Below are 71,784 nucleotides of genomic sequence, written 5' to 3'. Positions count from 1 at the left end.
TTCTCTTGTTGGATTTTCCAGAGGTTCTCTGGTTTAGTTCTTGTGTATTATTTGAGTAGTCTTTTGAGGTTTGTTTTTCCCTGCTGTTTTTACCACTTTGTGGAGTTTCTTTTGTATTTTGGAGGATTTCCATTTTGTGCCTTTTGGCTTTATTTTTGGACATTGTGGATTTAGTTTCTTTGCCTGAAAGTTTTGTTCTTTAATTAAACCACCATCTCTAGTACTGCTGTGTCTGCCTCATCTTCTGGGTTCTAACGATTATTAGTGACTGTTTCTCGCACCAGGTCCTGACAACGATATTGCACTCCTATTTGCCAAATCTTCAATCTAAGCCCACAAGAAAGTGTGTGCCTCAGGCCTCAAGGGAAACAAAAGTCATTCCGCTCTCCATGAATTAGTAATAAAGCCCCCTTTACTGGCTCAAATAGCCGACCAATCAGCCTGTTACCAACCCTTAGTAAACTTTGTGAAAAAATGGTTTGACCGAATGCAATGCATTTTACCATAAACAAATTGACAACAGACTTTCAGCACACTTATAGGGAAGGACATTCAACATGCACAGCACTTATACAAATGACTGATGATTAGCGAGAGAAATTGATGATAAAAAGATTGTGGAAGCTGTTTTGTTGAACTTCAGTGCGGCTTTTGACATTATCGATCATAGTCTGCTGCTGGAAAAACTTGTTGTTAGTGTTCTACCCCAACCACAGTATATTGTGGATAAAGAGATACCTGTCTAACAGACACAGAGGGTGGTCTTTATGGAAGCTTCTCCAGCATAATCCAGGTAGAATCAGGAATTCCCAGGGCAGCTGTGTAGGCCCCTTACTTTTTTATATCTTTACTAATGACATGGCAGTGTGTCTATGTATGTGGATGACTCAACACTTCACACGTCAGCTACTAGATGAGTGAAATTTCTGCAACACTTAACAAGACTGCGTCAGTTTCAGAATGGTTTGGCAAGAAATAAGTTAGTCCTAAATATTTCAAAAACTAAAAGCATTGTATTTGGGTCAATCATTAATTTAACCCTAAACCTCAACTAACCTCAATCTTGTAATGAATCATGTGGAAATTGAGCAAGTTGAGGTTACAACTGCTTGGAGTAACCCTGATTGTAAACTGTCATGGTCAAAACATGTTAATGCAAGAGTAGCTAAGATGGGAGAAGTCTGTTGCTCTGCCTTCAACAACACGGTCAACAAGGCAGGTCCTACAGGCCCTAGTTTTGTCACACCTGGACTACTGTCCAGTCGTGTAGTCAGGTGCACAAAGAGGGACTAAGGAAATTGGCTCAGAACGGCAGCACGGCTGCTCTAAATGTATAGGGAGACCTAACATTAAAAACTTTCTTGCCGCACGGATCCCTTTAGCGGGATCATTTTCGTAAAAAAACGCTGAATTGCAGAGCGCAAAATAAAATAAAAAATAATAATATTTATAATCATGAAATCACAAGTGAAATATACCAAACACAGCTTAGCTTGTTGTTAATCCACATATCGTGTCAGATTTTAAAATATGCTTTACAGCGAAAGCAATCCAAGCGTTTGTGAGTTTATCAATCACTAGACAAAACAGTAAGAACAGCATAGCCTCAAATTAGCTTCGTCACGAAGTCAGAAAAGCAATAAATGAATCGCTTACCTTTGATAATCTTCAGATGTTTACACTCACGAGACTCCCAGTTACACAATAAATGTTATTTTTGTTCGATAAAGATTAGTTTTATAACCAAAAACCGCCATTTGGTTTGCGCGTTATGTTCAGAAACACAAGGCTCGTTCCGGTCTTGAAAGGCAGACGAAATTCCAAAAAGTATCCGTAATGTTCGTAGAAACATGTCAAACATTTTTTATAATCAATCCTCAGGTTGTTTTTTAACATACATAATCGATATATTTCAACCGGCGGTAACCTATTCAATACTACAGAGAAAGAAAATGTCGAGCTACATCTCTTGCGCGCAGGAACTAATCAAGACACCTGACGCGTTTTGAAAAATCTCACTCATTTTTCAAAATAAAAGCTTGAAACTATGTCTAAAGCCTGGTCACAGCTGAGGAAGCCATTGGAAAAGGAATCTGGTTGATACCCCTTTAAATGGAGGAGGGGCAGGCAACGGAACAGGGATTTTTCCAAATAAAGCGACTTTCGGGTTGGATTTCCAGGTTTTCACCTGCAAATCAGTTCTGTTATACTCACAGACAATATTTTTGACAGTTTTTGGAACTTTGGAGTGTTTTCTATCCTAATCTGTCAATCATATGCATATTCTAGCATCTGGACTGAGAAATAGTCCGTTTACCTTGGAACGTTATTTTTCCAAACATAAAAATTCTGCCCCCTAGCTGAAAGAGGTTAATAACATGCATGTAAGTCTCTCATGGCTCGAAGTGGAGGGAGAGATTGACTTCAACACTACTTGTTTTGTAAGAAGTGTTGACATGCTGAATGCAAACGGTGTCTGTTCAAACTACTAGCACACAGCGCGGACATCCAGGCATACCTCATTAGACATGTCACCAGAGGTTTCTTCACAATCCCACAAGTCAAGAATAGACTATTGGAGGCGCAAGTACTCACATAGAGCCATGGCTACATGGAACTCTATTCCACATCAGGTAACTGATGCAAGCAGTAGAATCAGATTTTTTTAAAAACAGATCAATACAAATACATCTTATTGAACAGCAGGGACTGTAAAGAGACACACACAGGCACAGACCTGCTGTTTTCTCATTAGCTAGCGTGTCTGCTTATCAGTGGAGTCTGGGGCCTCTTTCTCTCAATCCAATCCTTAGCATGACATTTCTCTCTCTCTATCTCTCTCTATCTCTCTCTCGCTCTCTCAATCCAATCCTTGGCATAACATTTCTCTCTCTCTCTCTTAGGGCTGTACAGATCCAATATAAGTCAGTTATAGTGTTATGTATGATCACTGCAGCTCCACTAATTGCTCCTGAGCCACCGTGGCAGAAGATGCTTCAAATAATGAACAGGGGTCATAGGTCATGGGGGTCAAAGAGGACTAGACTGTGTGTGGAGGCAGTCAGCTTTGCAGGAACTGCTGTGTTTGTCAATAGTCCGAAGTTGCTCTCTCTCCTTTTGTATGCATTGACCTTGTAAGGAGACCATAATGTTTTCAGATGTCTTCTCCTTTTAGATCAGTTCAGATTAAGGAGAGGGGACAAGGAGAGGAAGCCACTTCAGACTATTCTATTGAGATACGCCCTGGACCAGGTTACTTCATTCATTGAAGCCTCCCCAGTTGCCGCCCCTCATTATTTTGCTTATGGTTTGAAGGAGAAGCTCATATAGAACCCAAAGCCCCCTCAAGTGTGTCTCTGATTGGTGGGGATGTTTGCCTCTGTTGTTTCATTGGCTTGGAGAGGCTTCTATGGAGTAACCGAAGCAGATTACAGCTATTTTAAGTGACATTACCACTGTGACATCAACCTACCCTGGGACCTGAAGTACTGTCACCCCCAYCACTTACCGCCACAGCTCAGGGTTTTGTGGTATATCTTTTGACAGGTGCTGCCTCAGAGATGACAGCCTTTTACCTATACTAGTGCACTACATTTGACATCCTATTCAGGGCCGTAAGCAGGGTTTAGTTTAGGAACCACTGTTAGTTTGGGAACCACTGTACCAACCTCTCTTACTGCTTCCTTCCTCTCTCTGTGTCTCCTGTGATTCCTCCTGCATGCATTGCAGCCTGGCTCAGCCTCACCACTGAGCACCAAATCATTGTCTATCTCAGTATCCTACTCTTTGTAAAGCAAGGTTATTATGAGAACCTAGTAGCGTATTTTTTGCTCCTGCTGAGGTAGACTCTGTTTAACGTCAGCTTCATACTTCATTCTTCTAGCTGGCTAAGGAATACTAGCCAGAGCCCTTCAATGTTACTGCCATAGAAGTCTCTGCCGGCAGCTAGCCACCTGACTGACATATCTATAAACAACGATTTGTTCAGTCATTCTCCGAGAGTCGGTTTTTGTTTGTTTGGGGGATGTCTGTAGAMGCAGCAGGAGTCGGGAGACGGTTTTTAAAATTGCCTTTTGTCCGGCATCTCGCATCAGCAGTGTCTCTATTCACCTACTTGAGCTGACTGCGAGCTAGGGTAGTTCGTTTTACGTCTCAGGACCTTGGCCTGTGCTGCGAGAGCGGCGGAGCTGGCCGTTTGAGAGAGTGGTGAATGCGCTTTATAAAGGAAAATCCAGGAGGCAAATCCGGGGAACAGGTGAACATAGAGAACAAATCACTGTTCATTAGTCCACTTGTTCGCAAAGAGGCAGGTGCGATTAGAACTCAGATCAAGAATATAAGCGTTCTGAGCTTTGATCAACACTGGGAGCAATATTCAGCTGTTGACCCGTAATTGATTTTCTTTATTGTGTACAATATACACTACTGCTAAAAAGTTTGCGGTCATTAGAAATTTCCTTGTTCTTGAAAGAAAGCAAATTTTTTGTCCATTAAAACAACATCAAATTGATCAGAAATACAGTGTAGACATTGTTAATGTTGTAAATTTATTTTTATTTATTATTTTACCAGGTAAGTTGACTGAGAAACACGTTCTCATTTGCAGCAACGACCTGGGGATAGTACAGGGAGAGGAGGGGGATGAATGAGCCAATTATAAACTGGGATTATTAGGTGACCAAGATGGTTTGAGGGCCAGATTGGAATTTAGCTAGGACACCGGGGTTAACACCCCTACTCTTACGATAAGTGCATGGATCTTTAATGACCTCAGAGAGTCAGGACACCCGTTTAACATCCCATCCGAAAGACGGCACCCTACACAGGGCAGTGTCCCCAATCACTGCCCTGGGGCATTGGGATATTTTTTAGACCAGAGGAAAGAGTGCCTCCTACTGGCCCTCCAACACCACTTCCAGCAGCATCTGGTCTCCCATCCAGGACTGACCAGGACCGACCCTGCTTAGCTTCAGAAGCAAGCCAACAGTGGTATGCAGGGTGGTATGCTGGCTATAATGACTATTGTAGCTGGAAACTGATGATTTTTAATGGAATATCTACATAGGCGTACAGAGGCCCATTATCAGCAACCATTACTCCTGTGTTCCAATGGCACGTTGTGTTAGCTAATCCAAGTTTATCATTTTAAAAGACTAATTGATCATTAGAAAACCCTTTTGCAATTATGTTAGCACAGCTGAAAACTGTTGTTTTATTAAAGAAGCAATAAAACTGGCCTTCTTTAGACTAGTTGAGTATCTGGAGCATCAGAGGGTTCAATTACAGGCTCAAAATGGCCAGAAACAAAGATCTTTCTTCTGAAACTCATCAGTCTATTCATCGACTCTGTATTGGTACCTCCTGTATATAGTCTCGCTATTGTTACTGCTGCTCTTTAATTACTTGTTACTTTTATCTCTTATTCTTTTCCGTATTCTTTTTTTAAACTGCATTTTTGGTTAGGGGCTCGTAAGTAAGCATTTCACTGTAAGGTCTACCTACACTTGTTGTATAGGCGCATGTGACTAATAATTTGATTTGATTTTGATTTGCACACTCTTGGCAGTCTCTCAACCAGCGTCATGAGTAGTCACCTGGAATGCATTTCAATTGACAGGTGTGCCTTGTTAAAAGTTATTTTGTTGAATAATTTTGTCGAATTCGTTTGAGCCAATCAGTTTGTTGTCACAACATAGAGGTGGTATACAGAAGATAGCCCTATTTGGTAAAAGACCAAGTCCATATTGTGGCAAGAACAGCTCAAATAAGCAAAGAGAAACGAAAGTCCATCATTACTTTAAGACAAGAAGAGTCGCGTTGTGTGAAGGATCGGGCGACAGGCGCAGGAATGTGTAATAGTTTTTTTTATTTCTTTACCCAAATTACAGCGTGCCATGTAAAGGCACGAGGACAAAGACCAAACAAACACGTATACAAAATCAGGCTTTCATGGTCGAATTGCTGCAAAAAAGAACACTACTAGAGGACTCGAATAAGAAGAAGAGACTTGCTTGGGCCAAGAAAAAAATCTGTCATATGGTCTGTTGAGTCCAAATTTGAGATTTTTGGTTCTGTGTCTTTGTGAGATGCAGAATAGGTGAACGGATGATCTCTGCATGTGTGGTTCCCACCGTGAAGCATGGAGGAGGAGGTGTGATGGTGTGGGGTGCTTTGCTGGTGACACTGTCAGTGATTTATTTATTTTGAATTCAAGGCACACTTAACCAGCATGGCTACCACAACATTCTGCAGTGATACGCCATCCCACCTGGCATGCGCTTAGTGGGACTATCATTTGTTTTTCAACAGGACATTGACCCAACACACCTCCAGGCTGTGTAAGGGCTATTTGACCAAGAAGGAGAGTGATGGAGTGCTGCATCAGATGACCTGGCCTCACAATCATCCAACCTCAACCCAATTGAGATGGTTTGGGATGACTTGGACCGCAGAGTGAAGGAAAAGCAGCTAAAAGTGCTCAACATGTCATACTGGAGTTGCCTGGAGGCCATGCAGTTATACTGGAGCTGCCTGGAGGCCATGCAGTCATACTGGAGCTGCCTGGAGGCTATACATACTGGAGTTGCCTGGAGGCCATGCAGTTATACTGGAGCTGCCTGGAGGCCATACAGTCATACTGGAGCTGCCTGGAGGCTATACAGTCATACTGGAGCTGCCTGGAGGCTATACAGTCATCCTGGAGCTGCCTGGAGGCCATACAGTCATACTGGAGCTGCTCGGAGGCTATATAGTCCTCCTGGAGCTGTCTGCACGCCATATAGTCATCCTGGAGCTGGTTGGAGGCCATACAGTCATACTGGAGCTGCCTGGAGGCCATACAGTCATACTGGAGCTGCTTGGCGGCCATACAGTCATCCTGGAGCTGCTTGGAGGCCATACAGTCATCCTGGAGCTGCTTGGAGGCTATACAGTCATACTGGAGCTGTCTGCAGGCCATACAGTCATACCGGAGCTGCCTGGAGGCCATACAGTCATACTGGAGCTGCCTGGAGGCTATACGTCATATGGAGCTGCTGGAGGCTATACAGTCATCCTGGAGCTGCCTGGAGGCCATACAGTCATACTGGAGCTGCTTGGAGGCTATATAGTCCTCCTGGAGCTGTTGGAGGCCATACAGTCATACTGGAGCTGCCTGGAGGCCATACAGTCATACTGGAGCTGCTTGGAGGCTATATAGTCCTCCTGGAGCTGCTGAGCATAAGTCACTGGAGCCTGGAGGCCATACAGTCATACTGGAGCTGTCTGGAGGTCATACAGTCATCCTGGAGCTGCTTGGAGGCCATACAGTCATCTGGAGCTGCTTGGAGGCTATACAGTCATCCTGGAGCTGCTTGGAGGCCATACAGTCATCCTGGAGCTGCTTGGAGGCCATACAGTCATCCTGGAGCTGCTTGGAGGCCATGCAGTCATCCTGGAGCTGCCTGGAGGCCATACAGTCATACTGAGCTGCCTGGAGGCCATACAGTCATACTGGAGCTGTCTGCAGGCCATACAGTCATACCGGAGCTGCTTGGAGGCCATACAGTCACACTGGAGCTGTCTGGAGGCTATACAGTCATACTGGAGCTGCCTGGAGGCCATATAGTCATACTGGAGCTGTTTGGAGGCCAAATAGACAATCAATCAATCCAATTATATAAAAATAGCAGGAATAAAATACAAAGAATTTAGCTATATTCAAGGAGTACCAGCACCATATCACTGTGTAGAGGAACGAGGTATTTAAGGTAGATATGTACATGAAGGCAGGGTAAAGTGACAGTGTTGTGTGTTTGAGTGAGTGTGTATATAGTGTATATATACTGGAGCTGCCTGGAGGAAAAAACATGGCTCCTCCTCTTTCTGTCATCTCTAATCGCCCTCTTTCTCCTCTCTCCTTCTTATCTCATTTGAGGGAGACTCTCCCTTTCTTTATCTACCCTTTTTATGTCAACTTCTAATCTCAATTTCACTTTATCTCTATCTGTTTTATAGGGCTGTTGTCACGTTCCTGACCGGTTTTCTGTTATTTTGTATGTGTTTGACGGTCAGGGCGTGAGTTTGGGTGGGTAGTCTATGTTATGTGTTTCTATGTTTGTTAATGGGTGACCTGATATGGTTCTCAATTAGAGGCAGGTGGTTTTCATTTCCTCTGATTGAGAGCCATATTAAGGTAGGTGTTTTCACATTGATTGTTGTGGGTGGTTGTTTCCTGTGTCTGTGTTTGTCGCGCCACACGGGACTGTTTCGGTTTGTTTGTCAGTGCGTTCGTTTGTTTGTAGTCAGTACTTGTTCGTTCGTTCTTCGTTACATGTAAGTTCGTAGTCCAGGTCTGTCTACTCCGTTTTGTTATTTTTGTTAGTTATTCAAGTTAGTTCGTTTTTGTCTTGTTAAATAAATTCATTATGTCCTATTCCAACGCTGCATTTTGGTTCAATCCATGCTCCTCCTCGTCTGAGGAGGAGGAAGATGAAGAAGACCGTTACAGCTGTACTGTAAAAATGACTCTTCACTTAAACTCCATGGATGAATTATGAGTAACCATCACACAAAAAAGTAATCACATGAAAATACAGGTGTTGCATTGATGTCCTTACCCAGCCTTTTTTTGTGTGAAAATACTGTGAAATCATGACATTTCATAAAATACAACATGAGAATTCTCAGGTTATACATTTTAGGGTGTTTATTGAAAAGTAAATCTCACCTCTTTGACAAAATCACAATTTTTATACAGGTAATAACTAATCCCTTCAGACAGGCAGACATACTGATAGATCCAGACAGCAGACATGAAGGATGTTTCATCAGGGGAAAATTAGGTCAGGCTTGGCCACAGTTGTCATTCATCATCGGGTGAGTCAAAGCATTGAAACCCACCGACAGCGATGAATGTGAACCGGGACCCTGCTCTGTGAGAGTTGGTGAAGAGATAGCGTCTTTTCCTTATGACATCATAGTGGGTGAAGAGATAGGGCCTTTTCCTTATGACATCATAGTGGGTGAAGAGATAAGGCCTTTTCATAGCAACATCACTGCTCACTGAAGGACCTCGTTGGCAGCCATCTTGGTAAGGGCTACAGTATATACTCTAATCCAGATGAGGTGAGTGTTTTAGTGCGAATGTGTGTGCAAAGATGTGAACTCAAGAGGCAGGGTACACACAACACTCGATGGTTTCTCTAAGTCACAAACTCACCGACAGCGTTGAATGTTCACTGGGACTTGAATGCTAGAGACAGATTGACMTAAAAATAAAGGAGAGCCGCACACTCTAGGAGCTCAGATMCAAAAATATTTAATTTACCAACGTTTCGACAGGCAAGCTGTCTTCATCAGGGTACAATCACAGACACTGCGGGATGACTCGTTTATATATAGTGTCAAGACACACAAGTGTCTGTAATCATGGCCAAGAGTGGCCTAATATCATTGGTTAATTTCTCAAATATTAAAATGGCATAGAAAGAGCAGCATACAATAAATACAAATGGATAGCATACGATCATAGACTCACTTAACTCACTTGACTACCAGACCTGCCTACAGCCTACTGTGTCATTACCTGTTTTACTATGTTTTACTGTGTTTAATAGGTGCAAACTAGTAACCTGGTGCTTCTTAGTAAAAATGGAAAAAATAAATGGGTTAAAAAAGACTCCAATATAGAATGTAACATAACACACATCATAACACACAATCCGGATTACATACACCTGTACACATAAGAACCCAAAATAGAATGTAACATAACACACATCATAACACACAATCCGGATTACTTACACCTGTACACATAAAACCCCAATATAGAATGTAACATAACACACAATCCGGATTACATACACCTGTACACATAAGCAGTGATCAAAAACATTGCTTGCTCTTTGGGGATTTAGGATGGGTATCTGTATTGCACTTTGTGACAACTGCGGATGTAAAAATGGCTTTATAAAATACATTTGACTGAACAAAGTACAGTGGGAAATCCCACATCTAACTTGCATATAGAATGACATGTATAGATGACAACTCATAAATTGCCATCTATTTCACACACACGCTCCCGAGTGGCGCAGCGGTCTAAGGCACTGCATCTCAGTGCTTGAGGCATCACTACAGACACCCTGGTTCGAATCCAGACTGTATCACAACCGGCCCGTTATTGGGAGTCCCATAGGGCGGCGCACAATTGTCCTGGTTTGGCCGGTGTAGGCCGTCATTGTAAATAAGAATTTGTTCTTAACTGACTTGCCTGGTTAGATAAAGGTAAAAATAAATAAACACTAGACTTGCCTCCTCTTATGTTTTGGGTATATAGCAGGGTCCTGTGCAGTGTTTGGTCAGAGGTTCAGACCCAGCAAGAGGAGGAGAGGGAGCGGTAGGTCTTGTTCAGTGTTTGGTCAGAGTCAGTGTTTGGAGGTTGCTGTGCTGCTGAGTGAGGAATAGCATAGCCACTGTTGGGTTGATCATCTGATTGTGGGGGAGGGGAGAGCGAGTTAAGGGTGAGGGGGGTCACCGGGTAGAGAGAAAGTGGGGGGGAAGGAGAGGAGGAATGGTTGGAAGGAGTAGAGGTGGAGGAAGGGAGGGAAAAAGCGGGAGGGAGGCTGTCTGGGCAGGGGGGTGTTGATCGATTCCAGGCTTGGCGTTTCCAGACAGGCTGAATGGTCAGAGGTCACCTGGTCTCATTTCCTATGAAAGAGAGGTTGTGTGTGTCTGGTTCGGCCATGCGTGTGTTTGTCTGTCTGCTCCCGCACTCCTCCTGCATGGGGCTGGGCTGGCTGCTCACATAACAAGATCACATGGATATACCGCCAGCAACTAACATCTAAATAGATACTAACACCCATGCACACCCCCCCTTACACACACAGCTGTATCCTATACACTTATTAAAACCCACGTCATACATGTATAATTACCCACGGACATAAACATATACATATATCCAAAACATGTAGGCTATTTATATATTTGCACACATAAACAAACACACATGCATATATTAGTAGGCTACATATATACAGGGCTTGACGTAAAATGTTTTAGCCACTTGTCTAACACACACATTTATTGTACTATCCTTGTGGGGATCAAACAATTGATTCCCATTCAAAATCCTATTTTCCCTAATCCCTAACTCTAAACCTAACCCCTAACCCTATTGCTAGCCCTAATCTTAACCTTAACCCTAAACCTAACCCKTAACCATATTTCTAGCCCTAATCTTAACCTTAACCCTAAACCTAACCCCTAACCATATTTCTAGCCCTAATCTTAACCTTAACCCTAAACCTAATCCCTAACCATATTTCTAGCCCTAATCTTAACCTTAACCCTAAACCTAACCCCTAAGCCTAAAAAATTGTTTTTCTTTTGGGGACTGGCCAAATGTCTGAATTGTACTTGTTTAACTATCCTTGTGAGGGCTTCTGGTCCCAGACTTCTGGTCCCCACAAGGATAGGAAAAACAAACCACACAAATTGCAGACAGGGAGAGCATGCTAATTGCACCCACACAGACAGTGATGGAGTGGGGACACTTAACACGCCACTGTTAGCACAACTCTCTGCTAACAACAACCAAAATAAACATTTAGCATTGACCCTCACACACCCTCACACGCAAACACACATGCACTTACGTACACACAAGTCCACACACACATAGAGCGAAGGGGAAGCGAGGGTTTTACTCTGTCTCTGTCTGATATTGCTGAACTGCTATGTCAGGGTCAGTGAATTAGTGTGTGTGTGTGTGAGTGTGTTGTGTGTGTGTGTGGTGTGTGTGTGTGTGTGTGTGTGTGTGTGTGTGTGTGTGTGTGTGTGTGTGTGTGTTGTGTGTGTGTGTTGTGTGTGTGTGTGTGTTGGTGTGTGGTGTTGTGTGTGTGTTGTGTGTATATGTGAATGAGAAGACAGATTACAGCCCTTGATGATGGTCTAGGTCTCAGCATTGTGGTGGCTGGAGTGTGAAGTGAGGAAGAGTGGGGGAGGGTCTGAGAGGAAGGATAGGGTCATGACCAACCCCCGTCCCCACTTCTCCTCCCACCTGGGACTTGAACCCATGACCCTATGGTGAATGAGTTCAAGGAGCCACCGCCATTACTGTGAACTGTGTGTGGTGTGTGTCTGTGTTTCACATGAAGGTTCTGTGTGTTACATACTTGCATAGTCATTTTCAACACATCACTAAGACTGGGTTTACTTTTGTTAGTGTTAGTTGTGTGTGTGTGTGTGTGTGTGTGTGTGTGTGTGTGTGTGTGTGTGTGTGTGTGTGTGTGTGTGTGTGTGTGTGTGTGTGTGTGTGTGTGTGTGGTGTGTGTGTGTGGTGTGTGTGTGCGCACCAGTCCCAATGAAGTGAATGGCAATTGCATTAAAGTATTGATCCAGTCTGGGGCAGGTAGACACAGACTCAGTCACCCAGACGAGGGGAAGGTCCATCACCATTCCCATTACCTCTGACATCTTCATCAATAACCCTCACAAAGACACACACGTTAATGTATTATGCCTAACGCTCTAAAACAGACACACATTCAGTGGCATGGATTAAATTAGTACTATCAAACCGACATGGGTAAGACGACAACATGCACTGTCACTACTATCATACTATCATATAACACTCTGAGGTGTGAATGGAAATCACTCACCACAAATAAATTCACTCGCTGGAACTCATACTATTGTGAAAATGTTCTCCATGCATGCATGACTACATAGATGCAAATTAAAACACTAGCCATGCAAGCCTCCATTAAATAGCCCCAGTAGCTGCATCATGCATTAATGTCCAAGCACACAAACAGCCCTTGACACATTTGTCACATCATATTTATGTCTGGTTGTAAGAAACTCTTCCATAGGATATGCACTCAGATGTTATATCCAGATCTATGAAAGTGCTATGTCCTTCCTTACAACATGGAGATATACTTTATATACAACATTACAAGCAGGATATAAAAATAGTAAATGACTGTAATATTTGAGATAGATGCAGGTAGAATGCACTTACCCTCTGTCCTCCTGTGTCCAGCCCCGACACATGCAGCCAGACACTCTGTCTCTCTCTTCCTCCTCTCTGCCCCTCCATACACCAAGCCCGTTTCTCTCTTTCCTCGCCCCGCATTCCTCTATCTCTGTCTATCCCTTCCTTTACCCCTCTCCTTTACATCCTCTATTCTCCCCGTTTGCAAACTCTGCCCTCTCTTTCTCTCTCTCTATTCTCACTCATCCGTCTCCTTCACCAGTGCCCCCCCCCCACCAGTGCCTCTCCCTGTTTTGTATTTCTTCATTCCCCTCCCCGGTCTATCACTCTCTTTCTCTCTCTCCTTCTTCACCTCTCTAATGTTCTTCTTCCTGCTGCTGTAAACTTAACTGCAGACTGTCTGGTGTTTCCGTGCCTGTGTGTGTGTGTGTCTGTGAGAGAGAGAGAGAGAGAAGAGGAGAGAAAGAGAGAGAGAGAGAGAGAGAGAGTGGAAGTGCAAACCAGGACATGCAGCCTGTGTCAGTTTGAATGAATATTGTGCACGCTCTGCTTCTCCCTATCCCCCTCTCCCCCTCTCTGCCCCTCCTCCACCCTGTCTCTCTCTCCCTCTCGTGTGTGCTTGCATACTCTCTCTCCCACCTTCAAAAATGTTCACACTCCATTTATATTTATACACATGCCACCCTTAATCCCTGTCATTCCACTATCTTTATTCTTTCTTTCTTTCTCTTGCACACACACACACGCACGCACGCACGCACGCACGCACGCACGCACGCACGCACGCACGCACGCACGCACGCACGCACGCACGCACGCACACACACACACACACACACACACACACTGTATTTATTAACCCCCGTTGTATAATACTATCATGTAAATGCTGCTCTATTCCAAGTCTTTTGTAACTGAAAGACTATAGACTCACAGGCATGTCATTATTTATTGGGAGATATTTGGAGCTATGATGTTTCCTTTTGTAGTCGTACTACTTTGATAAAGAAACTAAAACAAATCTAAATTTAGCCATGTGCCAAAAAATGGCAAGTGAAACAAAAATACTGTTACTTGTGTTTTGTATCTTCCATAGAGTTTGGATGAGTGCATTGGTTCAAATTTTATGAATGTAATTTGCATGAAATAAAACTAACCAAAGCCGAACACAAATAAAAAGTAAGCGTGCTGTTGTGGGATAAATCTAAAAACAGAACAATTCCCCCGCGGTTGATAAACCTCTCCTCCAATATCATTGTTCCTCTCCTCCTCCTGCTCTCTACCACTCTCTCCATCATCCGCTCTCCTTCCTTAGTTACATATTGATTAGTTAGTGTGTATGGGGCTGGTGCTGCTGTGGTCATTGAGGTCAACATGGTGGCCAGACAACCACCTCCCTCTCTCTTCATGCAGAAGACAGGCATGCAAATTGCAATCAGCTATAGAATTATGTGAAAAAGATATGGGACAACAATGCCAACATTCTCCAGAGACTATTCCTGTACTGGTGAGTGGAACTGYATAAGAGCTTTTCCTTGTTRCAGTGTCTCTCAACCTTGGGCCATGCGGGACCGGACATGATATTGCTATTCCTTCTTTGTGGACCACTTACATTGAAACAAACACTTGAGAGTTCACTAAATCTMTATAAGATAACAATTTGGCAAACCAAAAGACCAGCAGAGGAACATCGCTTTAGTCTATGACATCATGGTCGTCCTCTCCCGATCCATGTATAGAATATGAGGCTGAATATCCTGTATGTCTGGTCCTGTCCTAATCCTATTGACCTGCAACTTGGACTGAGGGGTAGACGTAACATAGTAAATGAAAATCCGGGACACTGAAATTAGTATGATATGTTATGTTTGGTATTGTCACGGATCCCTCCGGAACTTTCATTACGCACACCTGTCCCCTATTCCCACTGATTAGTGCTTGTATAAGTGTGTCCTTTGGTTCCCATTGGGCTGTCGATTATTGTTACAATGTCCATTGGTGCGTGTGAGTACCTGTGCTGTGTGTTTTGGCTTTCGTGCCATTGTGGATTGCGCAGATGATTACAGGTCTTGTCCCGTGTGATAATTATTGTGCGCGTGTGTCATTTATTAGAGGTACTCCTCACTCTTTTGTTTGGGTTTCTACCCTGTGTTTTTGTTACGTGTTTCTTTGGTCTTCGTCCCCGTGCCTTTACACGGGACGCCATAATTTGGGCTTAATAWAAAAAACTATTACGCATTCCTGCGCCTGTCTCCCGAATCATTTATGCCAACATGACAGGTATGGTCTGTATTCATTTGTGAATGTCCATCATCCATTTTGTATGATATGTTACAAATTACAATTCGTATGATATGTTATGAATTTAAATTAGTATGACAAACCCAAAATGGTTTTCCAGTAGATTATTAAGAAAGGCTCATCCTTTGTTCAAAAATGGCCTTTTTGGCTTTATACAGATTACAACTTCTCATTTCCCACTAATTGAAAATGAAATTTTGTTTAAAGTATCGCCCTTTCTTAAACAAGCCATACAATTTCAGTTTTCTCCTCCAGAAAAGATAGAACAAATATTACAACAAATGTTATGGTTAAATTCAAATATACTGATTAATAAAAAAACATTCTTTATGGATATTTTTTTAAATATGGCATTATATTTGTTAATATTATGAATAGAAACGGAGGAGTTGTCACATATCCCCATATATTTTCGATAACTGCATATCTGCTCAATCCAAACTTACAACCAATTGATTGCAGCACTACCACAAAACTGGAGGAGGCAAGTGGAAAAGGGAGAAGGTAGGGAACTTGTTTGCCTGCCATATATTAAAGATACAAATTGGCTGTAAGGAACTGGCATAAATAGAATAATATACCAGTTTCATCTGAGGACAGAAATGTTGACAGCTGCGCCATACAGGGTGCAACATAAATAGGAGGAACTTTTGTACCAATTCCATGGCATAGGGTTTATGAACTGGTACAAAAAACTACACTTGATTCAACACTTAGAGTTTTTCAATTTAAATTATTATATAAAATTCTTGCCACCAATAGATTGCTGTATATATGGGGCATACAACAATCTCAACTCTGTAGATTTTGTTGCGAAGAGACAGAATCAATAGWTCWMMTATTCTGGTATTGACCCGATGTAGCTTGTTTCTGGTCACAGGTTCAGGAATGGTTAAAAAAATCACAACATGCAATTAAAATTAACCTCACAAATAGCAACATTGGGCGATTTGGAAAGCCATAGTCAGTCAATTAATAATATAATAATACTCATAGGAAAGGTTTTCATCTTTAGCTCACAACCTGTGGATAAAATATGATTAGAATGGTTCAAACATTTTGTAAAACATCACAGCACAATTGAAAAATATATGGCATATGGAAACCAAATGAGGGTGGTCTATGGTGATAGGTGGGATGGGCTGAGAGTGGCTGAGGGTTGGGATTAAAAAGCTTATGTTTGGTAATGTATTATTGTTATGTGATTGCTTTATATAAAAGTACCATGTATGTCAAATGTGTATGTAACATGTATGTATATGTAGCAAAAAACCTGTAAAAAAAACAAAGATATTTGTCCTCAGAAGAGGGGGGGGGGTGGTAGAGGAGTTAACACAATTATAAACTCAGCAACTTCTATGCTAGCTTCGAGGCAAGCAACATTGAGGCATGCATGAGAGCATCAGCTGTTCCAGGCGACTGTGTGATCACGCTCTCCGTAGCCGACGTGAGTAAGACCTTTAAACAGGTCAACATACACAAGGCTGCGGGGCCAGACGGATTACCAGGACGTGTGCACCGGGCATGTGCTGACCAACTGGCAGGTATCTTCACTGACATTTTCAACATGTCCCTGATTAAGTCTGTAATACCAACATGTTTCAAGCAGACCACCATAGTCCCTGTGCCCAAGAACACAAAGGCAACCTGCCTAAATGACTACAGACCCGCAGCACTCACATCCGTAGCCATGAAGTGCTTTGAAAGGTTGGTAATGTCTCACATCAACATATTATCCCAGAAACCCTAGACCCACTCCAATTTGCATACCGCCCAAACAGATCCACAGATGATGCAAGCTCTATTGCACTCCACACTGCCCTTTCCCACCTGGACAAAACGAACACTTACGTGAGAATGCTATTCATTGACRKCAGCTCAGCATTCAACACCATAGTACCCTCAAAGCTCACAACTAAGCWWAGGATCCTGTTACTAAACACCTCCATCAGCAACTGGATCCTGGACTTCCTGACGGGCCACCCCCAGGTGGCGAGGGTAGGTAGCAACACATCTGCCACGCTTTATCCTCAACACTGGAGCTCCCCAGGGTGCGTGCTCAGTCCCCCCTGTATCCCTGTTCACCCGTGACTGCATGGCCAGGCACGATTCCAACTCCATCATTAAGTTTGCAGACGACACAACAGTGGTAGGCCTGATCACCGACAACGATGAGACAGCCTATAGGAGGAAGTCAGAGACCTGGCCGGGTGGTGCCAGAATAACAACCTATCCCTCAACGTAACCAAGACTAAGGAGATTATGTGGGACTACAGGAAAAGGAGGATTGAGCACGCCCCCATTCTCATCGACGGGGCTGTAGTGGAGCAGGTTGAGAGCTTCAAGTTCCTTGGTGTCCACATCAACAACAAACTAGAATGGTCCAAACACAGCAAGACAGACAAAGCCTATTCACCCTCAAAAAGATTTGGCATGGGTCCTGAGATCCTCAAAAGGTTCTACAGCTGGAACATCGAGATCATCCTGACTGGTTGCATCACTGCCTGGTATGGCAACTGCTCGGCCTCTGACCGCAAGGCACTACAGAGGGTAGTGCGTACGGCCCAGTACATCACTGGGGCTAAGCTGCCTGKCATCCAGGACCTCTACACCAGGCGGTGTCAGAGGAAGGCCCTAAAAATTGTCAAAGACCCCAGCCACCCCAGTCATAGACTGTTCTCTCTACTACAGCATGGCAAGCAGTACCGGAGTGCCAAGTCTAGGACAAAAAGGCTTCTCAACAGTTTTTACCCCCAAGCCATATGACTCCTGAACAGGTAATCAAATGGCTACCCGGACTATTTGTACTGTGTGCCCCCCCAACCCCTCTACGCTGCTGCTACTCTCTGTTTATCATATATGCATAGTCACTTTAACTATACATTCATGTACATACTACCTCAATTGCTCCAACCAACCAGTGCTCCGAGACAGTGGATAACCGGGCTATCTGCATTGTGTCCTGCCACCCACCGCCCGTCAAACCCCTCTTTTACGCTACTGCTACTCTCTGTTCATCATATATGCATAGTCACTTTAACCATATCTACATGTACATACTACCTCAATCAGCCTGACTAACCTGGTGTCTATGTAGCCTCGCTACTTTTATAGCCTCACTACTGTATATAGCCTGTATTTTTACTGTTGTTTTATTTATTTACCTACCTATTGTTCACCTAATACCTTTTTTTCACTATTGGTTAGAGCCTGTAAGTAAGACAAATAAACTTTGATTTGATTTGAAGAAATGTCCTCTAACTGTCAACTGCCTTTATTTTCAGCAAACTTAACATGTGTAAATATTTGTATGAACATAACAAGATTCAACAACTGAGACATAAACTGAACAAGTTCCACAGACATGTGGCTAACAAAAATAAACCAAACGTAACATATCATACTAATTTGAGTGTCCCAGATGTTCCTTTACTATGTTATGTCCAGTCTATGAGACCAGCCTGATTGACCAGCAGTGGTCATCTGCTGATAGACCACACAAACTGACAATGACCACACTGACCCCTCTGGTAGAGAGAATGAGCATCAGCAGTCAATGGAGGAGAGGGGGATGGGGTTGGGAGTCATGGTCGAAAGGGGGCATAGGGGAAGGATGAGAGGAGGGGAAAGGGGATTGAGAGACGGCTGGGTGGAAGGATGTAAGATAATAGAGTGGTGATGGATGACAGGAATTCCATGCTGATTAAAACAGTTTTAATACATTTCATGTTCTTTCCCATTTATGTCTTAGAGATTGTAGACTGGTATTATCACTGCCTATATTGACTTAACCATAGAAATAGTATCTCATTCTAGTTCTGTGGACTTGACACACATAAACAGAGTGTATGAGTACCTGCATCCATCCCAAAACAAGACTGTTTGGTTTGAATAATTTGTATTATTCATGAGCATTAGATTTGACAAGGGGTTTTGAACCATAAAATATTAATCCTTCAACTAAGGCAGTTCTGATCCAGAACACTTGTCTCTCATTGGTGACATTCGACCGTCCTCACCAGTGGTTTGTAAATGACAATTGTTTCACCTTTTGACCCCTTTGGGCTCCGGAGTGGCGCAGGGGTCTAAGGCACTGCATCTCAGTGCTAGAGGCGTCACTGCAGTCCCTGGTTTGAATCCAGGCTGAATCATATCCGGACATGATTTGGAGTCCCATAGGGCGGCGCACAATTGGCACAGCATCATCTGGGTTTGGCCGGGGTAGGCCGTCATTGTAAATAAGAATTTGTTCTTAACTGACTTGCCTAGTTGAATAAATAAAAAATAAGGTCCATTTCAGGTTAGTCTTTGGTTCCATCCTGGGGTTGGGTTACAAAGAATCTGAACCTCAGGGGTGGAGCTCCAAAAGGGGGCRAGCTCAGTCACCTTTTGAAACTCTTACTCTGATAACTGCTGCCATTGTTAGTGTGTATGCTTTTCTGAGTATTTTCAAGTAGCCATCATCCAGATACAATAATGTTGCTGAGCTGTTCAGAGATATCATGCACATCTGGGATGCGCTGAGTGAGATGTAGGCTGTGTATATGTCTAGACATGTTTGAGCATGTTTGAGAGTCTAGTTCTGTTTGAGCATATTTGAGAGTCTAGTTCTGTTTGAGCATGTTTGAGAGTCTACAGAGAGTCTAGTTGTTTGTGTGAGAGACTATTAGTCCACCTTGACTCGTGTTGCAGACCTCAATAGCTCCCTGTCCTTGTGTGAATGGCCCCTGATCAGGATGAATGATCCTGTCCTAAGATCAAATGGCGATCAGTAACTGGAGCCAAAGCAGGGCAGTGTCAAGACAACAGCAGGATCAATAACAGACATGAACAGAGAGAGAAGAGAGATGGAGTGAAAGGAAGATAGAAGGGTATGAGAGAGATTCATCTGGAGAGGATTTTTCCACAAAATGAGTTAAGCTCCACAATGATAAGGGAGGTTGGTCAAAGGCAATACGATTAACGGAATAATTACTCTCAAACGTTAGGAAGAAAGGATGCCCATTCTATCTGCCTGAAGGGCATCACAGCAATACACAGCTTCTGTAATCCCAGGAAGAGGCGGCGGCAAAACACTGATTGACTTACCTCAGGGAGACAAACACTCACTTCTTATGGAAGAAGTCACACATTGAGAATTAATGCTACTGTGACAATAGTCCTGAGGAGGAAATATTGAAAAACAGTCTGGACTGGAGGAATCAAAAATGGCTACCAGTTCCACTTAAAGTAATATTTGGTATATTCTTCCGTGGATAGTGCCTCTGCTTTGTCTAAGATCAAATCATGGGGAGGTATTCAGAGTAAATGATCATCACAAAACTCAATTTCTTTACAATAGTACTTTAATATTTGACAATAATTCATAAATGATAAATCCAAACCATTTAGAGGAGGCTTATTGGATTGTTAAAGACATGCACCGGAACTTTGGCGACTAAGATTTTTTAAACCTCCCGCTTTGGGCTGGATGTGTCAATGTGTAGTTCATACATGCATACTATGAGCAGAATTTACTGCGTTTTCCAGTTAACCACGAAATCCATAGTTTGAAAGCAACTGTTTTTCTGGAAGCTGTGCTTCGCCATTCTCCTAAATTTTCCRCCACATGGGCCAGCCCCTAAACAATTCTAGTTCTAGCTAATGAGCTTCAGCCCCTCACCATTTGAGTGACAGCTAACAAGATGCACACAGCAGAGCAATCACATGGTGCACGTGACGTAGTACGCAATTTCCGGGGACTCAGTGAGTACTTTCAGAACTACTGGCTAAAACTAATTCAAAAGTGCCAGAGAATATCAAGTTAGTTGAAGTTTGTAGTGGCTGTTTAGAGAATCTCTTTAACAGGTTGCTGACCATGGCATCAATTATCATATCTCAGTATAGAGCACTATATACCAAATAAGTATCATTAGTAAACTGTTAACAGTAATTTATTTTATAAAGGAGACCCTTTATCATCATGTCATGTGTAGCTATAGTCCAGAGTGTTAATAGGCTTGGGCACTATATAACACATTACACAGTGCAGAAGGTACTCACACACTTTACACATCTCTCATACCATCTTGTCATCCAATAAATATGTCCATTCAGAGATTCTTGTTCAGCCATCTCATTATGTGTCCAGCAGTCATTGTCCTGCCAGTGTGAGTCCATTGGTCCATGACACATTAGTCCTTTGCTTGAGCTTGTGTCTGCTACTCCTGTGTCTCCGTCTCTGTCAGRGTCAGCTCCTGTGGTTCTGGGTCAGGTAGCTCCTGTGGTTGAGCTACAATGCCTGTCTTTATTTTAATTGTTTCTACAAGATCTAAACTGTCCATCTTTATTTGTTCTACAATGCCRCCCTCCTCCTCTACAGCTGCCGATGCKTTTTCCTRCTCCTCATTCTCCTCCGTCTTCAGAGGCATCCATGACTCTTTGTGCAGCCTCTCGTTATTCTCCACCCCCTGGACACCAGGGGGCACTGTGGCGGCCATAGCAGGCGGCAGGTGCTTGAACTCTTCGTCGTTCACATCATAGTCCTTCATCTTATGGTCCAGGATCCACCAGCGACCCGCGAAGCCAACGTCCAGTACCCGCGTGTGGAGCTCCCTCCAGGGGATAGAGAGGTTGGAGCACTGGGCCTCGTAAAGACTGGCGTCCGGGTTGTAATCGGCGAAGTAGGTGAGTGAGACCATTCCCAGGCTGAGGTGACGTAACCTTCCCTCGTTACGAAGCTTRGCCAGCTTCTGCACGTGCCCATCCGATGTTCCACTGCGTATCCACGGCGTCAGGAGCCCGAGCTGATTGGCTGTATCCAGGACGGTGGTCTCGAAGGAGGCGTCGTCGGGGTTTGTGTAGATGCAGGTGCCGGCTCCACCCAGAAGGCTCAGGTAGATGGAAGCTTTGATTGGCCTCTCCCACGCGCCCACCACAATCTCACGACACGCCTCCTTGTAGTCTCTGGACATGCCGCTAAACCACACACCTGATGMAGAGGGGAGAGAATTGTGAGAAAAAGACAGACAGCATTCACACAAGATAAGATAGGTGGTTTACTAAAACAAAGGCAAAACAGACTGACACAATATCCCTAGACATGGTAGTGAGGCATGCACACAATTATAATGTTTTGTGTGCCAACACTGTATTCTATTGCATTGCATCTCCAAGCTGACAGGAACTGTCTCAGAGAGGTCACCGCAATAACCTCAGTCACGTGCCTTCCTCCACCCTGTGATTGCAAGCAGGGGCAACTGTGAAGGATCAAAAGCTAACAATGCCTTTACATAGACGTGTATGAAGTACATTTTCAAATCTAACTAGTGTAAAAGCCACAATGTGATACAGTTTGTTTGAAGCTAATGTCACACAATCTGATAACCTCATGAATGACTTTGGCAAGACGGTTAAGCAAGAAAGATCARGAGTTCGTTCAGGTTCGTAAAGGCGTGGTTGGCTAACACGGCAACCAAGAGATAGATCGATTTCTTACCCAATTTGCTATTTTTCAACCTCTCCCATCGGGTGCCATTGATGGGTGCTGCTCCTGCTTCTGCTACAGAGGTGGATCTGCCTACAGAGGTTGAGCACCATCTCCTGAGCACCCACGAGGCAGCCATGTTCGTCAGACAGAAGCCGATCGTTCCGGAAGTTCACATTCGGACTGGCTCGGACCGGAAAAACACAGCGGGCTCTTGATACATTAATTTCCAATGTGAAAAATTTAATTTATTGAGACAAAATGGCATGTCAGTAAAAAGTTGTATTATTATTTTTTCCCGTAAAAAAAAAATATCCAATATCCAGTCTGCTTAAAAAGAATGTCATTAAATCCCTGTAATATCACTATAAACTAATAAATATCATGTAAAGTACAAATGTTTTTTTGTTGTTTTTTTTACATTCCGGTAACACCCATATGTACAAAGAAAACACTCACATTTGGCGCACCGCATTATCATCCGTCTGTACCTGGTCACGTGAACATGATGATCCGTCTTGAGCCAACACAGAATCCGTTGTGTACGTAAGGTGACGTGGAACAGGCGAGTGATAATGTGATTTAGTGCACCATAGTTGAAATGAACACCATTAGCTAGCTAGTTTATTCAGACATCCAACGCAGTAACCATTTAAAAACAAATATTTAACTATGTGCTGCTGTTGTTAGGTGAGTTGATATTGAGATATAAGCGAGAAAAACAGTGCTAGCTCGACAGCTGTCAGGGCTAGCGAGGCGGTCGTGTCAGCACTGCTAACATAGCTGACTGGGCTCGCATTGCGGATACAACACAACCTCCTGTGACAACAGGTAAGTCTCGGATCACGACGCGCAACGTATGACATATAATCTGAAAGCTAGCTAGCTAGCTAGAGTTACAGTAAACTATAGGTGATAAACATGACACACAGACTGCTAGCCGCCAAACAGGTCAACACAAACTGTCATTTGTCAGATTAAAAACATTGCACCTGTATTAGTCGATGTCGCATGCCTACACATGATGCTGTTAACGTTTGCTTTTAGAAGGCAGCCAACAAAGAGAAACATCTTGTTCATATGTAGCAAAAGCTAGTTGGCTACCCTATCCGGGAGAAGAACAGACTGTTGCCATACGTCAGCCTCAACAGTTAAGAGTACAGTTTCTCATCTCCTTCCAGTCTTGCGTGAGTGGTCATCTTTCCAGAGTTACCATGGCGAGTCCAGATGATCTGAAGTTCCAAGGTGAGGCTCATGGAGTGGCTCCCATCTCCTCTGTTTATCCCCTTTCACCTCCTCTTCACTCTTCCCCTCTCTCCTTGTCTCTACACCTCCTCTTCACTCTTCCCCTCTCTCCTTGTCTCTACATCTCCTCTTCACTCTTCCCTCTCTCCTTGTCGTCTACATCTCTCACTACCACTGTCCCACACCTCCTCTCTCATTCCCTCACTCTAACCACCTCTGTCTTCTTCTCCTCTAGAGTTTGATGAGGCCACTGACCTGCTGTTAGCAGACCCTGGGGCCTCCACCCTCAGTATGTCTGGCTCCAGCAGAACGGCCCCGGCCGGTGCCACTGGGGACATCAAACTGGACATGTCCGATGATGAGGGACAGGAGGAGAGTTCAGAGGTYAGGATGATGAATGAGTCCAATCATATCGCTACATTGATAATCTGAAATTTTGCCTTTAATGACGTTTGCACAAACAGCCAAAAACCAAGCAATATGGGGATAACTGATTGACATTACTGTTTACAGCTCCTAAGAGGGGAGAAACAAACTAGCGGCTTCTGGACCTTTGAGTACTACCAGTCATTCTTCAATGTGGATACAATGCAGGTACAATATGCTTGAAATAACATAGAATAATCTGCACTCATGAGACTGGCCTATATGTTGCTGTTTAACATCTGCCATATAGAAACTGTAAATGTAGTGGTGTTAGTTGCTGTACAATGTCCATTGGTTGACTGACWTCCTGTCATGGGATGCAGGTGCTGGACAGGGTCAAGGGGTCGGTGATGCCTTTACCAGGGCGGAACTTCATCAAACATACCCTCCAGTCGAGTCCGGATTTATATGGTAATGGGACACATCACCACTATAGCTTAGATACAATTGTTCCTAGATAGTTAGATCTGACTTAGAATGGACCTTAGAATGTTAACTTTTATAGCCGTAAAACTGGAAGACAGTTTGCCAAACTCTGCATATCTTAGGTTGTAATGTGAACCACCTCTACCCAGACTAACCTTACCTCCTGGTCTCCCGTATGTCCAGGTCCCTTCTGGATCTGTGTGACGCTGGTGTTCTCTCTGGCCATCAGTGGAAACCTGTCCACCTTCCTGAACTCTCTGGGGAGCCCCCAWTACCACTACAGACCCCAGTTCCACAGAGGTATGGTACCTGGGGGTTACAGCTTGGCTCCTTCTCAATGGTTTCATGTGAGATTTGCTATATAAACATAAAAAAATAGCAGTGTTGATGTTGCTTGCTTTTTCTCACTCCCTCAGTGACGATAGCTGCAGTAGTGATCTTCCTGTATGCCTGGCTGGTGCCCCTGGGTGTATGGGGTTTCCTGACCTGGAGGCAGAGGGAGGAGAGGCAGCAGAGTGGTTACTCCTTCCTGGAGACGGTGTGTGTCTACGGCTACTCCCTCTTCATCTACATCCCCACCTCAGTGAGTCAGCAGACACACACTAGTGAATGTCTGGGTCGTATTCAGCTAGCAAAACATATTCATCCCCCTAGCTAAATGTTTTGCAATGGAAAATGAAGTTCAGATGGTACCTACTTTACAGTTTCATAGTTTTCTTCAGTTTTTGTGCCTATTGAATGACCCTGTTCGTGATAGWAWSWTWCTATCTGATTGGGACCCAATCCGAACCAATTAATGCAGAACAKCTTATTCTCAAGTAACAAACCAATCACCTCCCTCAGGTGTTGTGGATCTTACCATTCGAATGGCTCCGATGGCTCCTCATCCTGGTCGCCATGGTAATCTCTGGGTCGGTCCTGGTGCTCACCTTCTGGCCTGTCGTCCGCGATGACACCAAGGTGACTGCTTTTGCCACCGTGGCAACAATCATCGTTCTCCATGCGCTGCTATCAATTGGCTGCAAGGTAAGAGCCCACTATAAGAGTGCTATGGGTAAAAGTTACCTAGCCCCATCCTCCTAGGCCCTGTTCAAGTACTTTGAAGAAGAATGTCAGTGATCATGGTCTGACATGAATATAGAAAGTAGAGTCCTCATTTCACTTATCCAGGGAAGGATGGACTTTAAAAATGTTTGAACCAGGCCCTAATCATAATCTAAATGGGAACGTCTAGGCTGTATGCGCCTCAGGGGAAATGTTAAATGTCTCATCTCCAACACCCTACTTCAGTCTATGGCTAGCTATAAACCTCATAGTTCTTTAAGTTTCTAACCCTTTATACCCGTCCCCTCTGTCCCTCTATGCTATCTTTCAGATGTATTTTTTCCAGACAGCAGTTCCTACACYCGCACCCAACCACACAGCAGCAATATTGACCAACAAGACCCACTGACCAAGAGGAACCGGAGGGAGGGAGATGTGTCCCAACACTTAATGACCTCTTCTCATAGTCACAATGTTTGAGACCACTGGGGAATCTGAAAGGACTAGATAAAAGGTTTAGGCTTTTGTTACCTACTCTGTGAGCATTGGAAGAGTAGCTAGCTGGCTAACCGCCAAACAGATGATGGCGATCTCGCCATTGACTAACTACATTGTTGTTGTGTGAGGATGATATGAGTCGAGAGGGAAAAGTTGGATGAAATCAGAGTTTACGACACCTGCGKGGACGTTGTTTTGAGTTTACAGCTCAGTGGGTCACACATTATCCAGTCCTTTCAGATCAGAGAAGGGGACGTAGCGAAGTAGGGCCTGCATACTCCGATGCTCGAACCAATAATGATACAGAGGACCGACAAGTGGTCAGAAAGGTACCCATAACGTTGTTGGAGGTTCTGGGTGTGTGGAGCCATACTCTAGTACATTATGGAACTTAACTGGACCAGCAGCCCATTAAAAGTGCTGTGCAATTGACTACATATGTTATTACAAAGAGAAGGGACAAGGATAGAGGCCTATGAGTATAAGCAAAGTATGGGTTATGAGGATTGCATTGGGGGAAACTGTCTTGCTTATGCTGCAGAAATGATTCCGCTGTAAATTCTGCACTTGTATATTGTAATAAATCAATATTTATCATGGAGAAGCTGGGTGCACCTCAATAGTCGGAGACTTCCTCATCTCTACTTTTTATCTGCACTAAAAACATAGGAAAGGCGGAAGCATATGAGATCTGCTCTAACCAGCTCAGTTCTGTCATGACAAAGAAAGGAATTCTTTATAGACTTGAACTCCACCTATTGAAGGGAAATGCTGTATGAATGTTTAATGATGTACTAATACAGGGGTGGCCAACCTTATCCATAAAGGTGCATGCTTTTGTTCCAGCCAAGCAAAAACACCTGATTCTACAATCAGATGAGATGGATCAACAGGTATGTTACAGCTTGGCTGGAACCAAGGCCCACGCCAGCCCTCTGCGGGTGAGATTGAAACGGGRTGTTTTAGAACTCAAACCACTCCTATGACCTGGAACACGTGTAGTACTGTGCTGACTAATGTATCCACACAACTTTTTCTTTTTGTAGATAGACTTGTAAATTAAGGAAAGGGTTTGTCAGTGTATTTYTTTTTTCCTCTTTGTTCAGACTTCTGGGTTTGTGTGAATAAACTGTAGTTTCAGTCTGAATTGTGTCGTCTTCTTGGTGTTGACTAAAGCCCGAGGGCAGGGGTCTCTAACTCCGGTCCTGGAGTGCTATGTCTTGGCAGGCTTTTGTTCCAGCCCAGCACTACCACATCTGATTCAATTAAGATTAGTTGGTAGGTGCTGGGCCAAAGGCCTGCACAACTAGGGGCTGCGAAATATCCACCATCTTGATTTCAACCGAGGAAGTCGAGAGAACCCAGGTATGCAGCATTGGTTCCAGCCCTCAAGCTGTCAGTGCTCTGCTTACTGTACGTAGAAAACATCGATTCTTGCTAGGCCCAGCAATGATCCCTGAGATTTATGGGACAGCCGAGCACTCCAAAGGTAGTTGCTTTGTGTGTGTGCTTGGAGGACATACATTCACAGCTATATTCATTGGGCACGTCAATGTCTACTGACCATGTAGGCTCATAGTGTAAGGCACAAGATTTGACTTACCCTCAAGGTGACATTATAAAATCAGATTTCATAAGTCGTCCCTAACTGCTGGTTTTGGTTAGGAAAATCTGATCCTAGATCTGTGGCAATTTCTTACAACGAACAGGAAACGGCACAATAGTCTTCCTGATGCACTTTCCATCAATTGAGGTCCCAGAGAAAAGTAGTGTTTGAATGCTAAGCTAGCAACTATCACAACATTGGTGTTAAAAATCTAACCGTAATATCTAAYGTTAATTATAAGACCTGATCCAAATATTTTTGGGGGGACTTCTCCACCAACATTTAATTGACTCCTTTTATACTTGTTTTTTGTTTGTTGCTTTTCTGTGAAAGAAATAAAACAAATAAAGACAACTGAAAAGTTAACCCTACAAACTAGCAAGACATTTTCTCTTCATAAAACTTGCTAAATCAAAAAAATGTAATTAAACTCAGTCCACAAATTGTGACTGGAAGCAATGCATACATGTCCATTAAGTCTTTGTCTGAAGGTTGGGCAATCAACTTGCCCGGGAAAGGAGGGAGGAGAGGTTTAGATATGTTAGAGTCTGGATATGATAGGGAAAGAGGTGACTCCCTCTATACCGAACTCCCCACCTCAGTCTGAACGGCAGTCTCAAAATGAAGGAAAGGAAACCGGGGAAGAATGTAAACTAGGATACAGCTGCTCCAACGGCCGACATCAGTGTCCTTGGTCCATACTGTCAGTCTGTCTTTCTGTGGGTTCATCCTGCTTCCACCAAAACCATCGGCTCACTGCAATCCTGATTGGCTATGAAGGGGAGTGGGGGGCCGGGTCTGCTGCTGTGTCCTCGAAGCTCATTGGCGAGGTTCTAACAGAGTTCCAGAGTTGGTGTTCTTCAAGATCCCGTTCTACAGGGTTCTCCTACACACTGACATCTAGGCTACATCTCAAATGACACCCTAGTCCCTATACAGTGCACTTCATTTGTCCATGTGGCTCTAGTCAAAAGTAGAGCACTCTATATGGAATAGGGTGTCTTTTGAGATAGCCCAGTAGACCTAGGCTAAAGACTACCACTATGGATGACCAGACAAACACCTTGGGGGGAGCTAGCTATCACTCTGGAATGGGGCCGTTTAAGGAGAGAGGCTCTACAGGCAGGTGGAGAAGTGCCTCGATATGAAAACAAAATGGCGTCAGTGAGGGGTGTTCATAGTGTTCTACTGTACAGGAAAGCCCCATGTCCTTTCAGTGCAGATCTGTAGTGGGGGACATCCAATCCAGCGATAAGGGGAGGGGGGATAGCGACTGGCTGTAGTGGATGGGGTTGGGAGTGTTTGGTGGAGGAGGGGGAAGGGTGGGGCATCACACTGGCACTAGGGGAGGCGAAATGTCCAAAAGGGAGGAGAGGGAAGGAACCCGGATAAAGGAGATGATACCTGCTGTACAGTCGTGCAATGAATTATTTTTTGCAACAAAAGTCTCTGTGTTGAATGTGTATGTGTAGGTGTACATGTGTCTGTAAAGCATGAAAAGGTCCAGTCAAACAAAGTTCAGTTCAGCTCTTCATTCAGAAAAACTGCCAATTCTTTGTGCTGATCAGTCTGTCAGTTGAACGTAGAGGTGCTGCCACCCTCTGGCTGGACTGGTGATATCATAGCAGCTGCTGCACGATGATGAGAGGGAGGGAGGGAGACGGGGAACAGCTCTCAAAACGGAGAGAGCAGRGGGGAGGGACGGATATGAYYGAATAACTCCWGTGATAGAGAGATGGACAGTAAAGGAGAAAGGAAGGTGCTGAAGGGACAACACGACAGCACTGGTTTTGGTATTCTGGTTCTGMCCGGTCGGGGGGAGGGGCTAGTAGAGGTCATGCAGGGGTTCGGAGGTGAAGGGTGACGAGGTCTTAACTCCCATAATGCATGGTGTTGCTAGGGATGGCCATGGGAGAGGCCATGGAGATGGCGGGTCCCCCCATGGTGAACTGGTTGGTGACGGGATAATGCTGCTGCTGCTGGTTAGAGCTGCTGCTGCTGCTAGGACCTGATTGGCCAGTAGAAGCTCCTGGAGAGATGGGGGTGAGGGGGAGAAAATGGGAGGGAGAGAGGGAAAGAATGTTATCACCTTCCCCTGATTGGTTGTGGGCCAACTATGTCACATACTTCAGAATCCATCCCCTCCATTTACACAAATGATAGGCGTTTAGGAAACTTGACTTGATGTAGTTTAGTACAGGGTTTACCAAACTCGGTCCTGGGCCCCCCCCCCCAGGTGCACGTTTTGGTTTTTGCCCTAGCACTACACAGCTGATTCAAATAACCAAAGCTTGATGAGGAGTTCAATATTTAAATCAGCTGTGTAGTGCTAGGGCAAAAAACAAAATGTGCAGGACCGAGTTTAGGAAGGACCGAGTTTAGGAAACCCTTGTATAGTGTATAAGGAGACGTACCCTGGACGATTCCGGTGCTCATGATGGAGCCCATCCTGGAGTGGGTGTGATTCACTATCCCTGTGTTCACTGAGGGCGGGAACAGAGGAAATAGTGAGACTGTATTAACGCACACACAAACACACACAGTCAGTCACACTGTCTGTGCTTGTCTGTCAGTCAGTCCATCAGTCCGTAGTATCCTACCGAGGGGGATGAGGTTGTTGTGGGACACCGTCGAGCCGCTGCCCATGACCGTACTGAGGTCATAGGCTGTAGGCATCCCTGAGAGAGAGAGAGATGAAAGGATGAGACGGGGAAGAGAGTGAGATGGGGAGGAGAGAACGAGAGAGATGGGAAGAGAAAGGGAGCGAAATGGGAGAAAAGCACAGAAGCATAAGTATCCTTTCTCTCTCACACACCGTTTCCCCCTCAGAGAGCATGCATCCCCTGTCTATCAGCTGCTCTGTTAGCCTGATCTATTCTGTGATATCCCTACAGTTTAGTAAGACATTTGGTCATGATGTTGTATGGATGCTTTTGCCTGATGATGCTATCATGGGTCAGATTGTGTGTGTATCGTCTGTGTGTTTACCTGACACAGCATTGTTCTGCCTCATGCAGTGTGTGTGTGGGTTCTGCCCTGTGCAGTGTGTGTGGGTATGTCCTCTGTGTGTGTCTCCTCTACCGGTGTCCTCTATGTGTGTGTATTTACCTGACACAGCCATGCCCTGGCTCATGCTGTAGGCCCCCCCAGTGTTCCACATGGTCTCAGAGGGGGAGGTGTAGTGCGACCCAGGAGGGGGGGTGGGTGTGCTGCCTGTGTACCTACAAAAACACACACATACACGCCATGAGAGGGAGCTCCCCTTCCCCCCCTCGTTATCCTGAATGGCACAGGCCGAGGGCAGCGGAACAGACCAACTCACCTGAAAAAGGGGTTCTTCAAGTCCAGGAGGTTGCTGGACTTGGAGCCTGTCTGGTCCACTTGGGCGACAATACTGATGTCGTAGCTTTGTCTGTGAGGAGGGAAGAGAGCCGGGGATTGGTATGGGAGGAGAGCCGGGGGGTGGTATTGGAGGAGAGCCGGGGGTTGTTATGGGAGGTGAGAAGGGAGGTGGATAGATTAACACAGACCAACACAGACAGACAGAGCAGCACAGATTCAGCAAGCACACATCTGTAATACACATATATAGCTGTCTCTTATACACATCTACACATCTGTAATACACATATATAGAGTGCTTTCGGGAGGTATTCAGACCCCTTGACGTTTTCCACATTTTGTTACATAGATTTTTCTTTTTTAATCCCTCAATCTAAACACAATATCTCATAATGACAAAGCAAAAACAAGTTTGTAGACATTTTTCCTGATTTATATTATTTAAAAACTGAAATATGACATTTACACAAGTATTCAAATCCTTTACTAAGTACTTTGTTGAAGCACCTTTGGCAGCAATTATAGCCTAAAGTCTTCTTGGTAGGACGCTACAAGCCTGGCTACAAGGACCCTGGGACTAAACACTTCTCTCTGCAACTGGATCCCGGACTTCCTTACGGGCCGCCCCAAGTGGTAAGGGCAGGTAACAACACATCTGCCACGCTGATCCTCAACATGGGGGCCCCTCAGGGGTGCATGCTCAGTCCCCCCTGTACTCCCTGTTTACTCATGATTGCACGGCCAGGCACGACTCCAACACCATATTTAAGTTTGCCGATGACAACAGCGGTAGGCCTGATCACCGACAACGTTGAGACAGCATATAAGGTCAGAGACCTGACCGTGCGGTGCAAGGAGAACAACCTCTCCCTCAATGTGATCAAGACAAAGGAGATGATTGTGGACTACAGGAAAAGGAGGACTGAGCACGCCCCCATTCTCATCAACGGGGCTGTAGTGGAGAGGTTGAGAGCTTCAAGTTCCTTGGCATCCACATCACCAACAAACTAACATGGTCCAAAAGCACACCAAGGAAGTCGTGAAGAGGGCATGACAACCTATTCCCCCTCAGGAAGCTGAAAAGATTTGTCATGGGTCCTCAGATCCTCAAAGGTTCTACAAGCTGCCCGCTGCACCACCGAGAGCATCCTGACGGGTTGAATCACTGCCTGGTATGGCAACTGCTTGGCCTCCGACCGCAAGACACTACAGAGGGTAGTGCGTACGGCCCGGTACATCACTGGTGCCAAGCTTTATGCCATCCAGGATCTCTATACCAGGCGGTGTCAGAGGAAGGCCCTAAAAATTGTCAAAGACTCCAGCCACCCTAGTCATAGACTGTTCTCTCTGCTACCGCACGGCAATCGGAATCGAAGCGCCAAGTCTAGGTCCAAGAGGCTTCTAAACAGCTTCTACCCCGAAGCCATAAGACTCCTGAACAGCTAATCAAATGGCTACCTAGAGTATTTGCATTTCCCCCCCCCCCCCCCTCTACACTGCTGCTACTCTGTTATTATCTATGCATAGTCCCTTTAATAACTCTACCTACATGTACATATTATCTCAATACCGGTGCCCCCACACATTGACCCTGTACCAGTACCCCCTGTATATAGCCATGGTTTAATGTTATTTACTGCTGCTCTTTAATTATTAGTTATTCTTATGGCATACTTTTTTAATTGGGATTTTCTTAAAATGGCATTGTTGGTTAAGGGCTTGTAAGTATGCATTTCACAGTATGGTCTACACCTGTTGAATTCGGCGCATGTGACAAAATACAATTTGATCTGATTTTCTGGTCTCTCCAGACATGTTGATCGGGTTAAGTCCGGACTCTGGCTGGGCCACTCAAGGACATTCAGAGACTTGTCCCGAAGCCATGCCTGCGTTGTCTTGGCTGTGTGCTTAGTTGTTGTCGGCGTTGGAAGGTGAACCTTCACTGCAGTCTGAGTGCTCTAGAGCTGGTTTTCATCAAGGATCTCTCTGAACTTCTTTGCTCATCTTTGCCTCGATCCAGACTAGTCTCCCAGCCCCTGCAGCTGAAAAAACATCCCCACAACATGATGCTGCCACCACCATGCTTCACCGTAGGGATGGTGCCAGGTTTCCTCCAGATGTGACACTTGGCATTCGGGCCAAAGAGTTCAATCTTGGTTTCATCAGACCAGAGAATTTAGTTTCTCATGGTCTGAGAGTCCTTTAGGTACCTTTTGGCAAACCTCCACGCAGGCCTGGTCATGGTGCATTTTAATGAGTGGCTTCCATCTGGCCACAACCATTAAGGCCTGATTGGTGGAGTGCTGCAGAGATGGTTGTTTTTCTGGAAGATTCTCCCATCTCTACAGATGAATTCTGGAGCTCTGTCAGAGTGACCTTCAGGTTCTTGGTCACCTCCCTGACCAAGGCCCTTCTCCCCCGACTGCTCAGCTTGGCCGGGAGGCCAGCTCCAGTAAGAGTCTTGGTGGTTCCAAACTTCTTCCATTTAAGAATGATGGAGGCCACTGTGTTCTTGAGGACCTTCAATGGTGCAGAAATGTTTTGGTACCCTTCTCCAGATCTGTGCCTCGGCACAATCCTGTCTCGGAGCTTCCCGGACAATTCCTTCAACCTCATGGCTTGGTTTTTGCTTTGACATGCACTGTCAACTGTGGGACTTATATAGACAGGTGAGCCATTCCAAATCATGTCCAATCAATTGAATTTACCACAGGTGGACTCCAATCAAGTTGTAGTAACAGCTCAAGGATGATCAATGGAAACAGGATAAATCTGAGCTCAATTTCGAGTCTCATAGCAAAGGGTCTGAATACTTACGTAAATAAGGTAAGTTTGTTTGTATTTTTTTTTAATAAATTTGCAAACATTTCTACAAACTTGTTTTCGCTTTGTCATTATGGGCTGGTGTGTGTAAATTGCTGAAGATTTTTTTTATTTAATACATTTTAGAGTAAGGCTATAACCTAACAAAATGTAGGAAAAGTCAAGGGATATGAATACTTTCCAAAGGCACTGGGTAGCTCCAAAGGCACTGGGTAGCTCCAAAGGCACTGGGTAGCTCCAAAGGCACTGGGTAGCTCCAAAGGCACTGGGTAGCTCCAAATGTATTGAGGCAGTGAGACATTTTGTTGTATTGATACATGAGGTTGCAGACGCACAAATATCATCCACGAGCCCCCACCCCACCAAATGCTAACCTCCCCTGTTATTGTGGTGGCGAGAGGTTAGCATGAGGTTACACTAACTTCCTCACTCATCATTATTTACGATTCATTCAGGATTATATGTAATCATGGTAGCATCCACAGTATTTAGAAACATTCTATTGTTATTTACAATAAAAGTGACTCAAATATGACAATTCATTATTTACCATTAATTTCAATTGGGCACAAAATAACTGGAAACKATTTCTAAATGGTTCACCCGATACGGATGAAAATACCCTCAAATTAAAGCTGACAGTCTGCACTTTATCCCCATATTCATTGTATGAGGCAATGTTCTTTATAATTGTCGCTGTCCCAATACCTTTGGAGCMCACTGTATATCGCCTACACACACATTCATTCAGAACTGTCATAATATAACACAGGCCTGGGCCTAGAGGTGAATGGCAACACACTAACACCAAAGCCTCCCATCCCCAACAGACCCCCCAGTAGATCGCTCTACAGTCCCTCACCTCTTGTTGGCGATGAGCAGTGCTGTGCCGGAAAGTGTGTCTCCTGCCTTGGTGAACAGGGGTGACTGGAGCAGACAGCGGACCTGGTACCAGTGGGTCAGGGGCTCTGTGGGGGCTGTAGAGAGCCACACTGTCACCCTGCAGAGAGAGGGAGAGGGGTTAGAGGTCAGGATACTTTAAGGTTCAGTCAGCATTATCCTACTACAGTACAAGCATGGTCAGATATTCAGTAGGAACAGCCATTTACAACTTATTGTGAAATGTTTCTATAGTGAATGTATTGTACTATATTGTTTTGCTTTTAAGTTGCATCCGCTTTCTGTCTTTGTGTTTATTACAATGTCTGTGAGAAAAAGAAAAAGAAAAAAAAAGTGATGAAAGAAAAAGGAAAGTGACGGTGTAGCTGTAGTCAGGATCCATATCGGTCAGGTTACTCCTGACCACACACACTTCAGTCCAACTTACATTGATCCCATGAACGCTACGTCGAACCAGAAAGCCAGGCCGTGCACCAGCCCTGAGTGCATCATATGGAACTTAAAGGGAATCTCTATCCTGAAAGAGAGAGCGAGAGAGAGGGAAAGAGAGAGGGAAAGAGAGAAAAGAGTGGGATATTCTAGTTAACGGAGCAAGCAGTTGTTGCTACATCCATTTTTTGAACTTTTGAATGAATGATATATACCCATTAAGTTTTGAAAAATATAACTTATAAATGCCTCATGAGCTTAGTTCAACTGTCGTACCRCATCAGAACCCAAAATATAAGTTTGTTTTACTCCAATGTTTGTAAACAAAGTAAATGTAAACAATAAATATATATATCATCAAAACATGGTTAAAACTATAATTTGATATCATGGAGTCCTTGCATCCATAGCTCAGTCTATGAATTTGAGAGTGGTTACATTTCTCCAGCCCCACCACTCCGCTTCTTACATAAAGAAGGGTGGGGAATTCGCTCTGTTATCGTTTCTACTGCGGATTGCTGCTTTAAGGTTATTTTTACACACTAGAAGGAATTATGTAGTATTTTTGCTGATGTAGGAAATTCAAAATCGGAAGTAGCCTCATATTAGAGAAGTAGGACATCCCCACATTCAGTAACATGTATCTACGCATCTCAATTCTCAACTCAATCTATGAATAACAATTCAATAAGAAATATATGAGGGAATAACAGACAGACGGCACACAGACCTGTACAAATCCTCCTCTTTGGCCTCCAGGAAGTTGACTGTGTATTTGACAGACTTGGCCATCAAGATACGGATATCAAATGTGTCCTGAGAGGGGGAGGGAAAGAAAAAGGAGGAAGGAGAGAGACGGGGAAGAGGGAAGCAAGAGTATCCAGGTAAGTCCCAGTGAGGTAGAAATGTTTTACGGCAGCATTGGCTAGAGTGGGTACGGAGACAGTCTAGGCCTTAATTTAATGATCTAGAACAGAGGCTGTACCCAGAACCAGGCACTCCGGCCTGGGCCCGGCTCTCCCAGCAGAGTAACAGAGGAGCAGGCATGTTGCAAAGGCCTACCCAGCTGACTACCGCTGGAGAATGATGTGTGTGTGTCGTTGTCGGTGTGTGTCGCTGTGTGTGATAAAAGGGATGAGATTAATTCAATGAATACCCATTATGAGCAGTGATAGTACTGTTGAAACCTCACTGTTGGTTCTGTGGTGTTAGACTGGGGGAACTGGACTGGGCGAAAACATTGGGATCCTAAACTCAGACCGCATCTAACTTATTTATCCCAGCCGTCATAACACACACAGTGTGACGGTGGTATCTTCTACCACAAACACACACTCCCATATAGTCAATCTCCTATCCTGCATCAGCATTTGCCCATAAACACACATCTTATGTACCACCCTTAGACATAAACAAACKCACAGACCAGTCCGTACTACGCAACCCAATTTTACACAAACAGCTCTTGTCCCCACATACCCCCTGACTATTTCAGGCCTTAAACACCCTTCCCATATACATTTCCTAGTTAACCGTCCCCTGCACCCCAATCATCTTAGGGGGGGGGGGGTATATATCGCTTTAACCGACATGGTGGGCGGGGCAGGCAATGTCAGAAGATAGGTGTTCAAGAGTCTGACATACAACTGAGAATTCTACGTACCACAATGGGCTGGCGAAAGTACTCATCCACCGCTGCTCCTCGCAGGGCTGAGAGGTCCACACCATGGAAGGAAGGCTGGTACCTAAATGAGGGAGTGAGAGAGAATCATTATCATCATCTCAATCCCATCAACTACAGCAGCCCAATGAAAAGTGACTGATATCTCCGTACATTCACTGCTTCTACTCCCAGAGCTTCTTCTCTTGCCATTTCCCCCTCCGTCCCTCCAACCTCATCCTTCCTACTACTCTCCCCGTTTCTCTCCTCCCTCCCCTCCTACTCACCAGAAGTTGGCCTTGGTGAACTGCTCCATGTAGAGCTGTTCGTCTGTGAAGGGGGCCAGGTGCACGTCACCGATGGTGGGGAACATTTTACCTGTGACACACATGAAGTCAGTTAATGATMGTACAATCACCAGTGGCTAGTCATGARGAATATGTCTCTCAGTTTTAAAATGTAGACTTTAATATTATTTACCGCTTGGGCTTCAGAATAATCTTCAGACATTTTCCCCCTTTCTCCTTCCCTCCCACTCTACCCTTTTCTATGCTCTCCCTCCAACCTTCCCTCCGTCTCACCACTAGGCTTGAGGAACTTCTTGGCGTGGAGGTAGCTCTCCAGCATCCTCTCGTTGAAGAGCATGTAGCCCATGGGCTCTGAGATGATGATGTCCACCTGCTCAGGCAGCGTAACCTCCTCTACTTTACCAGGGATCACCACCACACGGTCCCCCAGACGGTTAGTGTTCACCAGGACCTAGTGGAGGGGACACCAGAGGATAGTGTTCACCAGGACCTAGTGGAGGGGACACCAGAGGATTAGTGTTCACCAGGACCTAGTGGAGGGGACACCAGAGGATTAGTGTTCACCAGGACTAGTGGGGGCACCAGAAGGATTAGTGTTCACCAGGACCATGGAGGGGACACCAGAGGATTAGTGTTCACCAGGACCTAGTGGAGGGGACACCAGAGGATTAGTGTTCACCAGGACCTAGTGGAGGGGACACCAGAGGGTTAGAGTTCACCCGGACCTAGCGGAGGGCACCAAGTGGAGGGTTAGTGTTTGTTAGAGTGAGACTGATACATCTGCCAGACTTATGGCTACATAGCATGTCAAGAAGAGGACAGGGTTAGAGCAGGGGTGGCAAACTTTTCAGCTCGAGGGCTTTGATTAGTTTGTCGAAACCAATTTGCGGGCCAGAAAAAGTGCAGTTAATTGAAAATATATAGGTCACRTAATTTCGACATAGTTTAGTGTGTCTGTTACCTCTGCGTGCTGGGCCATGGTGCTGGCCTCCACAGCGTAGACCTTCCTGGCCCCAGCCTGAGCAGCAAAGAACGACAGAATCCCTGAACCACAGCCCACATCCAACACCACCTAGAGAGAGGGGAATGGATTCTAATTCTTCCCTGATAAAGACATCAACGAAATCCAGCAGTGTCTACTGCCCAAACCAATTAAACAACAGTTTAGTTTCAAATACAGCAAAGAACTCAATTCAGAACTAGCTACATTTAAGTCCCAGGACAGTGCATCAGTACCTTGTCCTTYAAGTCAGTGTGGTTCTGGAGGATGGCCCTCTGATAGGTTCCTGTCCTGACGTAGTCCTGCATCATGTTCTGCTGCTGGGAGAGGTAGCCATAGAACTGGAGGAGTGAAGGAGAGAGAGAGAGAACAAAGGAGAGAGAGGAAAATAAAGTGACAGAACAGCTTATTTTTCATGAGGTGTTTTAATATTGTCACTGAGCTAATAAAGGTTGGAATAAATGATTTATTGCAATGCATGGCAGATTCTGCGTGTGCACCTGGAAGTACTGTACTGCGGATGATTCCTCTGTCCTGTCGCTGAAGACCGACTGCTCTCCACTGTGGCCGCGGCAGTTCTTCAGGAGGTTATAGAACGATGAGAACTCTGAGGAGATCGTCATAACAGGTTATAAGCAGGACAAATCAGACATAAGTTATAAATGGTCTTAAGCCAGTCATAATGGGGAGAAATCAAACGAACGGTAATAACCAATTATAACAGTTCACAAGGATGACAGAGGCAAGACAAGCATGAGAAACAATAAGAATCTCTTTATAAGGACAGGAACATGTGCACTAGGACAGGGAGTCAAAGACACAGACACACAGGAGACAGAGGGTCAATGACAAAGATAGATATAGCCTACTGGCAGGCAGTCAAAGACAGATGGAAAAAACAGACACAGACAGACAATGACAGCATTCTCTGAGACAGAGCGGSGGTGGTTGCCGGGGGTTAGCTACCTGCAGGTGAGGTGAACTGTAGCAGGACGCTGTTGCAGCCCAGCGTGATGATGAACGACTGTTTCCCCACGCGACTGCACTCTGTGTCCCGGGAGACCGAACACTTGAACACGCATGTCTCCTCTGCTGTGAGAGGAGTCATACATTAGTTAGGGCCCGGCAATACGCCTACAACAAGTCATTCATGGAATAAGCGTGGCACAGGAGTAGGTCACACAACACGAAGAACAACATGCTAACAGAACTGGCCTGATCACACACAGCACTTTATTGACTCAATTAGCATTAAAGCATCTCAACCATAGCAGCAAGCAAAGAGCTATTTTTAACCTCCTTTAGCCGAGGGAAAGTGAGTAATTTCTTCTGTTGAAGCTATTTCACACACACTCCTGGATGATTAAGATGACATAGTTTTAAAGACTGGATATGTGAAAGCAATATATTGGCAGGGTAGGTCTAGTGCTGTGCCCGCATGGCAGTGAGATAATCTGTGGTTTAATCCAGCAGTTGTGATGGGATTAAYACTAGCGCTGTTACTTAGATTAGCCAGATGCAGCATGTTTTATTAACAGACCAAACTAGCTACTGACACCGGGTTAACCTGCGATGAATATGAGAGCGGGAGTGTGTGTGTTGCTTAACAAGTGTGTGTTCGATGCAAGGGCTGAGAGATAGAGTGCATGCTTTAAAATATGTAGGCTACAACCATCTCCCTCCACTCGACCTGGCCTGTCTCCAAGGCCTACAGCTGYACATTGTGGTAAATGACAATGACAGATGGGGAACAAGGACCGTCACTATAGAGATGTTACAGATATGTAACAACCAGATGATAACCATGTCAATGTTCTAACAGGGTCATGTCAGGTCATAATAGACACGCGAAGAGCAAKATTTTGATATTTTTGCTGGGCCAAGGCATTGCCCCTCATGGACAAGATGTAAATACACCCATTCCAGCAGGATAGACAGACATTACTAGTGTGCTGTGTTTGATTGAGGTGCTTMTGTGTCTATAATAAAGCAGAAATAAAATGATTGTGTGGCAAGACACTGAGGTAATTTTTCCAAGTGGAAAACATAAAACTGGTCAGATTACTTTAGACTCAGTCGTGCTGCTCTATGTAGCAATTCAATCGGGAGTTCATTCCTGCCTGGTGTGGAAACGTTTATCTTCCATCATCATGGGAATGTTGGAAGAGGAAACGGCTGTTGGGCCTATGGACCGGACCAGGCAATCACACACATCATAAAACTTTGATAGGACACCTTGAAAAACACCCTGCCACACACACATTTCCACTTTCCCCACAGCCCAAGCTTGACTGTATCAAAACTAGGGACATCACGGCTTCTTGAAAGGGACATCCCATCTGTGCCCCACAGTGTAACAAAAGCTGCAAGCGCTCAGCGCGAGCACACAAGTGAACGTCAGGGGAGAAGGGAGGTGGGGGACTAGCTGGCTATTGTTCAGGGGAGAACAAAGATGAATAACTAATACGAACCTGGTTTAGCTCATCGAAACACAAGGACTCATATTTAGCCTGTTTTTAAAAACGATTTCGTTTATCGATATTTATTCACTCAGCTAGGCATCTACAGTAGATTAGATAACCATAAAGTAGCACGCGCGAGTCACCGGGGTTAGCTTGCTTGTTTACACCGCTACTAGCATGATCTGTGCGCAAAGACGACGACGTTCCAAAACAAAACACACTTTTAAGATACCCATCTCAAAAGGGTCAAATGTTATCTTGCTTTATCATAACTATCTAACTAGCTAATAAAGAGGGCAATGCTCATATGACGCAGTTGGTTTTAACTGTTAGAACTATGTGGCATTAAGGGCAAACCATTGCGTAGTWTGGCTGATAGCTTATTGGGGCAAAACTGAAAGAGCACGTTAACATGTCAATTAGCGTTTGGCTATCTGCGTCAATGTGTAGCGAGCTGGCTAGCGTGCTCAGCCGCGGGACAGGATACTGCATCATTGAAATGCAATCTGGCGCTAAATTGTTAACATAAACCAGGGTAGATAGGTATCTAATGTGCTTGGTCACACTTAGCTTGCGGTCCAGGAAACGTCTCGTGTGAGCTAAAACGGACTACTTCGCATTAAATTAATACTTTAAAGAATATTCCTCAAGACAAATAGATAGGTAAGAAAGAACGTGGTCCACAAGCCACGAAATGAGCGCAGTAAGCTTGCTAAAGCTAACCACCTATAGTTAGCTAAGCTACCAACAGTGTGCGCTGTCGTGGTGCTGGAGAAGTAACATTAGTTAACTAAGTTATGTTACCTAGCTAGCTAATAGCGATAAGCGAAAACAACAGTCCCCATTACGTTGGATTCTATAGGTGGAACCAGTCGGTTTTGAAGTGGAATCCCCACCCGCACACATGTGCAAGACCACTCGCATTGGTTAGCTAGGTAGCTTTTTAGCATTTAGCTCTGGCTAATTAGCCAGGGTAACGCCAGTTAACAAGGACCCCAGGCCGAACCGGGGTATGGAGGAGCTGTCTCAAGTCCACTCACCGTTGGAGAGGTTGATCAGGGCCGCGTCCTGTGTGGATTTCACCTCCAGTCGTAGAGGCTGCTGCTCGGAGTGACGCTGTATTTCTCCGTTTGCGTCTCCGATAGAGAGGAGCCGCACGCCGGGAAACACCGACACCGCCATCTTCGATCTGTGGGAAGAGACAGCTCACTGTGGCGCTCACATCCAGCGTCGGACGCGCACTCACGACAGGAAACGGGATACACGCAGCTTTACCGCCACTCTGTGGCCGAGAGGCAAACTGCTTAGTGCAAATACAGTAGACTTTGCTCTGACTTCTGTTGTCACTGCTGTACACTGTTTCAGCATAGACAGTATAGTTAGTTGGACAAAGAGAGAAATAGGGGATATTGAATAATCGTTTGAATTAAATAAAAATGTCAGACTGTCAGCCTGGCTGCGTTTCGTATCCTGGTCTGTTAAATCTGTGAATAATATTGGTTCTGCTGTGTAACATGTCATGCAGCAAGTACCAAAACCTACAACTTAGGTCAGTGGCTAAATACAGTTTATCTGGCAGACTATTGGCAAATATGCACTGGTATTTCTTGAGCAGCATTCTATGTGACAGGGATGAGCAAGTCTGGTCCACGGGGGCCTGAGTGCATGTCTGCTGTCTTTTGTTCTCTCCAAATCAGCATCTGATTTATAAACCAYGTATGGCATCAGTGGATTAATTAAGTGCCAGGCGAAAGAGAAAAGTAGCAGACACTCAGGTCCCTGCAGGACAGGAGTTGCCTACCCCTGATACTCTTGTGTGTTCTGGCCAGTCAGCTTAAGGGGGCCACTCTTAACAAACTCCTTGATAAAACATGAGACTCAAGGAGATGTTGAAGGTGAAATTATACATTTTATTAAATGATTCAGTCAATACATGTCACGATACCATTCTAAGACAAATACACACAAAAAAAACGTTAAGGCACAAGAGGATGACAGTGTTTTCCACATGTATAAATCCTTCCACCAGAGCATTTCAGTGACTAATATTTGTAAAATGAGGTGCTCTGCTTTCCCCATGCATTATGGACACTGTAGTCCTCAAAAGTTCTCTCTTCACTTTATTATAACGTCAGAGGAATTCAGAGCTCAGTCACCATAGTGAAAAGAGCTTGCATTCCTCCATCTCCTTTCCTGCATGGCCACTGATTTGAAAGGACTTGGTAGGCAAGACTAATAGTACTGTGAAAATCTATGTAGGCCTAGTCCTTTCACCTATCAGTGGTCAAGTCAGAGGACATTATTGAAGACATGTTTCTGGGTATTGGAACATGTTGAAGGGCTGTTCTCCAGTTTTTAGCAACACTTCATGTTGTAATAAGGACACAGTATGGTTCCTAAACATTACTCATTCTCTGGGGTTGTTTTTCACCTCCTTCAGGTCCTCTTTAAGTGTTTCTGATTAATCAAGTGGGAAAGTAAATGCAGATTTAGGCCTCAACAGGTCTCGTGTTAAAATCGAGGCATTTAAATTACCAGAAGTTTGGCACATACTAAGGCACATTAGTTTGAAGCAGTACGCAAAGAGTAAAAGGTAAAAGGGGTGGGGAACCCTAAAAATGACTTTAAACCATTTAGAATGTGTCCTTACTTTAACTTAGATGCACCAATGGAGTAGCAGTCTCTTTCCACTGAGTGTCCTGAGATCAGGCTTATTTATATTGATGATACACAGCAATTATACTTATCTTTAGTGTCAGTACAGTAATCCTAATATTCTTGTTATGATCCTTCATATCATTATTCTGATGTTGACTGAGCAACACCACAAAKCCAGSATTGAAACAGATATTTTGCATGACCTGAGTTTGAGATCTCTATATGCCAACACCCATAAGAKACCTCTAACATCCTCTCMGAGTCACTCTTTTCWAGACATAGTAACACCATTTTCTTTTGAATTAAATTTTGCATCACAGTGGTTTAACTGTCAACTGAGGATCTTAACAGTGTAGTCGAGTGTTTAACACATGAGAATGCGCGCAAAATTTCTGTCAAAAGACTAAATTCTCTTGAGAGGCTCATGGAGTCACCACACTTTTAGCAGAGAATCATAAATTACACTTATCGAAATGCTTCACAATTTCACCTGACAAAAATCACAGTSACAGTSTTAAGGCGAGTTTGTGTGGAACCTTGCATTGTGTTTGCAACCAACTGAGCACCATTTTGAAAAACAAGCTCTGAGATCAAACTCGGGTGTAATATCTTGWAGTCTGTTGAACATAGCTTCACAACAATGATACGGTAGGCTATACTCATGTAATGGCACTGGGTCAACCACTTTAAAAGACTCACCAACAACAATGTGTAAAACCTAATACAGTTCAAWTTCACTTTGAGTAAAAGAAAAGTAACAAAAGGTAGAGACTATAGGGAGAGTTGGGGTTGAGACTGCCATATTTATACTTTGAGGAGTGCTTTCATTCTAATGATCTCAACACACAAAGTACTGCAAATGTTATCCTTATTGAGCTGTAGAAATCCAGAACAGAACACATGTCAAAACTCACTCAGCATAGGGTTATGCTTGTGCTTGTGATTGTGTTCTGGCCTTGAGGTCTTCAGTGACTGGACGTGGTGGGGAAGGGTGTAGGAGACGCCAAGGGGCTTGGAWTTGAAAGGCATCCTTGGGGAATGTTCAGACGTGTTTTACGAGCCTCCATCATCACCATCGCCTGCAGTGAGAAAGCATAGAGTCCGATCAGATCACTGGCACAGCAGTTAGATGAGATATGGCTGCTGTTGGTTACGTTCTCTTTGTAACAATCAAAGCCAGAAGGGTCAAAGGTTAGCAAACAGAGAGAGAAAATGAGAGTGAGGAACAGGTAGAGGGAAGGTAGAGAAAGAAAGCAGTACAGAAAGAGACAGAGAGAGTGTGTGTGTGTGTCCATGCACGTGTGTGTGTGAGAGAAAGAGACAGAAGAGAGAAAAGAGAGAGATAGAGAAGGAGTTAGTTGAAGCCTACTCTACCACATCAGACTGTCATCTCACCTCAGAAGAGGGCGCATGACTTGGGGGGTCTGAAGGGGTTGTCGCTGGAAGGCACCCCCATGAGGAGAGGGTCTTTATGGGCGTTCTGCAGGCAGAAGGTCTTCAGGTCCGCTGCTGCCTGGGACACCTGAGAGTGGAAACAGAGAGACACTGTCAGTTCCATTATACTTTAATTCTGTGTCATAAAGGCTACATAAGACTGCTGTAAAGATGACATATCAATGTCATAGGCATTCATGAGAATGAGTCATCATTGACAGTGACAGCGTTTTCTATAAAGAWGTTCCAAGTAAATTGAGCTCAATCCTGCTCTACTTAACTTCTACTTGTTTTAACTCAGCTTTTCAAGAGAGACCTGGTCCACGCATCAATAAATAGAGGGGCCAACACTTTCACTCTGCCACAATACTCCTACTGATACTCAGTTTAATGAACCTACAGTAATATGCTCCAAGCTCACACTGCGAGAGAAACTGAGCAATGATCAGCTATTTTCCTAAAATCCCTACCTAGGACTTGACTCAGCAATAGCATAATGATCTGGTACTTTACTAGAGGGTTGTTTCATGGGTGAAGTCTATAACAGTTGTCATAACATTGTAATAACATTATCCCCATTAACACAAGATGGCACTTTAGGACCAAGTCACAAATGGGCTATGCATTGAGTTTATTATTTATCTAGTTAGTTGATAATATGGTATAAACGTATTTCATAGGCTATAGATAAAAGCCTATATTTTTCKTGCATTCTCATATGCCCTTCAAAGCACAGCATGCCTGAGTGCTCCAGGGTGGTTTAAGGTCTGCGGACTAATCTGTCTTTCTCCTCTAAAAGGAGTAATTTGGCCAACAATCGCACTACTGTCACAGCCACAATCAACAAAGGCCACCACTGTGCTGCACCATTCGRGGAAACTAGCCTACGAGCTGTTTATTTTCTCCGGACAACACAGCCTACAGCAGGAAATCTTCATATTTCACATGATTAACAGCAAATCGTTAACTTCTAAATATATCAAATACATCCATTCAAAACGGCGTTAAACTAAGTGGAGAGCTGAGGAGTAGCCTAGACTTGCCATAACACCTATGCATACAGCAAAACTAGAACCGCATTATAATCTTACGTTTTTCTTTCGGTAACATGACAGGTGAAAGGCGGCGCTCGATTGAGCACGTCAATTTACAGGCTACTCCTTTAGTCTACTGGACAGCGCTGCAGTTAGTTGCAAACAGATGGCATGGTTCCAATGGAACAGCATTTTGTAACAAATGGCCTGGAAGTAACAAAATAACGCGATGCTRCCCATAAAATAGTCAAACTTTACATAATATATAGCTTTTCAATAGTTACCAAAGGGCCATGTTGACAAGTCAGCCAGTCACACCCAATGCAGAACAGTTTTTGATCAGTCTTTCTGAATGTAATTTCTTTACCTTGATCCTGCGAACACTRGCCTCTAGCCGAAGTTGTTTTACTACCTTCTGAGCGATAACCAAGTTGCTGCTGTTTGCGCTGTTATTCGACATGTCTGCGAGGTCTGTCCAACGGCCAAGTGAAAGTGTCCGGCTATCACTTGAAAGAACGAGATTTTCTGATGAGGCTGCTGCGACTCAAGTGCTCCCCCCTCTGAAAAAACGCACCGCTTTTTTTGCGCAATGTTCTCCCCACTGCTTTCAGAATTGCCCATAATTAAAGATGGTTATCAGTAAAGAGAGGCACTTARGTGTACATGTAAGAAAAACAACAACATAATAATAATAATAGATCAGTCAGTTAAACAAATGAATGGGCTATTGTCGTAAAATGAAATGTTCCTTTGGGTTTTATATTGTGTCGCCAATAGTTCAATGGTTTCTAGGCCTACAGTAGGCTATGGTGAAGTAAATCAAAGGAAACGTATTTTATTAGAATGGTCTTGGCTCTCTATTATATAAAGATACTTTTTCTAAACAACCCAAGAACCACGAGGATATCATTAGCGAAATACAGTCTCGTCATGTGCTCCTTTTTAAAAATGTTTATTTATAGAGACCCCATCTACAATGTCACGAGTTTTGMCTCTTCAACACACATGTCTGTCTTTTAATGACATTTAATTTTAAGCTTTATTCATCACATTATTTTTCAATTGTATATTTATTTATATAACAAGTAGGCTTTTGTATTTAAAAAATAGTTGGTATCTGAAAATTATCAAGGCAACGATAAGCAATACTGTAGTATTATGTTAGTGGATTTTTKTTGTGCACCATTGCCATCTAGCGCCCACATATRCGAGGCTGTAAACACAAACTCGTCACATGACAGAGAAATATTGCTCAGCGACTTCAGGAACAGTTCGACGCTCAAATTAGAATTGTTTCCGGTTAAATTGGGGTCAAACAGAGGGGATTGCACATTACAAGACATCACAATGCTTATACGAGTAAGTATTGGAGATAAAGAGTGAAACATATTTTGGAAATGCATCGTTTGTGTTGTAAAATATATAGATTACAATGTGCAAATGTTTATTCGCTGTCTCAGCGGTGTATTCTCGACTCAGATGAATAGTATGCATCATGCACCTGCGAAGATTAAATAGCCAGTGAGCTAGCTGGCTAGCCACACTTGTGTAATTTGACCAAAATTGTGTAGCTAACCTAACTCAMTCCCATCTCGCTAAATTCAATGACTATTTCTTTTAAAGGAAAACCACRMTCAACATTTCCCTAACTGTTAATGTGAAATCACGAGTAACTAGCATTTTCTAGTGTGTGTAATGTTCAGAGTTGATGTAAGATCATAATACATTTGAAAGCTTTGTCTTGAACACACTTCAAGGGGCCAGAGTGGAAAAAAATAACCATGCTATCTCTGAATGTAACTTAAACATATAATTATTTAAATAACCTGCCCAAAATAACCTGCCCAACACTTAGGTTAAGATCTTAGAGACAAATGTTAACTCTTTCTCTCTATCCCCTTCTTTTAGAGGGTGTTACAATGTGGAGTGACAGCTTTAAAGTCATGCAGGACCATTCACCACAGTGCTCAATGGAGGAGTCCTCTCATACCTATTGTTGTGGAGCAGACGGTAAGAATTGGAACCCCAACAGAGTTCTATTTAGGACTGCAACATTTCTATGCAACTTGATTCACTCTTGGTTTGGAACGGTTTAGTTAGTAGTTTTCACCTGTCAGTTCCTGGTCCTAGCTAGTCTAACTGCTTTCCAATGTTCAAAGATCTTCCTCTTGCTTTCCCTCATTCTTTTTCCTTGTCTTTCTCTTCTTTCTTAGGGTCGAGGAGAGCGGGCGTATGACATCTACTCTCGTCTTCTGAGAGAGAGGATCATCTGTGTAATGGGGCCGGTAAGTCTCACTGTGTATCACTGTCTGTGTAATGGGGCCGGTAATTCTAGCTGTGTGTCACCGTTTGTGTAATAGGGCCGGTAAGTCTAGTTGTGTGCCATTGTCTAATGTGGCCGGTAATTCTTGCTGTGAGTCACTGTCGGTGTAATGGGGCCAGTAAGTCTCGCTGTGTGTCACAGGCTTACCGGCCCCATTACACAGACAGTGACACACAAATAGACTTACTGGCCCTATTACAGACAGTGACACACAGATAGGCTTACCAGCCCCATTACACAGATAATCTGTGTGTCACTCTCTGTAATAGGGCCGGTAAGTCTATTTGTGTGTCACTGTCTGTGTAATAGGGCCGTTAAGTCTGTATGTAATAGGTCCGTTAAGTCTGTGTGTGTAATAGGGCTGGTAAGTCTGTGTGTGTAATAGTTTGGGATTCAAAACCTACACAAGGAGACATTGGGTATGTTTACATGCACACTAATAATTCGATATGAAACTGATTATGGCAGTAAAGGTTGCTAGATCGAATCCCCGAGCTGACAAGGTAAAAATCTGTTGTTCTACCCCTGAACAAGGCAGTTAACCCATTGTTCCTAGGCCATCATTGTAAATAAGAATTTGTTCTTAAGACTTGCCTAGTTAAATAAAAGGTAAAAAAATAAATAAAATGTATACAACTTACTCTGCTTATCGGCGCAAGGTCATAATCGAAGTAAGTCCACACCGATTAAAACATCTGGATTTCTGAGTCTGCTGTTGCGGTTCAGATTCATTTGTTAATCTCTCTCCTCTCCCCCTGCCTTTATTCAGATTGATGACTCTGTGGCCAGTCTGGTTATTGCTCAACTCCTCTTTCTGCAGTCAGAGAGCAACAACAAACCCATCCACATGTACATCAACAGTCCTGGTAAGAGAATAGAGGGGGACCTCCCACAAAAATGGTGGAAGAACAGATGGTGGTGGCAGGGGATGGTTGGCGAAATAGGGATGGTTACTTGATTAAAAAGCACGTTTCTTGGAGGGGAAAGAGACGGAGAGAACACAAGTGACAGATGGATCAGATGACAGTAATAGGAGATAAAGGGTGCAGTCAGAAATTATTTTTTACCTTGACTTCAAATGAACTTCATTAGTTACGTAAAGCTGAGACCATGATAGGCACAACAGCCCCAGGCGCATTTGTTATTGTTTTGAGGAAATGAGCATCCAGCATTGTGGTTAAAAAAATTAAAATCGTACATACTTGGTTCTATAGTGCATGCAAAGATGTCAGATGGAAAAAAGTGTTTGTTTGAAGTAACGTTTTTGTTGTAATATCGCAAATGGAAATGGCAGTTTCACCACTATGGATTCCACTTTAAGGAGAGATAGAAAAGTCTGGGAGAAGAGGAACATTGATGAACTAAATCCAACAAACCATTAATTCTGGTTCACCATGATGTTCCTCTCCTATCCTCTTTTCCCCCCCCGGCGGTGTTTGACGCAGGCCTAGCCATCTATGACACCATGCAGTATATCCTCAACCCAATCTCCACGTGGTGTGTGGGCCAGGCGGCCAGCTGGGCAGTCTTCTCCTGGCTTCGGGCACGGCCGGCATGAGGCACTCCCTGCCCAACGCTCGCATCATGGTGCACCAGCCCTCCGGAGGACCCAGGGTAAGGATGGAAAGGGGTATGGGACCAGGGAGGCAGAGGAATAGGAGCTGGTGGGGGGGGGGTTAGAGACCTGGTACAACTGTTGGTTCATTTAGCTTGGTTGCCATCAAAAGCCAGACCTGTGATTGCTATAGGCTATTGGGCATGTAAATATGAGTTAAGTATTTTTGATTCACCTCAGTTGTCAGTTGCCTTTACATAACATGTGTCTCTCTCTCTCGTGTGTTATTAGGGTCAGGCTACACGACATCGCCATTCAGGCTGAGGAGATCATGAAACTAAAGAAACAGATCAATCAACTCTACGCTAAAACACACTGGCCAGCTGTTGACACACATAGGTAAGTAGCTAAGGCATCCAGTTCAGTAGAGTCTGGCTCAGAGGGAAAAGCCTTGAGTAAGCAACAAAAGTTCAAACAATGAAGACAGACCTGGGTTCAAATACATGCGTCATTATTTATTCGTTATTAATATACTTTTGTGTATTTCAAATAATGTGGCCAAATCGCTACTTCTATTTGAAGTATTTGAAAGTATTTTCTTATGACTTCCTATAAATAGCCAAAACAAATTTAAAATACTTATATCAACGGAGTGGCTGCGTGGCCGAATTCTCTGGACGCCTCTTTTCAATAGCTAAACAACCGAACCTTCTGGGAATGTGTGAGATTCTCTACTTTAAAAACAAGCCCATTGTCAAACTCTGTTTACTGTCTACTGTGCAGAACTTTCAGCTGCACAGAGGTGGAACAGGCAACTCTGTTTACTGCTACTGTGCAGACCTTCAGCTGCACAGAGGTGGAACAGGCAACTCTGTTTACTGTCTACATGTGCAGAACCTTCAGCTGCACAGAGGTGGAACAGGCAACTCTGTTTACTGTCTACGTGTGCAGAACTTCAGCTGCACAGAGGTGGAACAGGCAACTCTTTACTGTCTACATGTGCAGAACTTTCAGCTGCACAGAGGTGGAACAGGCAACTCTGTTTACTGTCTACGTGTGCAGAACTTTCAGCTGCACAGAGGTGGAAACGCAACTCTGTTTACTGTCTACATGTGCAGAACTTTCAGCTGCACAGAGGTGGAACAGGCACTGTTTACTTTACATGGCAAACTTCAGCTGCACAGAGTTGGAACTCTGTTTACTGTCTACATGTGCAGAACTTTCAGCTGCACAGAGGTGGAACTCTGTTTACTGTCTACATGTGCAGAACTTTTCAGCTGCACAAGAGTGGAAACTCTGTTTCCTGTCTACATGTGCAGAACTTCAGCTGCACAGAGGTGAACAGGCAACTCTGTTATCTGTCTACATGTGCAGACTTTCAGCTGCACAGAGGTGAACAGGCACTCTGGCTATTTCAATCACGTGCTGTATCAAATCGTGCAGCGTTGCATGATCATTGAGAAGCTAACGTTGTTTTGCCCACAATGCAATGTGTAGACTGCGTCCTGCTTCAAAATCAAATTGTTTGTCACATGCAAGAAACGTACACCACTTTTTTTTCTTAACCAACAATGTTTAAGAAGTTAAGTACTAAAAAAATAAACAGCAGCAGTGAAATAACAATAGCGAGGCTATATACAGGGGGTACGCTAATGTGCTTATGTTTGTACCATTCAATATCCTTAGTTACAACAGACAGAGAAAGTTATAGCCTACATCCTAAATTAGTATATATATATATACTGTTTGGGGGGGGTGTTCTGTTAAGTCGCTGCAGGGTTTTTATTTCAGCTGCTCATAAAGATGAGGCAGAGACTAACACAACATGCGCAGAACATGATCCGGTTGTTTAGCTCTGGGGAAAAGGTGTCCAGGGGGGCGGGACGGTTTGATTCAATCGTTTAGCCTTAGTCTTATTTCAAATACCCGTAGGACCACACAGACCTGGGTTCAAATGCATGAAATTATACTTGTCTTTTCTAATACGTGCCAGTACTTAAGTGATTTCCAAACAGATCCCAATATGCAACATTAATATTCCAATAAAAAATACTTCAAATAGTCTTAAGTAATATTGTCTGATGGAAATTGTCCATAGCCTCTGAGTCCCATATGACTAGCTGACTCCTAACTAAATTCAAGCACTATTTCAAGGTTAAGTGATTTGATGATTGAGTCCTTCCTCACTCAAAGCACTTTAAGAGTGAACTCACCTCAGCCACCACCAATGTGTCGCACATTTTTACCAAAACTTTTAACCATATAATTATTCCCTTCTGTTTTCTTTCTCTCAGAGGGTGTGATTGAGAGAGATTGTTACATGAGCCCCATTGAGGCACAGGACTTTGGGATCATCGACCGAGTGTTGGTGCATCCRCCCCAGGCGGGCCAGGACGACCCAGAGCTGGTCCAGAAGGAGCCCCCTACCGCCATCTGCCCCTCGCCAGCCTCCCAAACCTCTGCCACCGAGCAGAGCCCCCCCGGGACCATCCCCCCCTCCTCATACAAACCCGAACCCTGACCTCAGACTACCAGGAAGCAGTCCCACACCCAATCACAAGCCATCCTCTATCTTCTACCCACCTATAGGCACTTCTGTAGATCGGATTGGACAGGTGCAAGCAATATGCTGATGTCCTGTAAATCCAAATGTATTGGAGTGGATASTAATATGCGAGAAGTTACAGCGTAGCCTACCAGAGGGCAAAGTGGAGCTATTACTATATTGCTTAWACCTGTCCAATCCTTTGATCTACACAAGTGCTCTGGGTGGATAGGGGCCGGTTTGGAACAGAGGACCTGCATTGTATACCTCTGTGCTGGAGAAACATCTGGGAGAGGAGGCAAAATGCAGCAGTATTAGAATATTTACATTTAAGAATGATCATTTTTGACCAATCTCAGATTTGTACTGTCCCCCATAATATYCACACTGTATTTACCACAAACAAAGACTGCAGATCTCTACAGTGAAGGAAACAATATAGCCCTCATTTGTACAAGCCATGACACAATTGTGATGTTGATTTTCATGAACTGGAATAAAATACATTTTCTTTGAGTCACACACCCAACCTGGGCCTGTACTCATAAAGCATCTAAGAGTAGGAGTGTTGATCTAGGATCAGTTCCTCCTGTCCATGCAATCTTATTCATTATGACAGACGAGGCAAAACGGATTCTAGATCAGCACTCCTACTCTTAATGCTTTATGAATACAGGCTCTGATGTAAAAACTGATTATAATTGTATCAACGCTTGATTCAAGTCTGTAACAAGTAAAGTGTTTTGATTGCCTCAGTAATAAAATCAACTGAGCTGTTTTCCTTTGCAATATACATAAGTCGGAAGTTTTCATAGACCATAGCCAAATACATTTAAAAACTGTTTTTCACAATTCCTGGCATTTAATCCTTGTAAAAATTCCCTGTTTTAGGTCCGTTAGGATCACCACTTTATTTTAAGAATGTGAAATATCAGAATAATAGGAGTGATTTATTTCAGCTTCTATTTCTTTCATCACATTCGCAGTGGGTCAGAAGTTTTCATACACTCAATTAGTATTTGGTAGCATTGCCTTTAAATTCTTTAACTTGGGTCAAACATTTAGGGTAGCCTTCCACAATAAGTTGGGTGAATTTTGGCCCATTCCTCCTGACAGAGCTGGTGTAACTGAGTCAGGTTTGTAGGCCTCCTTGCTCACACACACTTTTTCAGTTCTGCCCACACATTTTCTATAGGATTGATGTCAGGGCTTTGTGATGGCCACTCCAATACCTTGACTTTGTTGTCCTTAAGCCATTTTTCCACAACTTAAGAAGTATGCTTGGAGTCATTGTCCATTTGGAAGACACATTTGCGACCAAGCTTTAACTTCCTGACTGATGTCTTGAAATGTTGCTTCAATATATCCACATACTTTCCTTTCCTCATGATGCCATCATTTTGTGAAGTCCCTCCTGCAGCAAAGCACCCACACAACATAGCTGCAACCCATGCTTCCGGTTGGGATGGTGTTTTTCAGCTTGCAAGCTTCCCCTTTTTCCTCCAAACATAACGATGGTCATTATGGCCAAACAGTTCTATTTTTGTTTCATCAGGCCCGAGGACATTTCTCCAAAAAGTACGATCTTTGTCCCCATGTGCAGTTGCAAACCGTAGTCTGCTTTTTTATGGCGGTTTTGGAGCAGTGGCTTCTTTCTGAGCGGCTTTTCAGGTTATTGTGATATACTTTGTACCTGTTTCTCCAGCATCTTCACAAGGTCCTTTGCTGTGTCTGGGATTGATTTGCACTTTTCACACCAAAGTACGTTCATCTCTGCGGAGACAGAACGTCTCCTTCCTGAGCGGTATGACGGCTGCGTGGTCGATGGTGTTTTACTTGCGTACTATTGTTTGTACAGATGAACGTGGTACCTTCAGCCATTTGGAAATTGCTCCCAAGGATGAACCAGACTTGTGGAAGTCTACAATTGTTTGAGGTCTTGGCTTATTTATTTTGATTACCCCATGCTGTCAAACAAAGTGGCACTGAGTTTGAAGGTAGGCCTTAAAATACATCCACAGGTACACCTCCAATTGACTCAAAATTGTCAATTAGCCTATCAGAAGCTTCTAAAGCCATGACATTTTCTGGAATTTTCCAAGCTGTTCAAAGGCACAGTCAACTTAGTGTATGTAAACCTCTGACCCACTGGAATTGTGATACAAATTATCACTTATAATTTACTGTAAACAACTTTATGGAAAAATGACTTGTGTCATGCACAAAGTAGATGTCCTAACTGACTTGTCAAAACTATAGTTTGTTAACAAGGAATTTGTGGAGTGGTTGAAAAACAAGTTAATGACTCCAACCTAAGTGTAAACTTCCGACTTCAACTGTACATGCGACTTGTGTAAGCCTAGTGTGCCTCGCTCTGTCAGTTCAGATTCTATGATGTGACTTGGGGGATTTTGGAGATAAAGCCTGTCTTGTAAGAGTTTCTATGAGTTTTAATCAAGTCATGATGGAAATTGAAAATGTTTAAAGAGTGGGATTTTGTCTCAAAGATATTGAAAAGTTTGTCAGTCACCTTACATTAAAAAAGTAATTGAGTAAAGCACTAATGATGCAATGACTTGCATAGAAAAGCAACATGCTGAGATGAGGGAGAATGGGGCAATAACAGTACAATTGACACTTAAAGTATAAGCCAACAAATATATTAATGTAAAGTAAGGTTTTATTAGTTCATGTCTTTTGAACAAGACTTATAAAATCAAAAAACATCCACCACCTAATATGTCACACAGCATCTAACAAAACCCAGTAAAATTGTTACATAAGACCGTTCTGTGAAGAACTATACTAACCCCATGGTAAAAAATGGTGTGCAACAATGCTAAAAACCCTTTAGCTCTCCAGACCCTGGTTTCCCCAGATTTTTAAATGCGGTGGCTACATTTCAATATAGTGGCTTCCACTCATCTATTCTGATGGGATGGGTCAAAGCAAGACGAGTGGAAGAAGTAGGTTTAGACCATTGTGATGCAATGGTGAACACACAGAACTGAAACCACACCCTGGGTGGATTGCAATAGTGGCCCTCCTTCCCTTCAGCTGCAAAGATTTGAAAGAACAGGACAGGTGAAAGCCATTGGTATCTACCACATTACTTTCACCTTTCTTCAGTTTTCCAGTTCAGGTGGTAAAGGAGGAGATAAGGGAAGGAAGCAATCAAGACGCAGCCTGTGTCCCTTGAATAACCTGGTTAAACCAGAACACACGGTAGCACCTCTTTCCCCTTTTCTCACAGCATTTTCTGCTGACTCAATGGCCTATCCGAGTACAGCCTTCTTTTCAAGTACTCAAACCAAACAGGCCCACTGAAACTGACTTGTGACAAACAGTTAATGGAGAGGGCACACTGCAGCGCACAGCCAAGCAATCCACAGGTTGTGTTAGAAAAAAGGAGTAAGCCTATACAACAACTATCTCAGTCACTTCCATTTCAAAATCTGGGTTTGTAAGTTGGCCTGCTGGCTGTTTAGAAGCAGTAAGCTAACATGCTCTGCTGCCGCTACTTCCTCCTTGACATGGAGGGGAACATGTGTTTTACACTAAAGATATGGTGGCAGTTCAAACTATGCATTCCATGCCTCAAGTGCAATTTCATGTTATTTTTTCAGGAGGATGTTGGCTAACATGCAGCTATCATGTTCGTACAAACTTTGTGGTCTGTTGTAACAGTAATCAAACACACGTAAGTATACAGCAGTCAAAATAGCAATTTTTTCTCAATACAAACATTGGCTAGTTCTTTTTCAGCAACTCTTGCTACGATATGGCAGCATAACTATGAAAATGATAATCAAATATAACAAAAAATATAAACGCAACATGTATAGTGTTGGTCCCATGTTTCATGAGATGAAATAAATATCCCAAATATTTCCTTTCGCACAAAAAGCTTATTGCTCTCAAATTGTGGCCAAATTTGTTTACATCCCTGTTAGTGAACTTTCTCCTTTGCCAAGATAATCCATCTAACAGGTGTGGCATATCAAGAACCTGATTAAATAGCATATCATTACACAGGTGCACCTTGGGCTGGGACAAAAGGCCACTAACTGTGCAGTTGTAATCACAACACATTGCCAAAGATGTCTCAAGTTGAGGGAGCGTGCAATTGACATCTGACTGCAGGAATGTCCACCAGAGCGGTTGCCAGAAAATGTAATGTTAATTTATTACCAACGTCATTTTAGAGAATTTGGCAGCACATCCAACCGGCCTCACAACCGCACGTGTAACCAGCCCAGGACGGACAGCCGATACACTCAGAGTATTTGTCAATATAAAGCCCTTTTTGGGGAAAAACTCATTCTGAGGGCTGGGCCTGGCTCCCAAGTGGTGAAATCTATTTTAAGGTTTAAGGAATTTATTTCAATTGACTGATTCCTCTATATGAACTGTAAATCAGTAAAATCGTTTAAATTGTTGCGTGATATTTTTGTTTAGTATATTAGACAGTAGTTGACAAACGATAGAAGAGATAATAGTGCACAGAACGAACCGCCCATTGTCAGCTCAGGTTACCGGTCTGGATTCACATGATCGGGCTGCCTAGAATGTTAGCTGCCTAGAGGAACCGCAGGTAGCCTACTCATGCTGTACTTGCATGATCATTGAAAAGCGAAATAGCAGTTAGTAGGGCCTGTGTGTGGAAAACGCAGTTTCCTATGCAAAACTCAAGTGGGGAGTTGCATATTTTTTTCAGGAACTTTACTATGTACTTCTCCCACAGTACTACTACAATATGGTAGTAACTATGAAGATTAGCCTAATCAGGGGTACTCAAGTACTATTTGAGAAGGTCCAGTCACACACATTTCTGAGGTGGTCTGGATGGATAATGTAATTTATCGATGTAGTAACAAACCCCCACCTCACAACCCATGCGACCCCAATCTGTTCACACCCATCTTGAGAATGTTGCAGTTTTACAGCAAATTTCCTGCAATTCTACACATTTTGCATGGGGCAAATATTATTTTTGCTGTTTTAAAGCAAATGTTCTGCAATTCTATGCATTCTTTCATGTCGTGTGTGTTTATATGATACCAGGGATTGAAGCCCGACCGATCCGGTCCACTAGTTGAGTATGGGTGGGTTTACATCACACAAAACGCTGATAGTTTAATGAGTCCTGCTTGTGCAACTAAAATATATGTTACAACCGAGAAGGCTGTAAAGCCTTCAAAAAATATTTTTGGGGGAATGTTCGATCAAATTGCAGCAGTTTTTATTTTATTTCAGCTGTTCAGAAACATAAGGCAGAGATASGCACCATCATCATAGTTCAGAAGAGGGTGAGTAAAGAGAAACATAAAGGAAGGGGAGTGTGAGCAGCAGTTATGTAGTGTGCTTAAAATAACATGTGCAGAACGTGATCCGGATTCTTAGCGGACAGGGCAGGCAATGTATACACAGCCAAGGCCCCCCCCAAAAAGAAGGCAAGTGTGCTAGCCACATGGAGTTGGTAGCTAATTTGAATATCCAAATGTGATCTCACTGAATGAGCTGGCATGTCAGCTTTTTTTTTTTTTTACCAGTATACACCCAACCACTGTTTCCAATCAGGCCACAGAGAAAAGCTGTTTTTTAACATCCTTAATTATGTATTTTTTGAATTTTAGGCAAATTATTTAATAGAAATCTGGACCACTGTACAGATACTTTAAAGGCCCAGTGCAGTCAAAAAAATAGTTCTTTGTTTTATACATTTCTACACTATGATGTAGGAATAATACTGTGAAAAATTATAATACCCTTTTAGTGTAAGAGCAGTTTTTTTAAAAACGCCTGAAATTTCAGCCCGTTTAGGTGGGAAGGGACTCTTGGAATGCCTGGTGACAACTCCAGGCGGTAAATGAGTTAATAGACCAATAAGAGATCCAAACCTCTCTGCCAACAACAGCTAGTTTTCCCCTCCCCACCCAGACCACTCCCAGACAGTCCTAGCTAAATTGTTGCTTGAGAAATTGCTCTTTGCTAAGAAGATGTTACTTGTTGGCCATTTTAATTGAAAACAATCACAGTAAGGTACTTAATTGTTACCCAAAATTATTTGACATTGAGATAAAAACGGCTGCATTGGACCTTTAAGAAAAGCCCATCGNACGCCTGAAATTTCAGCCCGTTTAGGTGGGAAGGGACTCTTGGAATGCCTGGTGACAACTCCAGGCGGTAAATGAGTTAATAGACCAATAAGAGATCCAAACCTCTCTGCCAACAACAGCTAGTTTTCCCCTCCCCACCCAGACCACTCCCAGACAGTCCTAGCTAAATTCTTGCTTGAGAAATTGCTCTTTGCTAAGAAGATGTTACTTGTTGGCCATTTTAATTGAAAACAATCACAGTAAGGTACTTAATTGTTACCCAAAAATGATTTGACATTGAGATAAAAACGGCTGCATTGGACCTTTAAGAAAAGCCCATCGGCTTTGGAAGTACAGTCAGGCACGCACCGGGTGCCACTCTCACATGACTGAGCAGCCTCCCCAGCTGTTCTTCTTGAAGGTGGTGGCCCAGCGCAACCAGCRCAGGTTGTAGTCGCTGTAGGGCGGGTAGCGCAGGACGTTGACCCTCTCCAGCAACCAGCTCCGGTTCATACAGCCCCGCCTGTGGCTAAATGTCTCAAAGCCCCAGCGGCCGTGGTAGCTACCCATCCCACTGGCACCTGGAGGGTAGAGGAAGATGACAGGGCACCATGATCAGATCCATGTCTAGTGCTTTTCTTCTGATAATGACTACTTCATTTACGTTGTCAGACACACACTTACCTACTCCTCCAAAGGGCAGGCCTGGCAAGGCCATGTGTACTATACCATCATTGCCGCAGAAACCACCACTACTGGTGTTGTTCAACACTGTGGTCACCACCTGACAGTGAGAGGGGAGGAATGTGCATTTATTCCATAAGAGAGTGGAGCCACAGTGAAGGCAGAGGCAGCCATAGAACTACATAACTTTAAACTATAGCTCTGTGGAGGACACCACCATGACTATAACATAAATAGATATGAGAAGAAACAGCTATGTGCTGTAATGTAGGTCATGGTCTTACCGAGGTCTCGTCAGAGAAGACGTAGAGGGCCAGGGGTTTCTCTTGGCGGTTGATGTAGTCTATGCCCTCCTCCAGAGACTCTATGGTTAGGATGGGCAGGATGGGGCCAAAGATCTCCTCCTGCATTAGAGCATCAGACTCCTGTACGTCCACCAGCACTGTGGGAGCTAGAAACACCACTTGATCAGCAAGAATTTGCTTCTATATGCCTGATTAGTTACTCATATTTGAAATTAAAGCCACTTTAACAGCAAGGCTACCACCTCAACCTAGTTCAACTTGCATTCACACCCACAAGGTGGCAGCAGTATACAAACCAAACTCAACACCACTGCCTGCATCTCATCGTCCTTTCCTGTACCCCCCCCAAACTCACCAATATACCTGTCCTCCTCGCGGCTCTCCCCTCCGATCACCACCTTCCCCTTGGACTTCTCCAGCATGTCCATCAGGCGTCTCCAGTGGCGTGGGGTGACTATGCGCCCCATGTCCAGGCTCGCTCCGGGGTCCGGCCCGTAGAAGGTCCGCAGYGTCTCCCGGAGAGCGGGCAGCAGGGCYTCCCGGGTCTGGGCTGTGCAGAGGACGTAGTCGGGTGCCACACAGCTCTGGCCAGTGTTGAAGAACTTGGACCAGCACAGGCGCTTGGCGGCCTTCTGGATGTCAATATGGCCATAGATGAAGCAGGGGCTCTTGCCACCCAGCTCCAGGGTGACGGGGGTCAGGTGAGGCGCCGCCGCTAGCAGGATGGAGCGGGCCACCACCTGGGAACCTGGGGAGGATGATGGGGGAAGGGTGAAGGGAAGGAAGAGGAAGAAGGAAAGGGTATGCAAGAGTGTGTGATAGAGGTGTATGGCAAAGGTGAGATAAAAGGGGCACAAACATACTAAAGAAGGGATTGAGCTAATACATATTATTGGTCTAAGGAGTCTCTGTTAGGCTTTACCTGTGTAGAAGATGTGGTCAAATTTATTCTTCAGCAATGACGTTGGTGTCCTCTGCTCCACCAACATAGTACTGCATAGCAGTCCTACAATAGTCAGATGGCAAACTCAAACATTAAAACAACAATAAGTGGGCAGGTAGAGCAAATATGGCACTGTTGGCTGCATTCCATTGATGATCCACAACAGGTAACAGAAGCAGGGGAAATTAAAGCACTATATGGGTGTGTACTACCTGAGACAGGTATTTGGGGATGAGTTCTGCCAGGAGTTGCTCGGTGGCCTGACAGATTCTGACGGCTTCAGAATGGCACAGTTTCCTGTTCACGACATCATGGAATAAATATTATGTCATCGTCACAAAATCAAACTAATCAATAATGAAATGCTAACAGAGTCAGCATTCACTTTACACATCCATTACTGATAAGGAACATTGGTGGTGGATGTAAAATGCTTTGAGCTACTGTAAAAACACTATAAATCCAATCCATTACTATTAACAAAGCCTCTAGGTATACAAAGGCATGATAGATGTGTACCTGCAGCAATTGCAGCAACCAAGGTAAGAGAAATAGATGGAGAGGGTATCCCACGCCCATGATTAAACTCCCCAAGGGTTCCTGCGTATGAAACAGTCATCCATCCTAGTGGCCTAAAACAGGACGGAGGGGAAAATAGATGTTGGACAATTATTACAGAAGTCAGTAAAAAAAATATTCCAATTGTTGTGTTTACATGTTGAACATAAAAGGTGGTAGAGTCAAACAGTTGACAGTGAATGTTGATGGAATAGGTACCAGATTCTTGCCAATGTGTGTATTCTGCGTGCATCCAGGTCCTGAGTTTTCCATGGCGAAGTACAGGTCATTCAGGTTATCTGAATCTTCTGACAGGACCGTCTCAAACTTGGGCTGAGGGGGGAGAGAGAGGGAGAAGGTGAAATGATTGAGGGAGAGAGGAACAGGACAACGAGAGATCTAAGGTGAAGAAAAAGGGACAGGGAAAGAGGATGAGGTGGAGAGAGGGAGGCAGAGGACATGCAGAGTGTACAGCAGTCTGCGCGTGTCAGAGTGTACAAGTCTGCGCGTGTCAGAGTGTCAACAGCAGTCTGCGCGTGTCAAGTGTACAGCGTCTGCGCGTGTCAGAGTGTACACAGTCTGCGCGTGTCAAGTGTACAGCAGTCTGCGCGTGTCAGAGTGTACAGCAGTCTGCGCGTGTCAGAGTGTAAAGCAGTCTGCGCGTGTCAGAGTGTACAGCAGTCTGCGCGTGTCAGAGTGTACAGCATTCTGCGCGTGTCAGAGTGTAACAGCAGTCTGCGCGTGTCAGAGTGTACGCAGTCTGCGCGTGTCAGAGTGTATCAGCAGTCTGCGCGTGTCAGAGTGTAACAGCAGTCTGCGCGTGTCAGAGTGTACGCAGTCTGCGCGTGCTCAGAGTGTACGCAGTCTGCGCGTGTCAGAGTTGTACAGCAGTCTGCGCGTGTCAAGTGTACAGCAGTCTGCGCGTGTCAGATGTAACAGCAGTCTGCGCGTGTCAGAGTGTACACGCAGTCTGCGCGTGTCAGAGTGTACAGCAGTCTGCGCGTGTCAGAGTGTAACAGCAGTCTGCGCGTGTCAGAGTGTACAGCAGTCTGCGCGTGTCAGAGTGTAAGCAGTCTGCGCGTGTCAGAGTGTAGCAGTCTGCAGCGTGTCGAGTGTACAGCAGTCTGGCGGTCGATGTACAGCAGTCTGCGCGTGTCAGAGTGTACAGCAGTCTGCCCGGGCGTGCAGAGTGTACAGCAGTCTGCGCGTGTCAGAGTGTACAGCAGTCTGCGCGTGTCAGAGTGTACAGCAGTCTGCGCGTGTCAGAGTGTACAGCAGTCTGCGCGTGTCAGAGTGTACAGCAGTCTGCGCGTGTCTGAGTGTACAGCAGTCTGCGCGTGTCAGAGTGTACAGCAGTCTGCGCGTGTCAGAGTGTACAGCAGTCTGCGCGTGTCAGAGTGACAGCAGTTGCGCGTGTCGAGTGTACAGCAGTCTGCGCGTGTCAGAGTGTACAGCAGTCTGCGCGTGTCTGATGTACAGCAGTCTGCGTTGTCTGATTACAGCAGTCTGCGCGTGTCTGAGTGTATGCTAGTACCTTATGGAGGTCCTTGTGGAGAGCATCTTGTATCAGCTGCTCGTTTTCTTCGACCAGGGAGAGAAGGCTCTGGAGCTGGGTCATACGAACTGCTCTGGAAAGTCACGCCTGACGAACGTAGCTTCTCAACCTGTCAATCACTCACTCTGGCTGGCATCTCTTCCACCAACAGACAGACACACAAAGTGAGTTAGCAAGATAATATCACCTGGTAAAATAGGATTGAGACAGCACACAACCAAAATAACCAGTGATGAGAGAAGAGCCTGGCTATTTGACATTCACTTTGCCATAGTAATATAGAGTTGTAAGATCCAGACATTAATGGCTGCTGGTCTTGGCCATTGTCTGACTAAACTTCAGTGGTCTTTTAAAACGCCCACATGAAGTAGCCTTGAGCACGTTTTATATTTTTAGTAAGATACGTTTGTTGCGCATTGAGAACCAAGATGAATCCAGGGGTGTATTCATTATATTTTAACAGAACCTTTTACCATTTAAGAACGGAAGGACCTAGAAAAATGTGTCAATAGAAATTCTCGTTTTCGTTGCAAAATAGGTGTAATGATAGGCCTACACCAGGGCACGGTTTCATCGTTAGAACCACTGGCTCAGGTCAAGTGTAGAAAATGCAAAAAGGCAGGCTAGAAGTAAGATGACAAAATAACGGACCGTTATATGGCTATAAAAAGGTGAAAATCAGGCCTTGCAAGTTATTCACGTGGTTTGCCACAGCTGTGTGTTACGGGTAATTTGAATGAACGCGGCAAAACTTCAATAATTATGTGAAAGCGTGGCCGGATGTCAAATAGTGACAGGCATGGATGATGCAATTAAACGATTTAAACTAGAGTATCAAATTGTTACACATAAAACAGTTTACTCGGAAACCTCTTTGTTAGGATACTGTACAAGCTGCACTTTTTTCAGGATGGATGAAGTCCACCTGAATTTCCCGTAAATAGATGCTGCTGATGATTAAAAATAAACTGAAACCTAACAAAAACTTAGTCGGAATTTGAGGAAATGAAAACGTTAAAACGCACCTGATTCTGCCCAAAGGTAGCCTAAATGGTCGTATGTTGGCCCTGTCGAGCCACTCTTACACGGTCTCTGAACTGATAAGTCACATTCCAATTTTGCGGTGGCTTTGACTTATGGGAACCCGAAGAAAGTGGCGCATTTCCGGGTGCTAGTGGTTTTCCTACCAACGCGGCTAGTTATCTGGAACGCAGAATAACTTTTGGTAGAACTTGAAAAACAAGCCTGTAAACCTTCTGAGGGCTGAAGAGAAACATGGTATCCATAGACTAAAGCCTTTCAAATTAAACCCTGGACCTAAAGCAGTTCTGCTGCTTTGTTTCTCATTCTATCCCCTCTAATCAGCGAATGATTAAGATCTGGGACACACAGGTGGGATAATTAATTATAGGTAGAACAAAACACAGGCAGTAGGCTGAACTCCAGACTCATTGGGTAATATTTGATACCTCTGGTATCACAATCCCTGGAATCTAAATTCAGGTTCAAGTGGCGGACTGCTTTAGTTGCCTCGAACAGCCTACTGATATAATTGCATAGCGTATATTTTATGTAATAGGACCATTAATCTTGCAGTCAGCATATTTAATTGTATGAATAAGAGGATGTATTACTCAAGAAAATATATATATTGTGATATCCATGTAACAATTTAAAGATTTTCTCACGTGTACAAGTTCATAGAAGGAAATAATTTTAAATCGAAATGAATTCATTAGACCCTACATCTATGGATTTCACGCGCTGGCCGAGGGTGCAGGTCTGGGAGGGCAATAAGCCCACCCACTTGGAGCCAGGCCGACCATGGGCGAGCCAGGCCCAGCCAATCAGAATTGAGTTTTTCCCCACAAAAGGGCTTTATTACAGACAGTTATACTCCTCAGTCACCCTTCTACCCCTTCCTCAGATGATCCGCAGGCGAAGAAGCGGATGGTGGGAAGCTCATTGGGCTGGCGTGGTTACACAAGTCTGCTGTTGTCAGGCCCGGTTGAATTGTCTGAATAATTCGCCAAAAATGACGTTGGAGAGGCGTCGATATGGGTAGAGAAATTAACATCGCAATTTCTCTGGCAACAGTTTGTTGACATGCCTGCACTGCAGCCAATTGCACAACTCCCTTCAACTTGAGATTGTGACATTGTGTTGTGTGACAAAACTGTTACATTTTAGAGTGGTCTTAATTGCTCCCCGCACAAGTCCACCTGTGTAAATGCAATGCTGTTCAATCAGCTTCTTGATATGCCACAAACTCCAGTGTTGATGGATTACTTGGCAAAGGAGAAAATGCTCACTCAACTTGCGGATGGAAACACATACATTTTTGAGAAATAAGCTGTTTCGTGTGTATCAACATTTTCTGGAATCTTTATTTCAGCTCATGAAACACGGGACACATTGACATGTAGAGTTATATTTTTGTCAGTAGTAGATATCTTGAAGTAAACACACACAACCGGTCTACTCTCCTTTTCTAGTGTGGTCTGTTTCTTCACACACCACCACCCTCTCTCTTTCCCTCTGTACCTCACAGCTGTGTGGCACCAGCTTGGTTGAATCCATTCTGTCACTGGGTGTTTCAGGGTTCCCAGTTCGCATCTCTGGAATGATTCAAATAGACAGCTTATAGCATTAAATTTGCCCAGGGACTGGCAGGGATTACGTTCTATAACACTTTCATGATCTAATTCTCACTACATTGTTTCAGCTGAGGAGAACTGTGTTTAATAAGGCCAATGCTTTCAACCACATGAAGCACACCAATTTAATTTGGTTTGCCTAAATGGTTGAGAAATGATCAAATAATCAGACAATTTAATCACAATTTATTATATTATAGACCTTCGTTCATAGCAGTAGTACTTAATATTTAATATTGGTCAGTCATTCCACTTGCCACTCACACACATGATCAGGTTTGTGTTGGCAATATCGATAACAAACCTTTTCAAGAATGCAATAAACAATGAGTTCTTAATAAAATAACAAATTGCTCTTTGTGGTTCTTATAGCTGTTTGGGCACTCCCCCAAATACTTTAAGTATGTCTGCTTACTGAACTTGCTTTATAAGGGGAGAGAGTTTAAGAATGTGTTTTTCAGGCGTATCCTATCAAAACTGAGCATTGGGCAACAGTAGTTCAATAGCTACCCAAGCATGACTTCTGCCCAGGATGCACTGCACTCTGTGCTAACATGGCATTCCCCTGATCTATTATCTTCATTATAATATATCATTGTGAAACGTGCAGTAACACGTTTTTAAAAAACAACAACAAACAGTGATGTATTGCAGATGTTGGGAGAAAATGTCACATTAATGCATTTAAAAAAGTATTGGAGTGACGTTTAGGCCATGTATTGGTTTGGTGACAGTTGCTGACCATTGGACATTGAAACAACGGGGAACCACATTCAGGGTCAGTAAACTTCAGGATGTGAATTGTTAATTTTTTTAATTAACTTGTTTGTGTGTTTGTTTAAAAAAAAAGATTTTACGGTATTTTTCTGGAACTTTATTGAACAGATAGAGAGAGAGGATGACAGTGAGACAGTTAGAAAGATAGCGGTGTGTCAAAGGGCTGTAGGCAGATTCAACAAATGCCTAAAAACTACAAGACAACATACCACCATTTTCTTATTGTGTGAGAAATATTCAAAATGTAATATGATTTAATCAATTATTTAATGACTCTTCTAAAATTACAATGAAAGAACGTTTGACTGAGAGACGTGAAAAACACAGTCCATGGTGGAGCAGCAACTTACTTTATCTGTATAAATACAACAAAATGTTGCTGATTGACAGTGATCGTTGAATTCTGGCTTTGCTAGAATTGATTGCCTTGAAAACCCTTTTACTATGCATGTGAACAGGCTATCACCCAACATGATTGGTCAGTAATTTCTGTCTCCCCAGTCCTTCTGTGAATGTTTCCTACATGTGTGAATTGTCTTCCATCCTGAAAAGATGACAGGCAAACTACATCTCCTCCCTGGTCTTGCTAGGCCCTTCGTATGTATGTACTCATAATTAGCAATTATTGAACAAGGTAATTGTTACATATAGAGAAATTATAACACCATTGGAGTTAATATATTTTGATCTATTGTCTTCATTTCTTTTATCTATTAAGGGTGTATGTCAGAGTCTGGAGGCCATTCCTCCAGTCAGTCCTGAAAAAGCCTGCAGAAACCTCTCAGCCTCCAGTTAAGGGATCTGCCTCTACTTTAGTAGCTAAAATGGAAAGGATAATCAATCCTTGCAGATGCAGCATGAAAGGATAGGCCATTTAATGCTAGTGGAACTAAACATATGGCAAAAAGAGGTTGAGGGACAGCTAGAAGTCATCAGAGACATCAAAGCATAGTGTATCTGAAAAGCTGTCTGGTCTGAGAACAGATGACTCTGCTGTGGTATTACTTGTGCACAAGAAGACACGTGGTGTGAGTGAGTGAAGGATTGTTACAAAAACCTAAGAGAATCAACTAAAGCAGAGTCATCAGAGGGCAGTAGAGATAGTAAGCATCAGTCAACAGGGGGCAGAAGAGCCATCAGTACAGCCGTCAACCAGAGGGCAGTAGAGCATCAGTAACAGCACAGTCAACAGAGGGCAGTTAGAGCATCGAGTACAGCACAGTCAACAGGGGCAGTAGAGCAGTCAGTAAGGCACAGTCAACAGAGGGCAGTAGAGCACAGTACACACCAGTCAACAACCGAGGGAGTAGAGCATCAGTTCAGCACAGTCAACAGAGGGCAGTAGAGCATCAAGTACAGGCACAGTCCAACAGAAGGGGAGTAGAGCATCAGTACAGCAAGAGTCAACAGAGGAGTAGAGCATCCAACGCACAGTCCAAACAGAGGGGAGTAGAGGCATCCAGTACAGCACAGTCCACAGAGGCAGTAGAGCATCAGTAAGCACAGTCAACAGAGGGCAGAAGGAGCATCAACAGTACAAGTACAGTCAACAGAGGGCAGTAGAGCTCATTTCAGCAGACTACAAACTGGCATACATTCCCCTGAGCAACCAAGTAACATAAACCATCAACTGAATTACTATTAACAATGAGCATTGTCCTATAGGCAAGAGTCAGAAAGTTAGCAGTTAGAAAATTGTATGAAAGTTCACTCCACAATATATACTGATACAATTGGTTGCATAACAAACTGCAGATTTAAAGAATGACAATGTGGCCATCCACACAATGTGGGAGTTTTGAGACATTGTAGTAATCAATTACATACTAGTTACAGTATGTAATTTGGTATCAGCTATAGTACATAGTTATTTGGTATAGCTATAGTACATTATGCTAAATTTGGTGTCAGCTATCGTAACATTATGTCATTTGGTATCAGCTATAAGTACAATTATGTAATTTGGTATAGCTATAACATTATGTACTTGGATCAAGCATAGTAGCATTATGTAATTTTGGTATCAAGCTAGTACAATTATGTAATTGCTATCAGCTATCAGTACATTATTAAATTTGGTATCAGCTATAAGTACATTATGTCATTTGGTTCAGCTAATAGTAACATTATGTATTTGGTACACTATAGTACATATGTAATTGGTATCAGCTATAGTCATTATGTAATTTGTATCAGCTATAGTACACATTATGTACTTTGGTATCAGCTTATAGACATTAGTAATTTGGTATCAGCCTATAGTACATTATGTAATTGTATCAGCTATATGACATTATGTATTGGTTCAGCTATAGTACATTATGTAATTTGGTATCGCTATGTACATTAACTGTAATTTGGTATTCAGCTATAGTAAGCATTATGTAATGTTGGGTATAGCTATATTACATTATGTAATTTGGTCTCAGCTATAGTAAATTAAATCGTAGATTTGGTATCAGCCTATAGTACATAATGTAATTTGGTATCAGTGCTATAGGCTACATTATGTAATTTGGGTGTCAGCTATAGTACATTCATAGTATTTGGTATCAGCTATAGTACATAATGTAAATTTGGTGTTTCAGCTATAGTCATTATGTTAATTTGGTATCAAGTATAGTAATTATGTAATTTGGTTCAGCTATAGTAATTATGTATTTGGTATAGCTATAAGTCAGCTTTATGTAATTTGGTATCCAGCTATAGATACATATGTAATTGGTGTCAGCTATAAGTCATTATGTAATTTGGTGTCAGCTATAGACATTATGTAATTGGTGTCAGCTATAGTACATTATGTAATATTGGTGTCACTATAGTACATTTTAATTTGGTATCAGGCTATAATAGTACATTATGGTAATTGGTATCAGCTATAGTAATGTATGTAATTTGGGTATCAGCTATAGTACATTATGTATTTGGTGTCAGCTATAGGAATTAATGTAATTGGTGTCGCTTAGTAACATTAGTTATGTGGTATCAGCTATAGTACATATGTAATTTGGTGTCAGCTATAAGTAATTATGTAATTTCGGTATCAGCCTAATAGTACATTATGTATTTGGTATCAAGCTATAGTAAATTATGTAATTTGGTACTCAGCCTATAGTAACATTATGTAATTTGGTGTCAGCTATAGCATTAGTATTTTGGTATCAGCTATAGTACATTTCTGTATTTGGTATCAGCTTCATAGTAACATTTGTATTTGGTATCAGCTATAGTACATTATGTATTTGGTATCAGCTATAGTACATTATGTAATTTGGTAATCCAGCTATAGTACATTATGTAATTTGTATCAGCTATAAAGTACAATTTGTATTTGGGTAATCAGCTATAGTAATTATGTAATTTGGTATCAGTATAGTCATTATGTAATTTGGGGTATCAGCTATAGTCCATTAAGTATTTGGTATAGCTATAGTCATTATGTAATTTTGGGGGGGGGTGTCAGCTATAGTACATTATGTAATTTGGTGTCAGCTATAGTACATTATGTAATTTGGTATCAGCTATAGTACACTTAGTAATTTGGTATCAGCTATAGTAACATTATGTACTTTGGTATCACTATATACATTATGTAATTTGGTATCACTATAGACATTATGTAATTTGGTATCAGTATAGTACATTATGTAAGTTGGTATCAGCTTATACATTATGTAATTTGGTATCAGCTATAGTACAATTATGTAATTTGGTATGCTAAGTACATTATGTAATTTTGGTATCAGCTATAGTACAATTCAATGTAATTTGGTATCATATAAGTAATTATGTAATTTGGTTCAGCTATAGTACACTTATGTATTTGGTGTCAGCTATAGTAACATTATGTAATTTGGTGTCAGTATAAGTACATTCATCGGTAATTTGTATCACTATGTAACATGATGGTAATTTGGTTCTAGCTATAGACATTTATGTAATTTGGTATCAAGCTATAGTAATTATGTAATTTGGTATCAGCTATAGTACATTATGTTAATTTGGTATCCAGCTATAGTACATTATGTAATTTTGGTATCAGCTATAGTAGCATTATGTATTTGGTATCAGCTATAGTACATTATGTAATTGGTGTCCAGCTATAGTAACATTATTAATTTGGTATCAGCTATAGTACATTAATGTAATTTGGGTATCAGCTCTAGTAATTATGTAATTTGGTAATAAGGCTATAGTACATTATGTAATTGGTATCAGCTTTAGTACATTAAATGTCATTTGGTGTCAGCTATAGGTAATTATGTAATTTGGTATCAGCTATAGTACATTAGGTAATTTGGTGTCAGATATGTACATTATGTATTTGGTGTCAGACTATAGTACATTATGTAATTTGGTAATCAGCTATAGTAAATTAGTAATTTGGTGTCCAGCTAAGTACAGTTAGTAATTTGGGTATCAGCTATACGTAAGTTATGTATATTTGGTGTCAGCTAGTAGTTCATTATGTAATTTGGTGTCAGCTATAGTACATTATGTAATTTGGTGTCAGCTATAAGGTACATTATTAATTTGGTGTCAGCTATTAGTTACATTATGTAATTTGGTATCCGCTATAGTAACATTATGTAATTTGGTGTCAGCTATAGTACATTTAATGTAATTTGGTGTCAGCCTATAGTACATTATGTAATTTGGTGTCAGCTATAAGTACATTATGTATTGGTGTCAGCTATTATAACATCTATGTAATTTGGTGTCAGCTTAGTAACATTTATGTTATTTGGTATCAGCTATAGTACATATGTAATTTGGTGTCAGCTATAGAGCATCTATTGTAATTTTGTGTCAGTATAGTACATTATGTAATTTGGTGTCCAGCTATAGTAATTATGGTAATTTGGTGTCAGCTATAGTACATTATGTAATTTGGTGTCAGCTATAGTACATTATGTAATTTGGTGTTCAGCTATAGTACACTTAGTAATTTGGTGTCAGCTATAGTACATTATGTAATTTGGTGTCAGCTTATGTACATTATGTAATTTGGTGTCAAGGTAATAGTACCTTTGTAATTTGGTATCAGCTATAGTACATTATGTAAAGTTTGTATCAGCTATATACATTGTAATTTGGTATAAGCTATAGTAACATTATGTAATTTGGTGTCAGCTATAGTACATTTGTAATTTGGTGTAGCTATAGTACATTAATGTAATTGTTGGTATCAGCTATAGTACATTATGTAATTTGGTTCAGCTATAGTGAGCACTTATGTAATTTTGGTAATAGCTATAGTACATTATGTAATTTGGTATCAGCTACGTACATTATGTAATTTGGTATCAGTATAGTACATCTTGTAATTTGGTATCAGCTATAGTACCATTAATGTAATTATTGTATCAGCTTAGTACATTATGTAATTTGGGTATCACTATAGTTAATTATGTAATTTGGTGTAGCTAATAGTACATTATGTAAATTTGGGTATCAGCTATAGTACATTATGTATTGGTATCGCTATAAGTACATTATGTAATTGGTAATCACTATAGTAATTATGGTAATTTGGGTTCAGCTATATGTACATTAATGTAATTTGGTGTCCAGCTCTAGTACATTATGTAATTTGGTATCAGCTATAGTACATTATGTATCATTTGGTCTCAGCTATAGTACATTATGTAATTTGGTGTCAGCATAGTACATTATGTAAATGTTGGTACAGCTATACGTACAATTATGTAATTTGGTATCAGCTATATACA

At 43.1% G+C, this 71,784-nt stretch overlaps 6 protein-coding genes across 7 annotated transcripts; 2 read left to right on the top strand and 4 right to left on the bottom strand.

The window, feature by feature from the left end:
* Positions 1-21,198: 21,198 nt before the first annotated feature.
* Positions 21,199-23,272, bottom strand: timm29 (translocase of inner mitochondrial membrane 29). Its single transcript, XM_024142915.2, has 3 exons — positions 23,217-23,272; positions 22,770-22,968; positions 21,199-22,262 (listed from the first exon to the last, which is right to left on the bottom strand). The coding sequence occupies exons 2-3, from the start codon at positions 22,894-22,896 to the stop codon at positions 21,493-21,495; spliced, it is 897 nt and encodes a 298-aa protein (XP_023998683.1). The 5' UTR covers positions 22,897-22,968; positions 23,217-23,272; the 3' UTR covers positions 21,199-21,492.
* Positions 23,273-23,918: 646 nt separating this feature from the next.
* yipf2 (Yip1 domain family, member 2) lies at positions 23,919-27,000 on the top strand. The gene is made up of 8 exons (XM_024142913.2): positions 23,919-24,002; positions 24,238-24,386; positions 24,516-24,596; positions 24,752-24,839; positions 25,038-25,154; positions 25,271-25,437; positions 25,698-25,880; positions 26,230-27,000. Exons 1-8 carry the CDS (start codon positions 23,972-23,974, stop codon positions 26,305-26,307), a joined length of 894 nt encoding a protein of 297 aa, XP_023998681.1. The 5' UTR covers positions 23,919-23,971; the 3' UTR covers positions 26,308-27,000.
* A 2,185-nt stretch (positions 27,001-29,185) lies between these two features.
* Positions 29,186-42,168, bottom strand: carm1 (coactivator-associated arginine methyltransferase 1). Of its 2 annotated transcripts, none has more exons than XM_024142911.2 (16): positions 41,967-42,168; positions 39,431-39,556; positions 38,965-39,071; positions 38,701-38,805; positions 38,426-38,536; positions 37,738-37,915; positions 37,444-37,534; positions 37,160-37,241; positions 36,227-36,312; positions 35,495-35,584; positions 35,030-35,167; positions 31,325-31,414; positions 31,111-31,223; positions 30,603-30,680; positions 30,417-30,485; positions 29,186-30,031 (listed from the first exon to the last, which is right to left on the bottom strand). In XM_024142911.2, exons 1-16 carry the CDS (start codon positions 42,106-42,108, stop codon positions 29,874-29,876), a joined length of 1,764 nt encoding a protein of 587 aa, XP_023998679.1. In that variant the 5' UTR covers positions 42,109-42,168; the 3' UTR covers positions 29,186-29,873. The 2 variants fall into 2 exon arrangements, with proteins under 2 accessions (XP_023998679.1, XP_023998680.1); XM_024142912.2 differs by having other exon boundaries at positions 39,431-39,553.
* Positions 42,169-44,365: 2,197 nt separating this feature from the next.
* LOC112076019 (guanine nucleotide-binding protein G(I)/G(S)/G(O) subunit gamma-5) lies at positions 44,366-46,604 on the bottom strand. The gene is made up of 3 exons (XM_024142914.2): positions 46,420-46,604; positions 44,980-45,106; positions 44,366-44,663 (listed from the first exon to the last, which is right to left on the bottom strand). Exons 1-2 carry the CDS (start codon positions 46,510-46,512, stop codon positions 44,981-44,983), a joined length of 219 nt encoding a protein of 72 aa, XP_023998682.1. The 5' UTR covers positions 46,513-46,604; the 3' UTR covers positions 44,366-44,663; position 44,980.
* Positions 46,605-47,301: 697 nt separating this feature from the next.
* Positions 47,302-53,243, top strand: clpp (caseinolytic mitochondrial matrix peptidase proteolytic subunit). The gene is given in 10 exon segments (XM_070441148.1): positions 47,302-47,411; positions 47,961-48,062; positions 48,266-48,337; positions 49,145-49,242; positions 49,804-49,892; positions 49,895-49,989; positions 50,222-50,233; positions 50,235-50,297; positions 50,299-50,329; positions 52,225-53,243. Coding segments are annotated over 10 exon segments (801 nt in total). The 5' UTR covers positions 47,302-47,399; the 3' UTR covers positions 52,452-53,243.
* A 5,351-nt stretch (positions 53,244-58,594) lies between these two features.
* Positions 58,595-62,960, bottom strand: aldh3b1 (aldehyde dehydrogenase 3 family, member B1). Its single transcript, XM_024142910.2, is given in 14 exon segments — positions 58,595-59,154; positions 59,258-59,357; positions 59,542-59,708; positions 59,918-60,310; positions 60,485-60,524; positions 60,526-60,549; positions 60,551-60,568; positions 60,718-60,773; positions 60,776-60,802; positions 61,025-61,045; positions 61,048-61,092; positions 61,095-61,137; positions 61,283-61,396; positions 62,598-62,960. Coding segments are annotated over 14 exon segments (1,332 nt in total). The 5' UTR covers positions 62,682-62,960; the 3' UTR covers positions 58,595-58,954.
* Positions 62,961-71,784: the final 8,824 nt, after the last annotated feature.

The sequence above is a fragment of the Salvelinus sp. IW2-2015 genome, unplaced genomic scaffold, assembly GCF_002910315.2.
Source record: "Salvelinus sp. IW2-2015 unplaced genomic scaffold, ASM291031v2 Un_scaffold3518, whole genome shotgun sequence".
NCBI classification, from domain to species: Eukaryota; Metazoa; Chordata; class Actinopteri; order Salmoniformes; family Salmonidae; genus Salvelinus; species Salvelinus sp. IW2-2015.
Note: the sequence above shows the minus strand (reverse complement) of the source record. Positions and strands in the feature narration are given on the sequence as shown.